The 72,089-nt window shown below is 40.0% G+C and overlaps 2 protein-coding genes across 2 annotated transcripts in view; both read left to right on the forward strand.

Moving 5' to 3' along the window:
- Positions 1-36,556: 36,556 nt before the first annotated feature.
- LOC308608400 (melanoma-associated antigen B18-like) lies at positions 36,557-38,115 on the forward strand (the record flags this gene model as incomplete). The annotated part of the gene is made up of 1 exon (XM_081221413.1): positions 36,557-38,115. The coding sequence occupies one exon, from the start codon at positions 36,557-36,559 to the stop codon at positions 37,610-37,612; it is 1,056 nt and encodes a 351-aa protein (XP_081077539.1). The 3' UTR covers positions 37,613-38,115.
- A 33,402-nt stretch (positions 38,116-71,517) lies between these two features.
- The window catches only part of LOC308609477 (melanoma-associated antigen B4-like), a gene marked incomplete at its 3' end in the record, with an annotated part of 2,660 nt that continues 2,088 nt past the window's right edge, over positions 71,518-72,089 (forward strand). The window contains exon 1 of the mRNA XM_081223125.1: positions 71,518-71,609. The remainder of the gene's footprint in view (positions 71,610-72,089) is intronic.

Consider the following 72,089-nt stretch of genomic DNA (forward strand, 5'->3'; position numbering starts at 1 on the left):
TGGGGTAGGCAGTCAGTTATGGGAGGTTACCAGGAAAGGCACAGTAAACAAGGGTAAGGTTGTTATGCAGATTTAAATTGCTGCCTTCTCCACTGCTAAGTGTTCTGAAAGATTTAATCACCTTCCTTTTCCTGGTACAGAGAGGAAGACACCTTTACAAATGGAGATTTTCCCTGTATATATGTAAATGTCTCTTACAAAAGGGTAACTTTTACTTGATTTTCAGAGCTTCTCCTGTGTCTGCTGTTTCTTAAAAATAATCAGCCTAAAATAATCCTTATGCCAAACAGGCATATTTTGGAGTGATATACTCTGGTCCCTGTAAGATCTTTCACTTATATATGAAATACAGTGATGGGGTCCAACTTAGAAGAAAAGAGTGAAGAAAACAAGCAATATCTACACTAGTGACCAACTGCATGAAGTCTTTGCTGTAGAGGATTATAAAAGCTTTCAGCATTACACAATGCAATTATTCAACTATTTGGCATATGATAAAGCACTGTTTCAAGAAAGCAAACAATAGCTTTGTATATAATACATAGAGACTAATACCTACAAATATGGAAGGGTAGCCTATTTTAAAATATACTTCTGGTTCTAAATCATCAAAAGTTAATATCCATTTAGTGTATAAACAGTTTTTATGCATTTCACTGTCATGACTAGAAGCAAGAATAACATATTTCTTCTGTCCGGTAATGCCCATAGTCAACAAATATTTACTAATGTGTATCTCAGGGGATCTTTTGAAAAGATAATATTAAGGATGACTAATGACCATGATGGGTTTTTGTCTCTCCTTTTATGCGGTGCTCCATCTTACACAGCTCTATAAAAGGTGAATTAGAATCTTGCTTCAGTATAGATATTAAATCAACAAAAAGGGAACCTCTAGGCCCTTGCGATTTCCATCTAAGAGGACCTTTCCATCTAAGACGACCAACTCTAATTCTTAACTCTGATCAATAATTCTCCCTCTGCCTTTAGTGCTCTGTTGAGGCACTACTCATGTTGACCCAGAGTAATTTTTCCTATTACTTTTCTTTTCTATTCAATGCACATAATTAAGCCAAGGGATTCTTACGTTATAACATTTTGGGAGCCATAAAATGAGGCATTATAGAACCTACCCAAAGACTAGTGAACTTAAATACAGCTAGAAATAGATGCAAAATCACATGTACTTAATGGACAGTATATCCACAAGGGCGAATTTATTACTTTAACTGGTTTTATAAATAGCTGTATCTCTATCATCATTAATAGTGAGTATATTATCAATCATCAGTAATATTTATCAGAGCTTGATAATTTAGTTCTGGGCTGTCTTGACTGGGGATGACTGAGACATTTCCACTTCATGACTAGTTATCACTTGCTCACTGGATTTGATTTTGGGACAGAGTACATCTTACCAGTATATCAACCTTCCAACTGACAGAGTTCATGACGCTTATAATGAGAGTTTCAGGTCAGAGACATCAGAACTACTGCATATGGGTGTGCGTTTTTGCCCTGTACATTGTTACCTGGCTATGGGGGTGAGTTGGGGTATAAATTCAGCCCATGCTTCTCTAGCCAAGCCCTATGCCGCCCTTGACTAGAACTGAGGCTGACAGAAGATGAGGCACTTTTTTCTTAACAAAAAAGTGTTGTCTATACTCAAGGCATAGGGAGACTGCCCAGAGGGAGCCCCTAAAAAATTCGAAAATGGTGGGCTTCCCTGGCGGCGCAGTGGTTGAGAGTCCGCCTGCTGATGCAGGGGACATGGGTTCGTGCCCCGGTCCGGGGGGATCCCACATGGCGCGGAGCAGCTGGGCCCGTGAGCCATGGCCGCTGAGCCTGCGCGTCCAGAGCCTGTGCTCCGCAACGGGAAAGGCCACAACAGTGAGAGGCCCGCGTACCGCAAAAAAAAAAAAAAAAAAAAAAAATTCTAAAATGGAGTCAAGTAGAGGAAGCCTTGAGAGTGGCTTCACTTGACAATTACTCACAAGTTTATTTATTTACTTCAAAAATTTGTTTTTGTTTTGCTGAGATTTTTTATTTATTTTTTAATAAATTTATTTATTTTATTTATTTATTTTTAGCTGTGCTGGGTCTTCGTTGCTGCGCACGGGCCTTCTCTAGTTGCAGTGCGCGGGGGCTACTCTTCGTTGTGGTGCACGAGCTTCTCATTGCGGTGGCTTCTCTTGTTGTGGAGCACGGGCTCTAGGCACGCGGGCTTCAGTAGTTGCGGCACTCGGGCTCAGTACTTGTGGCTCGCAGGCTTTTAAAGCGCAGGCTCAGTAGTTGTGGCACACGGGCTTAGTTGCTCCGCGGCACGTGGGATCTTCCTGGACCGGGGCTCGAACCTGTGTCCCCTGCATTGGCAGACGGATTCTTAACCACTGCGTCACCAGGGAAACCCACTGAGATTTTTTTTTTTAACTTATTTATTTATTTTGGCTGCACTGGGTCTTCGTTGCGGTGTGTGGGCTCTTCCTTGCAGCAAGCTTCTCTAGTTGCAGCGCGCGGGCTCTAGAGCATGTGGGCTCAGTAGTTGTGGAGCGCGGGCTTACTTGTGGTATGTGGGATCTTAGTTCCTGGACCAGGGATCAAATGCAGGCCCCCTGCATTGGGAACGCGGAGTCTTACCCACAGGACTACCAGGGAAGTCCCCACAATTACTCACATATGAAGTGTTACCACTTTCACATAAAGTCAAAGTTTCATAAAATCTGTTTTGCTTATTAAATCTTAATGTAGTATAAATAAGGATGTTATGTATCAGAAACCACTTTTCATTTATGCCTTAATCAGAGTTATGTTGAATTTTCACATTACAAATGAATAGGCGATTAATTCTATTCCCAGGGCACACATTTTTACCATTAAAAATGACCCTACACATGCAGATATCAGAGCACTTTATGTTTTTCTGAGAGTGTAAATGTGTGTGTGTATGTGCATGTGTGTGTGTGGCGAGGGGGGAGGCAGGGAGAGAGGGAGAGAGAACAACTACCCACGTATCAATGGAAAACAATTATTATGCCCATGGTCAAAATTTTGCTTGGGCTTTGTAATTATTTTTCTCTCAGTGTGTGCCCTCTCTCTCACTCTCACTCTTACTCTCACCCTCTCTATTTCTCAGTATGTTTATCCTTGGATATTGATAATAACAATAATTTTAAATGTAGCTACCCTAATAATCAGGCTTAATGGAAAGGAATGATATTTTAGATGATCTGATATGACAATAGATTATCCTGAATTTTTAAATATATAATTGTATTGAAATTACGTGGAATGCATGGCATATATGGTAGTTTACTCATATATAATGAAGCCACCTTCCTTTATATCATATACAAAAATAAGTTCCAGATCAATTATTATAGTAACAGTTTTAAAAATATCTATAAAGGTGTTAAAAATAACATAATCTTGAGGTAGGGAATGTTGTCTTAAATAAGACATTACATCCACAACATATAAAGTAAAATATTAACATTAGTAAATTTTATTACATAAATATCACCATGCTCAAAGTTTTTTAAGAAGCGCTATAAAGTCAACATTCAAGTGTCAGACTGAGAGAAAATATTGCAATGCATATGACGTATAAAGAGTTAACCTCAAGAATATAGAAAGAACCACAAATCAGTAAGAAACCTATGCAGACCCTAAAAGAAAAATGTACAAAGGACATGAACTAACAGTTCACAGAAGGAGAAATACAGATGGCCAATAAACTTTTAAAAGAATGAGTGATCTCAGTAGAAATCAGAGATATTTGAGTTTTAAAAACTAGGGGACATCATTTTTCATCTATCATTCGCAAAAGTGAAAACAACTGTTAACAATCCATTATCAGAGAGGGCATGGAAAATGCATATTCTAGTTCATATTGGTATATCATTTTGGAGGGCAATTTGATTGAACCAATCAAAATTTAAAATGTAAGTGTCCTTTCATTCATTAATTCCATTTCTAAGTATCTAATCCAGAGGAAATACTACCTATGCCCACAAATATTTGAGTACAAGAATATTTATGACCTCTCTTTTTCTAACCCTTAGAGCAAATATTATAGGCCATAATCTGTCCAAAGTGCTTAGCTTGTGTTCATTCACTTACCTCTATCACGAACCTATAAGTTGGTATGAATATTATCCCCAATTTATGTTTTAAAAACATCCTTTAAGGATACTAAAGGGACCTGAATTGGATACTGAAATAGAAAAAGGCCATTAGTGGAAAACTGGTGAAATATGAATAAAGTCTAGAGTTAATAATATTGTACCAGGATTAATTTCTTATTCTCAATAAATGTACCATAATTATGTAAGATGTCAATATTAGAGGAAGCTGGATGAAGGGTATACAGGAACTCTGTACTATCTTGTCAACTTTTTTGGTAAATCTACATTCATTTTTCTAAATAAAAAGTTTTTAAAAATATTCTTAATATCCCATAGCTAGCAAGTGGCCGAGCTATTTGGAACAGTGGGAGAGAAAATCCATGGAGAGTCAAGATGCTTTAGATGCCTAAAGACAGGTAAAGGGAGACATAAGTTGAGAATAACCAATGCTGTTATTTGCATTTGACCAACCAGCTGATTACAGTCTCCAAACACTACATGACAATTTTACTCTCTACGTTAAAGAAGCTCTGAAGGCAATAAAAATAAATGAGACAGTACTCATACTCAGGTAAACCATTAGGCTAGATAGATATAAACACTCAGCTACAACATAAATAAAGAAACGATCCTTGAAGTTCATAGACAGTGCTCTGGGAGATGTCACCAAGAGCTTCTTAACGTGGGTTTATGATATTCTCACTTTTAATCACATATCTTGATTGGATAATCAAAATTTAAAAAAGTAATGTTAGAATTTTAAATTTTAAAGTATTCTATGTATAGATGTATTTCTACTAGCATGTCTATCTTTGTCTCTATCTATGAAGAACTCTTCTGATAATTTTGTGGAGCAAATACTTCAATATACTTTTAATAACGTAATAACAGAATCTGTTGTTTTAACAACTGTGTTATTGTTGTGCAATAATTCATAATTAGAAACTCAAATTCTCATCAACAGGAAAATGATTAGGTAGACTTATAGTCCATATGGAGTATGAAATATTCTGTGCCAATTAAATTGGGAATATCTTTAAGATATTTTGTGAGTGGGAAAAATGGAATTTGGAAAATGGTATATATTGTGAGCCAATGAGCCTGCAGTAAGCAGAATTTCTAGTGTGCCCTGAAAAGCTATCTCGCTGTAATTTCCAGATCCTGCGAAGAGATGAGATTTCACTTCTGCAGTTATGTTGTGCTATAAGGCACAATTAACCTTCAGATAGATTATCCAGATGTGCCTGCTAATCACTTGAGAACGTTCTCCAGCTGACAACAGAAGATGTCAGAGACATTTGAATCATGAGAAAGACTCAACACACCAGTCCTCATTTGAAGAGGGAGGGACTACATGAGATAGAATACATGCAGTCTTAAAGAGCTGAGAATAGTCCCCAGTCTATAGCTAGCAAGTACACAGGGAACCCAATCCTACAACCACAAGGAACTAAATTCTGCCGATGACAGAAGTGAGCTTGGAAGAAGACCCTGAGCTCCTGGTGAGAACACAGCCAGCCAACACCTTGACTTTGGACTTGTGAAGCCCTAAGTAGAGATTCTGGCCATGCAGTGCTAGATTGCCGACTTACAGAAATATGAGCTAATAAATGGGTGTTGTGTTAAGCCATTAAGTTTGCATTAATTTATTATGGCGGCAATATAAAACTAATACAGAGCTAATCTATGTATAATGCACATAAAGTTACTTTTTTTTAAAAATTTTATTTATTTATTTATGGCTGTGTTGGGTCTTCGTTTCTGTGCGAGGGCTTTCTCTAGTTGCGGCAAGTGGGGGCCACTCCTCATCGCGGTGCGCGGGCCTCTCACTATCGCGGCCTCTCTTGTTGCGGAGCACAGGCTCCAGACGCACAGGCTCAGTAGTTGCGGCTCACGGGGCTAGCTGCTCCGTGGCATGTGGGATCTTCCCAGACCAGGGCTCGAACCCGTGTCCCCTGCATTGGCAGGCAGATTCTCAACCACTGCACCACCAGGGAAGCCCAAAGTTACTTTTTTAAACTGATAAAAGTGGTTACTCCGAATTGGAGAAGAATTGAGGAAGAGGAGAGGAGGATTTTTTTCTTTATATACTACTGTATTTAACTTTTTTTGTACAATGGGGATGAATTCTTATATTAGCTTAGTATTTAAAAAGCGATTTTAAAGTATAAAGGCATTTACAGAGACCTAATTGTAAAGAAGCCTTGGAATCTTCCCATTCAGATGCTCCGTATATTTTATGAATGATTAAATGGGCAAGGCAGTGTTAGGCATTGGGTATAGAGTAGTCAATTAGATATTATCCCTAGCCTGGTGGAGGTCAGAGTCTGGTGGAGGATGTAAAGTAAAGCCAAGCTTGTTAAGTTCTATTTGTTAAAGAGCTAAGTGCAAGGTGCTAGGCAGATAGCAAAGTCATATCAGAGACAAGGCAAGAGAAATTGACCACAGCAAGGTTTAAGAATTGCATTGTAAGGAATGTTTAAAAGTTTTAATTTTATTCTGAGCAAATGGGATGCTTCTGAATCATTAAAATAGGCAGTGGCATAATCTTACTCATTGTTTTGAAATACTACTCAGGCTATCACACAGAGAATACATTGGAGAGGGGAATGGGAATCAGGTACTTGCTTCATAAGAATGTACTGTATTGCCCATGTGTTGATATTCCCTCATCTGTATATTTATTATATTTCACATTTTAAAAAATACAATGAAATGTTCTAAAATAAGATAGCAGAAGTTGGGATGAGGTGACAAATGTCAAAGATATTTAGGAGGTAGTATCAGCAATTCTTACTGATCTTGACGTAGGAGTGAGAAAGCAGAAGAAAGACAGCAAGAATGACACCAAAGTTTCCGTGCCATTCACTAATGAGAGGATACAAGAGGAAGAGCAGTCTTGCAGAGAGAGAATGATGATATACCCATTCTGGGCTTGCTGGATTTGAAGTATTTCTGAGACATCTATATGCAGATGCTAGGTAGACAGCTCAGTTCTAGAGTTCAGGGGAGCAATCTGGATTTTATATCATTTCCCCCCTAGCTTTATTGAAATGTAATTGGTATACAAAAACTGCACATAGTTGATGCATATACTTTGGTGAGTTTGAACATATGTATTGTATACACTTGTGTTACCATCACCACAATCAAGGTAATAAACACTGGATTTTATATTTTATGAAGGCTGTTAATACCACAAAACAGAAACTATGACTAATAGTGGCTTGTAAAGCACAGGTTTATTTTGCTTACACTAAAAACGATTCGAGGTGGCAGCTTCAGGCACTGGTTTAGTGGCTCAAAAATGCTATCAAAATCTCACCTCTTTTTAGGTTTCTGTTCTCCTATACCTAGAGGGTTTTTTTACTTTTTTAATGTCTCCTCTAAATGGTAAGCTGGCTGCCACAGATCCAGGCATCACATCTGAGTTCAAAGGATGAAAAGGGAAGGGATGGGCCCAACAAGATTTCCTCACCTTTATCAGAAAGCTCCCTAGCAGACTTCCCTTGCAGTTCATTGCCTTTAAAGTGGGAGATGGCAAGGAATAAAGAGGAGACTAATAATAGTAGCTGGGTTAGTGAAGCAATAAAAGCAGTCCCCAAAATGTAGATGGCATTTCAATCTAAGGCACCAGGTCCAGGGAAAGTGTGTAGAATTAAAAATATCTGCAAAAGACACATCTGATAAAGGACTATTATCCAAAAACAAAAAACTCTTAAAACTCAACAAGAAAGCACACAACACGATTATAAATGGGCCATAGATCTGAACACACACCTCACCAAAGAAGATATACAGATGACAAATAAGCGTATGAAAAGATGCTCCACATGATGCGTGATCAGGGAAAGACATATTAAAACAACAATGAGATACTACTACACACCTATTAGAATGGCCAAAACCCTGAACACTGATAACGGCAAATGCTGGTGAGGCTGTGGAGCAAAAGGAACTCTCAGTCATTGCTGGTAGGAATGCAAAATGGCACAGTCACTTTGAAAAACACTGGCTAGAGGTTGAATCAATCACCAATGGCCAATGAGTTCATCAATCATGTCTATGTCATGAAGCCTCCATAAAAACCCAAAACGATGGAGTTCAGAGAGCTTCCAGGTTGGTGAACGTGTGAAGACTGGGGAGAGTGGCATGCTGGAGAGAGCATGGAAACTCTTTCCCTTTCCCCATGCCTTGCCCTATGCAGCTCTTCATCTGGCTGTTGATTTGTAGCCTTTAATATCTTTTTATGATAAATCAGTGATTTAATAAGTAACATGCTACTCTGAGTTTCGTGAGCCATTCTAGAAAATTAATCAACCTGAGGAGGGGGTTGTGGGAACCTCTGATTTATAGCCAGTCAGCCAGAAGCACAGAAAACAACCTGGGCTTGGGACTGGTGTCTGAAGTAGAGGGCAGTCTTGTGGAATTGAGCCCTTTACCTGTGGAATCTGGTTCTGTCTCCAAGCAGACAGTGTTAGAATTGAGTTGAAATCTTGGACATATGCTGGCATCCAAGGACTGTTTGTTGGTGTGGGAAAGCCTCCACACACACACATTGAAACTGGGTCCAGGAATTCAAAAGAGGGACACGTGCATGTGTGGGGGCACAAGGTGTATGAGACATCTCTGTATCTTCCTCTCAATTTTACTATGAACCTGATACTGCTCGAAAAATAGAAAGTCTCTTTTAAAAACAGTCAAATGATAATAAGTTATCTGGGAAGCATGAAATCCCTAAAAGGGTATTCATTTGTTCATTCATCAGGCTAACAATCAGCACATTTGTTCTAGGCACGCTACTAATCACTGGAGATCCAGTCTGCATTATAATGCAAGGTGACAGGAACCCAAACGAATGCCTAAGCTTGTCCTGCAATGCCCGTAACAGAAATCACTAATTAATTCCAGACCTCTTTCCCACTCATGCCAAACATGACTTCAGAAACGTTACCAACACAACCGAACAGGTCACGACTAGCCATTGATTGGAATTCGGCATGCAGGATATAACTTATTTCTCATCCTTATCTAGTACATTGTACATATGCCAGACTTTAACCTTAGTTAAGTGTGACGAATAAAACAGACTTTTATTAAAAATATTCAGTGTTCTTATTTAAATCTAGAAATACACAGTTTAATTAAAGCATAGTAATCACATGTGCATTACTATATTATAGCAGTTCTTTGTCTCCTGATTTATAGGTTATATGTTAAACATGTACATATTTTTCCTTCCTTTTTATCCACCTCATATATTTACAAAAATGCAAAATGCAAAGTCATCAACATGATTAATGCAGAGTTTAAAAGTTTCCCAGAATATATTCTCTCCCTCTTTTATATATTCAAGTAGATAAAATCTAAGAATATATTAGGCTTTGAAATTTACCGGAAAATATTTCTCAAATGTGGCTGTCTTTACTGTAGGTGAAATACACTGATTGCTGGAACAGTTTGTTCTGCACCTAGTAACTGACATGTGAATTAGTTATTTCTTCTGCATTGGTTTGAGGGATTTAACCCTCAACCTTCAACTAAAACTAGCAAACCAAAAACACAAGTTTTATCAATCAACACAGGTTACCTATTTGCCACAGGAACGGTTTTACAAATAAGGAAATCTAGTGAACATTTTAAAACATTACGGTGAAATGTGACCATCTACCAATAACAGCTACCATTTCTGAGCACAGAATCTATGATAAGCAACTTATAATCATTATCACATGTAATTGTCACGATGTATTATCTCATTTAATTATCACAATTGTCACAAAGCAATCCTGCAAGGTACCAGTATAACCATTTAAGGATGAAAAACAACTGAAGCTTAGATTCAAGATCAACATACTTATAAGTTGTAGAGCTAGGAATTGAACTCAAATATAGCCTCATATAAAAATGAGTATGATTAAATATATTACTGACTAAATATACTTCAATGATTTTCAAATGCTATAGAAAAATGCACAGTTGTATGTTATTACATGTCCATCTAGAATGGAATCTATAAAATTTGAGCTGGACATAATGTCTCTCAGGTATAGACTACATTTCCTAGACTCCCTTGCAGCTCAGTAGGCCCAAGACATGGTATAAAACCAACCACGTTATCTCCTTAGAGGTAAAGCTGCTTGTCCTAGACTTTCTCTTTCCTATAGAATTTTATTAGTGCCTTCTATAGACTAAATGTTTGTGTCCCTTCCCAAATTCATATGTTAAAATCCTATCCCTCAAGGTGATGGTATTAGGAGATGGGGCCACTGGGAAGTGATTAGGTCAGGAGGGTAGAGCCCTCATACACGGGAGTAGTATTCATATAAAAGAGGCCCCAGAGATCTCCCTCACCCCTTCTGCCATGTGAAGTTAGAGCAAAAACACAACCTTCTAGAAAGTGGGCTCTCACCAGACACTGATTCTGCTGGCACTTGACCTTAGACTTCCCAGCCTCCACAACTGTGGGAAATAAATATCTGTTCTTTATAAGCCACCCAGGCTATGGTATTATGTTACAGTAGCCTGAAGGGACTAAGACAGTATCTACACTTTCCAGGCATGCCATATCATGGGGGAGAGGAAGATGAGTAGAATCCTCCCTTGTTTTCAATCCAGTAGAATATCAAACATGTAAAGAAAGAAATACCATTACAGTGTATTGAATGACAAAGAACAAAGTCTTATGGGAGAATAAAGAAAAAATCACTTATTTAGGCTAGAGATTTCAGGAGTGTTTCCTAGATTGTATTAGTCTGCTCAAGCTGCCATAACAAAATACCATAGACTGAGTGGCTTAAACTACAGGAATTTATTTCTCACAGCCTGGAGGCTGGGAATTCTAAGATCAAGGTGCTGGCCAACTTGATTCCCTAGCAAGGGCCCTTTTCCTGGCTTGTAGATGACTGCCTTCTTGCTGTATCCTCACATGGCAGGGGGGTGGGGAGCTCTCTGGTCTCTCTTCCTCTTTCTAAAAGGACACTAATCCCATTATGGGAGCCCCACGCTCAAGACTTCATCTAGTCTAATTACCTCCCAAAGACCCTACTTCCAAATACCATCACACTGGGGGTTAGAGTTTCAACACACAAATTTGGGGGGACACTGTGTTATTCAGTCCATAACACAGATGATGTAAAAAGTGAACTGAATATCGAAGGTTCACTGACTTCTAGTCTTGGAGTCGAATTTGTTTTTAAGGCATGCAGGATACTGGGACAAACTAGTGCTTTCTATTGACCCTGCAGGTGCTGGGGTATTTGGTTTATCCTCTGCCTCAGACTATGTAGAAAAACTATCTCTTCTCATTTACAAAGCTGGAAATAACTGCTCAGAATATCATTATTCATTAGAAGGAGGTTTTTCATAGATTTTTTAAAAGTTACTTTGAAATAATTAGAGGGTCACAGGAAGTTGCAAAAATAGTACAGAGAGGTCCCATGTACCCTTCATCCAGCTTCCTCCAGTGTAACATCTTATAGAACTATAGTATAATATCAAAACCAGGAGTACAGAGCTTATTTAGATGTCACCAGTCTTTACAAGCACTTGTATGTGTGTTTGTGGGTATGTGCATGTGACGTTCTATGCAATTTTATCACATGTATAGATTCATGTCACCACAACCACGATCAAGATACCAAACTGTTCCATCATTGAAAAGGAACTCCCTATAATTTGTCCTGAGCAAAATTTCTCTCTAGCTCTCATCTACAAAACCAAACAAGTTATGTGCTTCTAAATGAAACAGGCATAGGATAGATATTTCCATTCCAAAAGGGAGACATAAGAAGGAATAAAGGAGCGATGGGTCCCACACAAGTGTAAAACTTAGCAAGGCAAACACCATGAGATGTTAAGACTTGAGAACAATCATCTTTGACTCAATGCTCTGCCCTCCAGACCTGCTGGGAAAGCAACATCACCCCCGTGACTCAGCAGGGTGCTGCTCATGCCTTGGCTCTCTGTGGCAGCCACAGCCATGCCACGGCTCTGCCAGGAGGGGTCCTACCCCCATAACTTCTGTTGCAGGTCATCTACCCTTTTGAAAAAAAAATGAACTCCCTCAGGTTACTCCTTTATAGTAGCATAGTCCCTAGTACCTAACCTCTAACAACCACTAGTATGTTTTCTATCTCTATGATTCTGTCATTTCATAAATGCTAATAAATGGAATCAAACAGTATATAACCTTTCTTTTTAATAGCAAGGGCACAGTACAATGCAGTACAATGCATGTGACCAATGTCAAGCAAATATTGTCTCTTATCTGGCTCAGTGTTTTGGCTTTCCCTCGATGTCCCCTTGTAATATCTGCTATTACCACCCTTGGGCTCTACTCTGTCTCTGGGAACAGAAGCCAGACCAAAGGTGGCCATATCTACTGATTAAGAGGCATACAGGGCCACAATCTTAACCATAGACACTCTGAAAGGGCTTGACAGAGCTCAGTTTTCTAGTTTATATGTGAAGTGACACTCTTGCCACGGTGCATTCAGAGGGGTGATACGACTTGCTCACTAGGTTTGGGCAGCAGGTGGGGTTATTTTTCCACTAGAGGGCAACAAAAACAGACAGTGATGTTAATGAGCAGTGCTGAGTCTTTAGATGAAATAACAGCAAAGAAGAAGAAAGCCAGCAAGCCAAAAATAAAATCAAACAGGCAAAAAATAACCAGCAACAGTATGGTCCTTCATTGCCGGACTGTCACAAGAAGTCAAAATAGAACAAGGAGACCAGGTTGCTGGTGAGTATTGTTGCACCAGGGCATACAGTGAATTCCAGCAGGTTTTTTCTTACCTTTGGTGAAAACAAGCTAGCCTCATTGCTGCTAATGGTCTGCATGCTCTTCAGGGCCAAGGGGCAGGTGTGCTCATGCTGTGGGAAGTAAAAAGACAAAAGATAAGTTTCTCTTTGACTCAAAACCCTCCACACATCTTAGAAGAGTACCAGATGGATTTCTTTTAATATAAAAAATTAACTTATACAAACTACTAGACTAAAACATAGACACATTTATAAAATTGGGGGTTTGAAAAAACTTTTTAAAGCATTATAATAACATAAAAGACTGATATATTTTCGAAAAGTTTTAAACAATAAATTAAAAATTTTGGCAAGAACCTAATATGTAAGTTAGAAGGGAAGTGCCAAATGAGAAAACACTATGTATTTTATAGTATAGGAGGTACATAGCAGGTACAGAAGGTACATATTTTCGTAGGTTTATACACACATATAATCATACATAGAATAAAGGGTTAATATATTAATTATATGAAAACATGATACACATTATACTTATGTTAATATATTAATATCTCTTGATAATTAACAAAAAACTATAAATTCTCAAATAGAAAAAAAATGACATAAGAATTTTTGAAAACAAATATAAATACTTATTGAGTGCTACTTTCTGCCCGGTATATTGCTATGTATTGGGAATAGAGCAAAATATCTGAAACGAAAAATTTATTGGAAACTTACAGGAGATTTACAGTTTAATAGGAATAATATCAGTGTTCAATAACTATCAAAAAGAAATACAGCCTTACACTTAAAACAATCATAAAATATAATTTTCAGCTGATCAAACTGCCAATGATTAAAAAAAGAATAGCCAATGTGGACTTGAATGTTGGGAAATAGGCATTTTGTAATCACTGACAACTTCTTGGATGTAACTGTCAAACTATATTTAAATTATTTCATAATATATGTATATGTGTGATTACATATATATAGACATAGGCACAAAGGTTCTTATAGCATTGCTTAAAATTGTAAAAAAAATGGAAACAATGTAAATAGTCAATAAAGGGGGAATGGGTAAGGGAATTATGTTACACCCCTATAATGGAGTACTATGCACCATTACAAGTCATGATCTAAAACTATTTTACCTACATACAACTTTTCCGACTAATATGTATAGTATTTTATTTGTTGAAAAACCAAGTACACAAATGCCGTGAAAAATGGTGCTTTTCTCTAGGTGGTGATTTTTAATTAGAAAGAAATTTTTACTACTCCATATTTTCTTCTCTCTTTTTTTTTAAACTTAGAATTAACATTTATTACCTGTAAAAATAAAACAATGAAGAAAAAAGGCAAATTAAAACACAGGAGTTAGAACAGATTGTAAGTTAGTACATTAGCATTTTCTTGAACTCTATTTTGTGTTTTTAAGACTATTAAGTAACAGTATCTAGTTTGACCCTCAAAAGAACTCTGTAAGTTGTGTTGTTTTGGCTAAGCAAAAATTCCCTCTAGAATATACTCAGAGTAGGAGTGTAAAATCAAAGATTTATCACCAGTGAATTCAAAGAAAATTGTACACATTAATCAGTGCTGAAAGCACAGAATGAGCCAGACACTGTGGAGACACCCTCCCACTTTGTCCTCTTTTCCCCGGGAGATGCACTGGAGTCCTCTGTGCTCACTTCTGAAACCCAGTGGGGTAATTGTGAGCAGGTGGGAACTGCCAAAGTCAGGTTCTGCACACAAAGCATACTAAAGAGGCTGCACAGGGAAAGCTATTTATTCCATAATAAAAGTTGGACTAGTATTATGTGGCCACATGATTTGTTCCACCTGCAATTTGATATCCAATGCTTCCAGCAAGGCTCCTTGCAGACTTAAATATCTTCCTCCAAATTTCAGAACAATCCTTGCCTGCTTTACAAGGACAAAGACACAAGCACACTTAAGCGTATGCATAGGTGTACATGTACATACAGACAAAATACATACATAAAGAAGCAATGTTTTTGCTTTTTAAAAAGTGTATTTCCTATAACAGGTATTGATATTGTTATTTTACAGATGATAAAATTGAGATTCTTACTCTGTGAATGCGATTGACTTGACTAACATACTACTGGTGAGTTTCCCAGCCTGGACTTAAACCCAGGTTTCTTGGTTCCAAAGACCATACCCTCCCCATTAATGTCCTGCCACCTCAAGGGTCCCACAAGTACCTTCTGGCTCTGAAATGCTAAAACTTTGATTCCTTGTAAGAGGAGAGCCTCAAATTATACAGTATGTTGCCTTCTCAGAGTGAGGAGTCAAGGCAAGAGAAGAGGAATTAATCAACCACAGTGTGAACACTAAGGATTCGATAGATCTCAAGTAGTTGTGGGATCAAGACCAGTGTCATTACATTATGGGAGCTGTGTCTGTGTGTTCACCTCTGTATCTATCTGCCTTAGTGATCCTGTACGTGAGAAACATAATCTCCAGCTCATTAAAACGTTGTTAGCATGGCCATATACGCTCAAATGTGCTCTAATAAATATCTGTTGTTTCCACTTTTGACAAGTCTTATGGTGCTCCACCAAAAGAAACTGACAAAAGAACATAAACTTAGGTTTGGCAAAAAGCATAACAGATAAACATTCAATTGCAAAGTTCTTTTTCCATGGCAAATTTTCTGAGTCATCCAAGCACTGGAACAGAGAGTGGTGGTGCATTTTACTGAAAATTCCTTTTCAGTAGAGGACTAAAGCAATTCTGTCGCCTCCAAGTTCTTGATAACTTACTTAACGTAGTACAGAGGTTTTTTTGAGGTAAAGCTTGGTTTCTGAATTCTCACTTTCCCTGTGTTTTCTACTGTGAAGCTCTGAGTGGACATATAACACTTTACTGAGGCTACAGTGCTCTGCAGAGGAGCCAGGGACCTTCAGAAGCTCCCAGGTTGCATCATAAAGAGGATTACAATAGATTTATTGTACATAGGAAGTGAGTTATGAAGCGTTTTCTGTTAGGCATCGTTTTAACAGAGAATCTTTCTTGAAAATTCGGTGTTGGCAGAAAAGAACACTCTCGCCTGAATGAACAAATTATTGTTTTGAGCAGAGATTTTCCCATAAACTCAGTCTTCCTTGAAGAGTTATCGATTTGCTTCTTGGCTTATGAATCACTAGTAAGACTAAAAGAATCAAAAGGAAAATTAAAATATACCTCAACGTGAGCAAGGAGCTGGATCTATGTATTTTTTCTCGTCTTTGATATGACTGTGGTTAGAGAAAGCCATTATTTGAATAATTTAGTTCTTGGAGTAATCAGACCCCACCTCAAAAATAATCATTATCGATTAAAAGGTTAAATGTGGGTGACATATTTCATATTGTAGGCATCAGTGTCCATTATATTTCTGGGATCTTGCTATATTAAATTTTATTCATAATCAAATCAGTAAATAGATGTTAGTCGAATGTCCATGCTTGTGTGCAGCCCAGAACAGTTTTCACAAACTGTAAATAATGAACAAAAAGACAAGTTCTCATACCTCTTATCTAGAAAGCTTCAAGAACTGATTTTTTTTCTTTTTAAACACAATGGAAAACACACTGTTTATTCTGTTTCTTGAATACCGCATGCCCCTTCCAGCTTCAGGAAGTTTACATACGCTTTTTCCTGTGCCTGGAAGGTTTTTGCCCAACTCTTTCTTGTCCTCAGGTCTTGACTTAAATGGCAGATACTTACAGAGAGAGGCTTTCTCTGATTCAGTGTTGCCATACACACACGTACCCCCATTATTCTCATAGCATTCACTTTTCCCCGTCTTATAATTTTTCAATATATTCTTTTTGTTTACTTGTTTAATTTGTGTGGCTCTCTTTGGAATATAAGACCTATAAAGTTACTGTATCTCAAGTGTAGGTTGAGTGACCGTGACACCAGTGACACCAGTGAAGTGTAAGCTTCAGAGGTACTTGCTTGACCTATATTCATAAATTTATACTATTTTTATTTTCTTCAAGAGGGCTCCCCAGGGGCTTCCCTGGTGGTGCAGTGGTTGAGAGTCTGCCTGCCGATGCAGGGGACACGGGTTTGTGCCCCGGTCCGGGAAGATCCCACATGCCGCGGAGCGGCTGGGCCCGTGAGCCATGGCCGCTGGGCCTGCGCGTCCGGAGCCTGTGCTCCGCAACGGGAGAGGCCACAACAGTGAGAGGCCCGTGTACCGTGAGAAAAAAAAAAAAAAAGAGGGCTCCCCAATTTAATAAGTATTAAGCCCCCAAAATCTGGATTTGCCTTGCACCCTGTAGCAGACACACTCTAAGTTTGCCCTCAGTGGGTCTTGCCCTTGTATAATGCCTTCTTCTTAAGTGTGAGGGGAACTTATGACTTGAAGCTTAGGCAATAGTATATGGCAAAGGTGAAGGAATAGGCACTCTTGTGATAGAGCTACATTATATAAGATTCTGTCTTTACAGACTGGAATGATGAATTCTCCTGCTGGCCTTTAAGAAGTAAGCTTCCATGTTGTGAAAGGGCTGGTGAGAGGGCCTGTGAGGGCAGCCTCTAGGAGATAACTAGAGGCTACAACTAATAGAAAATGGGGTCCTCAGTCCCACACCACAATAAACTGAATTTTACCCACAACCACAAGGGCTTAAAAGAGGACTCCAGGTTCCAGACGGGCAAACAGCCTTGACTGCAGCTCTGTGAAACCCTGAGCCGAGGATCCAGCTAATCTGTGTCCAAACTCCTGATCCACGGAAACTATGGGATAATAAATAGGGGTTGTTTTAAGCTGCTAACTTTGTGGTCATTTGTTATGCAGCAATAATAACTAAAACAATCACCAATGTCTGGTGTAGTGCCTATCACATGCTAAGAACTCAAAAATATTTAATGAAACACGGATTCTATTCAGGCTCCTCTGAACCCATTACTGGATTTCAGGGTTTATCTAAAAAAGGGATCAACTGAATTGGAACAATTTAACTTAAAACATTTCCTTAATTATACTATCTTGTTTCAGTTTGCCTCATTAAACTAAAAAGATTCTTAGTTTTGCTTTTTTATCCATCTAGAAGACTTTACTCCAATTATATCGATCACAATACATGTAGTTTCATGTCTGTAAATCCTATTTTGTGGGTTTTCTCTCTTTTTTGTTACCTGGTTATTCCTTATTTATTTTCACTTTTGATTACTGAACTACATCCTACTTATATTTAACTCTTACATGGTTTGGAAGATAAACGAGCAAAGAGCAGATTCAAAAAATAAGGCAAAAAGATCAGGATAGGAAGGTTATTTATACCCGGTCACGGGAAAAATATTAAATCCCTGAATTAAAATACAGCCAGATGTAGGCATGCAGGAAATACCATTTTTTTTTTTTTTTTTTTTTTTTTTTTTTTTTTTTTTGCGGTACGCGGGCCTCTCACTGCTGTGGTCTCTCCCGTTGCGGAGCACAGGCTCTGGACGCGCAGGCACAGCGGCCATGGCTCACGGGCCCAGCCTCTCCGCGGCATGTGGGATCTTCCCAGACCGGGGCATGAACCCGCGTCCCCTGCATCGGCAGGCGGACTCGCAACCACTGCGCCACCAGGGAAGCCCAGGAAATACCATTTATGCTCAGGTTGTTCCCTCTTCCCAAAATGACCTCACCTACCTTCTCTGCTTGGCTTATTTTTCAATTCTCACAGTGACAGTCTCCCTAGAGTTACATCTGCCCCTCTTCTCACCTCATGAGTTAGGTATTTCTAAAAGGTACCACTTTAGCTCTCTGTAAATATCTCCATCAAATCACTCCCCAAGCATTCTTCTTTCTATTAACCTATCCCCACAGAGAGAGTATTAGCAACCTGAGAAATGGAAGAGTGTATTCCATTTCTACACCTTCAGCACTAAGCAGAATGCCTGGCAGCTTGGAGGGCTCAATATGTATTTGATGACTTGATGGATAAGTAAATGAGCTATAACTAGACTTCAGTACAAGGCGCAGTGGGTAGGGAAGGCTATAAGGAATGTAAGGTTTGATCTGAAACCAACAAATAAGCTGACATGACTTAGTAGAGAGGCAGTATGCCTCCGAGAAGAAACAATCTGAGAACAGGCACAGAGGTGGGAGTAAGTATACTGCACAGCCAGGATGAGGAGGCAGGCATATCTGGAGCTGTGGGATTATGCTGGCCAGATGGAGATTTCATAGGAGTAGGGATATTTAAGGCCTTAAACAGCAAACAGAGCTGCTGCTTTTTGATGCACTAGGCGAAAGGGGTGCTATTGCTATTATAATCCAGAGGCCAAAGGAGGTTGTAATGTTTTCACTGAAGTTGCTGAGTCTTGTTGCTTGCGTGTTGCTTATTTTTCCGGAGAGCATTATGCTGTAATTTTTTTTCTGGTCTTGTTCTGTGTGACATAATTAATATGGCTCATTTGGACAGAACTGTTAGGAACATTAATTAAAATTATTATGATCCTACTGACTGTGTGACTGTTGTGGAAGCATTTAAAGCCAGAGAAAAACTTTGGTAATTGGAAAACCTTATAAGACATAAGCTTCAAACCACTCATTATGCTTTACCATCGCATAAAGATACAGTCAGCCCTCCGTGTCCGCAGGTTCTGTATCCATGGATTCAACCAACCTCAAGTCAAAAATATTTTTTTTTCATTCCAGAAAGCTCCAAAAAGCAAAACTTAAATTTGCGGCACACCAGCAACTATTTACATAGCATTTACATTGTATTAGACATTATAAGTAGTCTAGAGATGATTGAAAGTTTACAGGAGGATATGCGTAGCTTATATGCAAACACTATGCCATTTTACATAAGGAACTTAAGCATCTGAGAATTTTGGTATCCATGGGGGTCCAAGAACCAGTCCCTTGTGGATACCAGGGGACGACTGTATTAAGTGAGAAAACCAAGGTACTGTTGTTATTAATGTCAAATACTATCTATTTAAGTGAAGGGGCAGCTATTTTTGGATAAAAAACTATGATGTACTGCAGAAAAAAAATACTCTCGCTTTCAAAGAAGTTTTTTTTTCCTTTAAGACACTAGTGAAAATTTTAGTTATCAAATAAAATATATAACAGGAATGGCTCTTTAAAACTCCTCTTATACACTTTCCATGTATGTAGCAAGCTTTTACTTAGCAGTTCGTTTCCTTATAATCATGACTTAGAAAGCTGAGGCTTCTAATTATATCTTCTGAATGAGGTTCTCAACTTTATGCAACAGAAAAAATTGATGCATTCCACTGAAAATGGTTAAATCTTGATCAAATGTGCCTGCCTTCATCACATAATTCCCCACCAAATGAAATTAATATTGAAAACCTTTTCAAGATGATTTTATTGTGCCTTTTATGTCAAAGTTTGAGGCCATATTAAAGTTATCGAGTACTTATCCCCAAGTGTTCTGTTGTACATGCAAAATATGATCAAAGAGGACTGACACCCAAGTAAACTTAGGAATTTGAAAAAGGCATGAACAGGGCTGAATTTCAGCTGTATCCTCCATGGAAAGTTCATTTTTTAATATAAAGGATCCTAAATCATTTTTTTTTTTCTCACGAGAGCAAAAACCATGACAAAGAGAACAGAATACAGAGGTGTAATGACTTTGACATCTTGGAAAGGAAACAGCATTGATGGATTTAACCCTAAGGCAGGCAGGGTAGTCTTCCTTATGTATTTCATTTCTCCAGCAATTAATGGTATTCATGGGCTGCTCTGATGCAAAATAAAGTGACATCAAAACTTCTGCAGATAGACTTTCTCCCAAAGGAGACCTAAGCAATTATAGTAGAACTCCCATGGAGTCTTAGAACACATTTTTGCCCAAGCATACCTCTATTCAAGATAGTCAGCCAGGGCTTTGTAGCTGTTGAAATTGCCGGCTATGCTAAAACATGATAGCCCCCAAGTTTCCCTGTGTTTCAGTGTCTATTGCTATAAAACAAACCAGTTAGTTGCTTAAAAAACAGCAATGTATCATTTCTTAAAATTTTCTAGGTCAGGAATTCAGGCAGGGCTTGGCTGGGCAGTTCTTCTGTTACATACAACAATGCCTGAAGTTACTCTCTCAGCTGCATTTGACCCGTGGTTCAGCTAGTCTGGGAGATACGAGAAGGCTTCACTTACATGGCTGGTCCTCTCTATCCTCATATGCTGTCTCATGTATCCGTTTTCTGATCGAAGCTTCTTTACATCATGGAGGCTGGCTCCCTGTAGAGAGAAAGCAGAAGATGCCTCTTCAGAGTTAGGCCTGGAACTCACACAGTGTCATAACTGCCATAGCCTACTGGTCAAAGTAAATCACAAAGCCAGCTCAGACTCAGGAGGAGAGTAAGTTGACTCCATCTCTTGATGGTATGCGTACAAAAAGGGAAACAAGTGATGGTGGTCAACTGTGGAAACAAACTGAACACTGTATCTCTATGTTGGATATTTAGAGTCCCAGACTGGCCTTCCTCCTGTTCCCAGAGTAGCTTTGCTGACCTTAAGCACATCTTCTGGCAATGTGGTATAAGCAAGTATAGGGCAATGTGGGAATTTATACTGAACAAATCTAGCGTTGCACTGTGGTTCTATCTCTTCTGAATTAAGTCATGCAGTATAATAAAAGCCCATCTGAGCACTGTTTTCCAAATCTAGGAACTCGGGGTAATGCTATTACCTTGGATAGTAATGAGAATTAGAAACAAATATAAAGAGACTGGCATATATCAGGTGCTTAAAAATGTTTGTTGTTGCTGTTGTTATTATTAGATGATTGATGGGGAATGGCTTTCTGGCATACTTCTACCTAGAATCCTTTCTATTCAGAAAGGGAATTGAAAGAGTAGAAGAAAACTGTGATGCTCTTCTGAGACATCTCAAATAACTGAAACACTCTGGCCTTCAAATGTCTGAAGCCTCTTAAATGGGAGGAAATCTCAGAGAATGAAGGATAAGCCACACACTTGGGACTTCCCTGGTAGCACAGTGGTTAAGAATCCGCCTGCCAATGCAGGGGACACGGGTTCGATCCCTGGTCTGGGAAGACCCCACATGCCGTGGAGCAACTAAGCCCATATGCCACAACTACTCAGCCTGTGCTCTACAGCCCGCAAGCCACAACTACTGAGCCCCCCGTGTGCCATTACTATTGAAGCCCGCGCACCTAGAGCCTGTGCTCTGCAGAAAGAGAAGCCGCCGCAATGAGAAGCCCGTGCACCGCAACGAAGAGTAACTCCCACTTGCAGCAACTAGAGAAAGGCCCGCGCGCAGCAACAAAGACCCAACGCAGCCAAATAAATAAATAAATTTTTTAAAAAAACAAAGAAAAAGAAAAAAGGAAAGCGTAAGCCACATACTCAGAATTTAAGTTTGACCCTGAAAGTAGTGGGGAATGCTGATCTTCACCCCTCTTCAACATAGGAATCAGATAAGATCCTGAGAGGAAAAATACAGGACAGGATACTATAGACCTCCTTTCAAATGCTTTGACTACATAACTCAAATAAATAATAGTAACATAATTATATAAAGTAGACTCTCCATGTTGAAATATTATATATAATATATATGTATGTATTCGTATCTATTACATATATATGCAAATACATATACATAGGCTACAAGAGATTCATACTGCTAAGGTTCCCAAAGACAATAATATATTATTTTTGTCATATGAAAGAAAGGGCATTCTATACATAGCACATACTTCAATCAGAACAAGTTCATGGACATGCTACCTTTGAAGTCAAAAAGGGGCCCACGCTTAGAAGTCCCCATGCTGGCTTCAATGCTCTGTTGTCACCATCTAGAAACCCTCAGTAATTTTTGAACAAGGGGCTCTATATTTTCATTTATTTATTTTATTTATTATTTTTGGCTGTGTTGGGTCTTTGTTGCTGCACGCGGGCTTTCTCTAGTTGCGGTGAGCAGAGGCTACTCTTTGTTGCAGTGCCGGCAGGCTGCCCATTGCAGTGGCTTCTCTTGTTGCGAAGCACGGGCTCTAGGCGTGCGGGCTTCAGTAGTTGTGGCACGCGGGCTCAGTGGTTGTGGCTCACGGCCTCTAGAGCTCAGGCTCAGTAGTTGTGGTGCACAGGCTTAGTTGCTCCGTGGCATGTGGGATCTTCCCGGACCAGGGCTCGAACCCATGTCCCTTGCATGGGCAGGCAGATTCTTAACCACTGCACCACCAGGGAAGCCCTACATTTTCATTTTTCACTGGCAAATTACTTAGCTGGTCCTCACTTCAACATACTGTTAACTATGAATTCACATAATTTTGATCAGAAATTTTTCATATGTTTATGTGTGCTTATGAGTAAACAGATACATGTATAAAGTACTCATAGACCAAATGTCATTCAACCACTCAACAAATAACTACTGAGGGCAGATTTATACCTATATTAACGATATATTACTTCATTATTTATTACTATATGATTTTATGTGTTTTTATCAGGAAGAGAGAAAGATCAAGGAATTTTGTGATTCCTGAGACAGATGTTCCAAAGGATGTTACTTGAAAGCTCCTCATTAACTATTCAGAGGAGGAGGACCAGTGACATGTAGACACTTTCTCCCTAAGTGCCAACCCAGAGGTGTCTCTCGTGGCCCGCTCAGTTCTCCATGTACTCACTCAGCCAGGAGTAGTACCTTTACTGTCAGAAAAATCATTTTCATTATGCAGAATAAAGTGATTCAACTGCCAAAGGCAATCTTCATGACAAAAAACAGCAGCTCTTTTTTCTCTTTTCACAAATAAAGTTAAGTATAATAACAGTAGGATGAGCTTCAGGAATGATGGAATTCTCTCCCTCTCTCTCTCTCTCTCTCTCTCTTTTTGTTTTCTGTACGTGGTTTCAGAATTCCTTTGGTTAATGAATAAGAGTAATCCTTTCTGTAGAAACATTTTGATATAAAACATCAGGTGATTTTCAGAAACCTTCATACTTTGAAACTTAAAAAGATAAAATATAGGGCTTCCCTGGTGGTGCAGTGGTTGGGAGTCTGCCTGCCGATGCAGGGGACATGGGTTCGAGCCCTGGTCTGGGAGGATCCCACAGGCCGCGGAGCGGCTAGCCCCGTGAGCCACAATTACTGAGCCTGCGCGTCTGGAGCCTGTGCTCCGCAACAGGAGAGGCTGCGATGGTGAGAGGCCCGCGCACCGCGATGAGGAGTGGCCCCCACTTGCCGCAGCTGGGAAAGGCCCTCGCACAGAGGTGAGGACCCAGCACAGCCATAAATAAATAAATAAAATTTTTTTAAAAAAGCAAAAGAAATCTGAATGAAGTATGGTCTTAAAAAAAAAAAAGAAGAAATAGCCTTTAAAAAAAAAAAGATAAAATATAAGCAAGTGGTCAAGTCAAGCAACCCAATAAAGGCCATGATAGTGAGGGAAGCCTCATGCTTTCCAGTGGCTTTCAAAATATAAAGAAGTAAATCAAATTTCATTGTGTCCTCACAGAAAACATCACGACAACTCAGTCTCCATCATAGAACTGGGATTACCAAATGTTTGCTTCTAAGTAATGATAGCCCTAGTAAGAAAATTGCCAATCTTTAGCGTATTCAAAAATCCCAAGTCTTTATTAAGCACAGTCAACAAATCTGCAGTTTGAATTCTATTTTTGCATCTCCCTGACAAATCTCTAATTAAAAATACAATAATTTTGAATATCACACTGAGGCAGTGGATTACATTTTATGCCTTCTTGTTTCTAAACATTAATATGAAAGTCCAAGCATCTAGAGAGTCCTCCCCATCTTTTACAAATGTTGACAAAGAATTTCAAAAAAAAGATAATAAGCAAAATCTCTGTATATAAGTGAGAGAGCTTTGATTACATAGGCCTGTGGTGTAACATACACTCAAGTTTTTACATTATTTATGAACAAATAAAGTCTTAAAGATCTGCTGACCTTAAAACACTTTTAGCTACTGTACTATTTTCTTTGTGTAACAAGAAGTAGAAAATAGTTTGTGTTCTAGGGATCCACAATAAAAACTCAAAGGCAGATTGCATTTTGATTAAGGTATGGATGGTAGATTAGACTACTGTTGAGTAAATATTCACTCCCCACCTTCTCCGCCCCGACCTGGATGAGAAGAGTATACATCCACGATACGCTGATGTTGGGTTTGGCCATATGACTTGCTTTTGCCAGTAGGATATTAGTGGATGTGACAAATTGAGACTTGAAATGTGCTTGTATGATTGTGGCCTAGAACTTGTTCTCATGCGTGCATATTGCATCATTGCTAAGAAGAAGAGGCTACAAGTAGCCCCTGGAGCAAAGAGGATGACAGACACATGTAGCCGACTTGGATCCTAGCTTCAGCTTGGATCCAAGCCCAAACAAACTCAGACAAGATCACAAACTATCAGCCAACTTGCAGAAGCATGAGGGAGAAATAAATACTTGCTATATGCATTGAATTTGGGCTTTTTAAAAATACAACACAATTGTGACAATAGCTAACTGACTCAACAAACTATTTAAAGAACTACAGAAGTATAGCTCTTCCAGGGCAAAATCTGGTTCCATATCTACTCAGGCAAGGTATTGAATACATTAGATTCATTGCTAGAACTGTCAAACTGAGACTTTAAGCAACATGAAATTACTTGAAAATAACATTCCCTACAAAAATTATTTATGCAAAATTACTAAGCATTCATATTAAAATACATATAAATTTCAATTATCACACTATCAATATGTGGTTATATATGTTGAAATACACATAAGTTTCAATTATTTTATACCATCAACAATGTTCATCATGACATTCAACAAATTTTTTTTTTTTTTTTGTGGTATGTGGGCCTCTCACTGTTGTGGCCTCTCCCGTTGCAGAGCACAGGCTCCGGATGCGCAGGCTCAGCGGCCATGGCTCACGGGCCCAGCCGCTCTGTGGCATGTGGGAGCTTCCCGGACCGGGGCATGAACCCGTGTCCCCTGCATCGGCAGGCGGACTCTCAACCACTCCGCCACCAGGGAAGCCCACATTCACCAAATATTTTTTAATGTCTATTATAAGTTACCAGGCACATGCAAGCATCATTTACACCCCTAACCCACTGTACACAAGGAGTGGTCAACAGTTCAATAAGCACAGGATAGGATATTCATCTAGGAACTTTCTGATACATTCTACTCATCACCGTCATCTCATGGTGTCTTGAGTTGGTTACTATATTCTTTACTGTTGACTTGGCTATTACTAGAAGTTTTACTACTATTACTGTTCACTACATTTCTCTACCTGTTTTTTATTACCTTTTTTTTTTTACAGCATTTTAAACAAAGTGTCACCAAGAAGAAAATTCTCCCAGAAAAGATATCTTTCTAATTTAGAGCAATTGGTTCCTGGGAGTAGGAGGAGAGAATGGTAAAATATTCAAATTTTTACCACTATGCTCTGTGAAATGTATGTGCTACACAATTCAAATAAATCACTTAGATTAACTGTGCCTCAGTTTCCTTTCTCATCCATGAGATGGGAAAAACAATAATATATACCCACACCTTTCAACATTGAGATGATCAAATGCTGTGTCTGAAAACACTAAAGTCATATAAGTCATTTTTTTCTTCTTTATTTAGAGGCAGTTTTTAGCAATATCAAATTTTCTCCTTACAAAAAACCTGCCTTTCACTATTTCAATAATATATCTCTTGTACAGTGTCTTCCACTAAAAAAACAGCATTTCCTCTTTTCAAAAGCCAAGTAAAAATTTTAAATGGAAAATCTTTTTTTCTAAATGTCTATTGTAACACTGCTATTATGGATATGCTCGATTGTGAGTTTATTGCTACACAATGGTGCAAATGGTCCAAAATAGATCTTGTCAAAGAACAGATTGCTATTATGATTGATATGCTTGCACCAGGGTTGTGTTTCATAAAATATGTATGTTGTTTTGTTTTATTTGGTTTTGTTCTATTTTTTCTCCATGATGTTTTTGTTTGAACTTGTTGTGTCTAATTCAGCTATGGCTTGGTCAATGCTACATGACCTTTCTTTCTTGGTGTTTGTCTTTGGGCTATTTATCCAGTCATCGGTCCAAGAACTAGGAAAAGCAAACAAAAACTAGTTTCATTCAAATAGTAAATGGTTTGGCATAGTAGAAGTATAAAAGGGAAGAGTTGGTTAAAACCATTTTTGATTTTTTCATATATTAGCTCTGTATGATATACTTCTCTGTATATATTTTATTATCTATATATCCTACACTTCACTGCCATGAATATATCAGAGATTTCTTATTGTTTAGTGAAATCCTCTACACATTTAAAAATGTCAAGGCATGAAAACTGAGTTTAAAAAAACTATCTAAAACTCCTGTTTAAAGACCTAGATTAAAACTAAAGTTTAATAGGAAATACTTATTTTTATTTAAAAGCCCAATATCCTTTATAAACAACTTCCTTCGAATGACAATAAATGTACACATCTCAACAGTCACCACAACATTAAATGTAGATGCAATGGAACCTGAAATTCTGGAGAGTTTCTTAAGTTTTGGAAAAGCAGGACTCTAAGCCATGAAGAAGTTAATTACTGCAAAGCTTATTGATTCATTCTGAAAAAAATAAATTTTTAAATATCATACTCATCCTAAGGGTCAGCTGGTGTCTTACATTATACATCATGATTGCAACAGACCCCATAAACTATGTACCACTGAAAACAGAAAAGGACCTCTCTAATGTAAATACCAAATATCACATATTAATCACAATATGCTTTGCCATCAGTTTCACATTTACATATAAGCACAATGCACACAATCATTTTTTCTTCTAAATGAACTTTAGTTGCATTAAAAAATGTATTATGCTTGTAGACATTGACATTTTAAAAAGCTGTTTAAATTGAAATCAAATTAGAAAAAAACAGTTAATATTCATTTTAATAGGAACACAAACGACTCAGTCTAGGAAAAGCCGATAATGAGTTTTTCTACTTTGCCATCATAATGTACATTCAATGAGTTGTCCTTCACATAGCAACATAATGCTGCCATCAATAGAACATATGCTTTGTGCTATTTTTCAAATGGTGATAATGAGTTTTTCTGAAGCGAATACAGTATAGAACTGAAGTACACCAAATTCTCTAGATGTCATAACTAGAGTTCCTGAGTATATGGGTTTAACTCTTTATAGAATATCTTTATTCATTACTTTATTATGCTTATAGTTCAACAATATTATGAGTGGATTAGTTCATTCATCAACATTGAATAAGAAATTGCTATCTCTACTGATTAAAAGTAAAAACGTTTATTGGATATTCATAGGAATACCAAGCTCTGGCACCAAAACATTGATAATTTTTATATATATGCAACAGAATTATGGGTGATTAAATTGTTTTCGATAGATTCTAATTCTCCTACAATAAGTATGCTTCGCTGCCCATTCTTAAAATGTTGGGTTGCCTTCATATTTTTTATTTCACTCTGTACGCTCTTCCTTGCCAATCTCATTCATGTTCATTGCTTCCATTTTCAAATACCTGCTCATGACTTCACATGTGCATCCTAAGCCCAGGCCTCTCCTCTAATATTCAGCTTCACATATATTTCTGCTTACCTGCTATCTTCACTTGCATATTTATTAAAAGTGCTTCAAACACAGCCCTCTTTAAATCGAACTCCAACCATACCTCCAAATTACATCCATTCTTATCAATCCTACTCTTGGTAAATGGTACACTTGCAGAATTCCCAATCTCAGTAGGTGATGCAACTGTGAATGCAGTTGCACAGGCCATGGATATAAGCAGGCATTTTTGACACTATGTTCTCCTACACCATCCATGTGCAAACTAGCACATGAGTCTTGCAAATTCTACCTATACACAGCTTTCTAATCTGTCCGAATTTCTCCATCTCTGATGTCACAATCCTGGAATACTGTACAAGTACAAGTATCTGGAATTCTTTTTCCTATGTGTTTTTTGTTTCTTTTGCTTTGCTTCCCTTTTTTTTTTTTTTACACCGCAGCCACAGTGTTCTTTACAAAATGCATATCTGAGCAGGTCATTCACCTGCTTTAAAACTTTTAGTTCTTTTATTTTGCATCTAAGAAGAAACCCAAACTCTTTTACTACACTCTACCCATTGACTTTCACACTAAAACTAAAGTGGTTTTCCTGCCAGTCCACTGAGTGGTATTCCTCCAGTCTACTGAGTGGTGTTCTTCCAGCGCGCCAACTTTATTATTCAATCAGACCTTTGTGCAGGCGGTTCCCCTAAGGAACAGTTTCCAAACCTCACTCCACCCTTGTTAACCTAACTCACATTCATCCTTTTTTCTAGGTTAAGATACTAATTCTTCAGGACAGCCTTCCCAGACTTATTGAATCAGATAGTATCCCACTATTTTATCTCTCTGTCCTTCTCCTTTGTAATGTTTAACAGTTTGTAATAAATGTATACACGTGTCTATTGGATTTACATCTGTCATTCCCACTAGACGATAAGTTCTAGGAAGGCAGGGTCTGCTCACATTTTGCTCACCATTTTCTCCTCAGCTCCCAGCATAGTGCATGGTTGAATTACTGCTGCATTAAGGATGAGAATGTCTTACACTCAGAAAAATATTAAAGTGGGAACAAAATACATGAAGTCAACTTGGTATTCAAAGTGCATAGAATCAGAACATGTTCACCTGCTTGGTTAAGAATCCACCTGCCAATGCAGGGGACACGACACGGGTTCCATCCCTGATCTGGGAGGATCCTACATGCCGCGGAGCAACTAAGCCCGTGTGCCACAACTGCAGAGCCTGCGCTCTAGAGCCCGCGAGACACAACTACTAAGCCCGTGTGCCGCAACTACTGAGCCCACGCACTGCAACTACTGAAGCCTGCATGCTCTAGGGCCTGCATGCCACAACTACTGAAGCCCACGCGCTCTAGGGCCCACATGGCACGACGACTGAAACCCGCAAGCCTCGAGCCCATGCTCCGCAACGAGAGAAGCCACCACAAATGAGAAGCCTGCTCACTGCAACGCAGAGTAGCCCCCGCTCACAGCGACTAGAGAAAGCCCATCTGCAGCGACGAAAACCCAATGCAGCCAAAAAAAAAAAAAAGAAAAAAAGAACATGTTCACTTGCTCTAAGAATACATAAATCTGACTTTGAGATTCTACTTTTTTTTTTTTTTTTTTTTTTTTTTTTTTTTTTGCGGTACGCAGGCCTCTCACTGTTGTGGCCTCTCCCGTTGCGGAGCACAGGCTCCGGACGCACAGGTTCAGCGGCCATGGCTCACGGGCCCAGCCGCTCTGCGGCACGTGGGATCTTCCCAGACCGGGGCACGAACCCGTGTCCCCTGCATCGGCAGGCGGACTCTCAACCACTGCGCCACCAGGGAAGCCCGAGATTCTACTTTTGACTTGAGTAAAAACCGACATCTAATTGTCCACCAGATTAAAAACAACATAGGGCTTCCCTGGTGGCACAGTGGTTAAGAATCCACCTGCCAATGCAGGGGACACGGGTTCGAGCCCTGGTCCAGGAAGATCCCACATGCCGTGGAGCAACTAAGCCCATGTGCCACAACTACTGAGCCGGCACTCTAGAGCCCGCCAGCCACAACTACTGAAGCCCGTGCGCCACAACTACTGAAGCCCACTCGCCTAGAGCTTGTGCTCCACAACAAGAGAAGCCACTGCAATGAGAAGCCTGTGCACCACAAGGAAGAGTAGCCCCCGCTTGCTGCAACTAGAGGAAGCCCACGTGCAGCAACAAAGACCCAACACAGCCAAAAATAAATAAATAAACAAACAAACAAATAAATAAATTTAAAAACAACAGTTTCTCTTAAATAAAAGAGCTAAACTAAGAGCGTATTTCCTTAAAGGTCTTTTCAACTGAATGCTTAAGATGATTCTATAGTGAACAATGTCCTTATAATAAATACCATGTTAATTTTTTTCCTTATAATGACTTTAATACTAGTTTATAGTTGAGACCAATTTTTAACCATCATTTTGCTTATCAAAATTATGAGTAACATTACAAAGAAAAAAACAAAGAAAAGGCTAAGACAGAAAGTAATGAACAGGCTTATCTACTGTCAAGGAATCTTTGCCACTTCTGACCAGGAGAAAAAAAACAAACTTCTTCTGACACCCCTTTTCTCTATCTCTTGTTTAGTCTAAGCCCTTGGTATCTTCATGACTGTGGTCAAGTTCCTGGTTTAGTGAATAAAAACTAAATGGATGAATGAAAGCTTCTTCATCTTAAAAGCCTCAGTTCCTTTGCCTGTATAATCCAATAAATAAAACCTACACCACAGGTGAAGTACTATAATGCACATAGCACACTTCCTTGAACATAATGGGTCCTCAACAAATAAGTAGTTATTATTATTTTTACTTTAAAATATTTGTCCTCCCTCCTTACTATTTCCCCTCATATCTCTGTGGCTCAATAACAGATGTTTTAGAGAAGGGGGTGGGGAAACCCATGGGCCCCATTCCATAATTCAGTCACACTTTAGATTTAAAACAGTCTAGGACACTAGGCTAATTAAAGTTTTCCAGTCACAACCACTTCTTTCTTAGGGTACTTCTCACTTATCTTGTAGTAGTTGATAACTTGTCTTCCCATGCCTTCTTGCCTGCCGAATGACTGCACATACATTGATACATACTGAGAAGGTTAGTTCTCACATTCCACTAAGAGTGAAAATAATAAGAAAACAAATGAACAAAGAACCAAAACCTCTTAACTGATCAGATTTTAAATGTTCCAAATACCCCAGTATTTGGTATTTGCTAACGGCCATCAGGCACAAGTGTTTAAAAAAAAGCAAAAACACAACCCATAGCACTAGAGACTTTAAAACCCTTCATTCTAAATTTAGTACAGCATATGCAACTTGGGAGTTCCAGCTACCATTGTGGTCAGAAATTCTGCAATCATTTATTTTTTTCTAGGTGTGACAGGCAGAATTTTAAGCTTACCCCATATGGCTCACACTCCTGTTTAATCCCCTCCCATTGAGTGCAGGAGGGACCTGTGAATATGATGGAATATTGCGTCCGTGATTAGGTTATGTTACATGGCACAGTTGACTTTAAGAAAGGGAGATTATCCTTGGTGGACCTGACCTAATCAAGTGAGCCCTTAAAAGGGGGCAAGACTCTGTCTTCCTGGTGAAATGGATTCAAAGTTCTGGGGGTTCTACATGAAGGAGATTCTTCACTGCGGGCTTTGAAAATGGAGAGGGCCATGCGGCAAGGAATGCAATCAACTTCTAGGAGCTAAGAATGGCCCCCGTCTGACAGCAAGCAAGGCAATGGAGACCTCAGTTCCACAATCACAAGGAACTTCATTCTGCCAACAACCTGACTCCTTGAAGTGGATCCTTGCCCAGAGCCTCCTGATAAGAACACAGCTCAGCCAATAAGACACCTTGAGAGTGAGGACCTGAGCAGAGAACACAAATGAACTGCACCTAGACTACTGACCAACACAACTGGGAGATAATAAGTGGATGTTATCTTAAGCCACTGAGTCTGTGATAACTTGCTATGCAGCAATGGAAAATTAATCCACCGGGTATCTCAAAGGATGGATCAAGAAGACTGATTTTTAGAACTTTCTCAAAGTTTCAACCCAATAAATATTTCTAAACAACTAATAATTTGTAAAGTTTACAAAGTATTTTCTCATATATACTTTTATTTAATCATCCCAACAACCCAGTAAAAAGAATATCTTTATTATCCACTCTAAACTTTTTTTTTTTTAACAGAGTCTCATATAGGGTAATTTTAGGGCTCAAGATCACAAAAGCAGACAGTGAAATGATGCCTAAAATTTAAAACAAGGCATTAAGTAATGATGCTCTTAAAAGTGTGAGGCCAGGATCAATATTAAACACTAAAGACCTACCAGGACTGGGGCTAGGGTGAGACAAGTCAGGCCTTCACCTTGAGTTCAAAATTTAAGGTAAGGGGGGAACCAAAAAAATCTCAGTAATCAAGATAAATTATGTCTCAATTCCATATTTTAAAAAGTCAAAATAAATGCCAAAATCCATGATGAGAAAATATCACACCTTTAAATAAAAACACCATCCGCTGGCTAAAAATAGGGTTAAACAAGTGAGGCACTCACTCTCAGCATCATACAAGTGCAGGGTCAGATCCTGTCTTTATTTAAAACTTTGTATTTATTTGCATTTATTTATTTCATTATTTAAAATAAAGAAAATTTATTTATTTTATCACTCACCTCACCTAAGTCCTGGCCCTGACTCAGTAACATGTACCCTTGGACACTTCCTTATCTTCCATTTACTAGGCCATATTAACATTTTCTATTTCTTAAATAAACTCTCTACTCAGTTATTTTGGTTGTCTGGCAAGGGGCGAAGTTATGTATTCAAAAGCAGAGTTCTCTTAAGCTGACAACGTGACTCCTGGCTATGTCAGTCTAAGCATGGTGTCACAGGTATTGGGCTCATTGAAGACAGTGCATTCATTCCTCTAAAATGGCCTTGATCACTAACATGTCTTGTTCCTCCTTAATATCATTATCCTGGCTGGAGCTGATGTTTCAGAGAATGAGGCATGGGGATGAGGAAGCCTTCAGCAATTCAGTCCTTCATTGGCAGTGTGGCCACTGAAAGGGCTGAAATGGTACTGGACACAGCAGATTTAAGTGTGGACAATTTGTTCAAGTCGAACTGAAACAGAAAGCAAAGGGGAACAAAGTCTTCAGCCATTGAAAGGCTCAAGTTATTAGTAGGGGCTGAATCACCCTAAATGACTTCTGCTTCAGAAGGCATTATTATACCGTTCAGGGGGAAGCAGGATGGGCTGAAGCACAGGGGGGAGAAGGAGGGTATAATAGATAAAGAACTCTAAAATAGTTGTAACAGTTAGTTTATAACCTAAGACTCCTTACCCACAGTTTGAGTGTCTTTGCTCTAGAACATTCTGTATTTCCAGGCTTATTAACTTAGAAACAACCAACAATGTTACCTACTCAAGAAGTAAACATTCATTCAAAAATCTAAACATTTAATTTACTAACAAGTGAAATGAGAAGTTGGAAAATTATTTTAATAAACTGAGGCAACATATTAGCATATTTATTCAAACAAATCAGATATTTCTGCGTTGACCACATTAATGGAGTCCTTAAATGAAGTCCATTAGGACAGCCCTATATTGAATACATTTGTGAACCCAGAGGACAGAGTGCCACAATTGGTTTTTATGTCTACATATGCATAAACTAAGACAGTAATAACACTTACACTACTTGCCATATCCCCACTGGAATTTATAAAGAAAAAAGTAAAACTCAACTAGCATTAACGACTGGATAGTTTTATAGAAAGAACAGAGAAACTATATCCCTTCAAAGAAAGCTGGCTTTGAATAAATCATAGGAAAATTTTCTATGTCTTCCAAAGTTATAACTATCTGTAGGCACAAATAATATGTCATGTGATAAATTCTAGGGCCTGAACATTGATTATTCCAATGCTGCTCATTAATAGTAATTAATGAAAGATGAATTATTCAACCAGTTATTAACTGGTTTTGTTCTCAAGCAAGACTTTTTTGTTATTTAAAATTATAAAAAATATGAAACAACTTTGGGCTAAAGACTGTTCTGATATTGATTAGACAAAGAGAGATTTAGCTCTCTTTATCTATCTATCTATCTATCTATCTTTCTAGGCAGTAAAATAGGGCCTTGTAAGGCTCACGTCAAGAAAACAAAAGGGAGGATAACAGAAGGTTCTACCTATAGATATATTTCAGCTAATAATCTTGAGAAGATAGAATTGGAGAATTACAACTCAGCAGTTCTAATGGATTAATGGATGACAGTGATGATCCTCGATGACTGACAACATCACCACAAAGGAAACTACAGACACTATGTATCTCCTACTAGAATTGCAGTGTCACCTCTGGAATGGTTTTGCTAACAAAGAGCAGTATTGGAATTCACTATGTTAACAGACAGAGAAGAGAAAGCATTTGATCATGTGTGGGACTAAAGAAATTGATAAAAACTCAACACCTGTTCATGGTAATAACTTTTAGAAAACTTATATTAGCATGGAATTTCCATATTGTTACATCAACAGCAAACATATGTAAGTGTGAAATGTTAGAAACATTCCCAATAAAGTCCAGAAGAGGACACGGAGGTATGGCACCAACTTTGCTGTTCAAACCTGGACTGGATTGCATAGCCAGTATACAGCCATACACAGCAATACCAAAATAAAAGTCATGAATAATGAAAAGAGCTAATACGATCCTCTAACTAAAAACTCCAAAGAAATTGGCTGCCAAATATTCAAATGTATAAGGAACTTCAGAAAGCTGGTGTAGAAGATCACTATACCAAAAGGAGGACTCTTATCACACAAAATCAGTAACTAATTAGAATATGTAATGGAAAATACACCATTCAAAACAGCAGCGCTATCCAAAATATACCTAAAAAGAGAACTAACAAAAATGCACAGGATCTTTATGGAAGCAAATATAAAAAATTACTGATAGATTTAGGTAAAAAAAGTCTCAAATACAGCAACATATTATGTTGATTCATGGTGAGTAGAATAGTGCACAGATGTCAATTCTCCGTAAATTATTTACAGATTTATGCCTTACCTGACGGGTTTGGTGCGGTGTCAGCAGAGAAGCAGCCCAGCACCCACAAGGCATCAAGGTAAGACGCTGAAGGGTGACAGAAGGGAGAGCCCACTCCAAAATAAGAGGCCACAAAGAGCCCCCCTACTGTCAATCTTGGGAGACCCCAGACACGGCTGCTAGGCTCAGGTTCCCCCTTACTTCTAACTGGGGGTTCTGAGGGAAATGAGAACTTGGTCTGAGGCCAGCTGACTCATCTCAGCAGAGGAAGAAGTCCCGGGCCCTGTCAGGAGTCAGGTAAGACCCCGGTGTGAGTTCTGCGTGATTCCTCCGCCTCCCAGGAGAGAGAGGGAGGCCCCCAGAACCCCACCTCTGCTATAACGCTGGGAAGCCCAGGTGGGCGTGGCCAGAAGCACTCTCCCTAACTTCTGTCACACCAGCTATAGAGCCTGAGGCTTCGGTCTGAGAGGTGTGGCCTCGTATCAGCAGACGGAGGAGTCCCAGAACTGGAGAAGTGTCCAGGTGAGTAATCTCCGTTAGAACTGAAGGGACACACTCCTCCCAGAACTGAAGCGGCCCCACAGAGCCCCGCCCTGTAGCGACATGCCCCAACCCCCCTGTCGACCCCGAGTGGCTCAAGCGTGGCTGTTATGCCCAACCCCCCCTCCACTTCCGCCTGCAGAATTTGTGGGATGGGAATCCTTGGTCTCGAGGGGTAGCCTCAAGTGAGCAGAGGGAGGAGTCAAAGGGCTGGTCAGGAGTCAAGTTTAGTATCCTGGGTTAGAACTGAGGTGACAAGCTCCTGCAGAACAGAGGAGGTGCACAGAGTCCTGCCGGCCCCTGTCTCGTGGGTTCCTAAAACAGTACCCTTAAGGGGAAAAGCAGAGGCAGCTTTTCTTGGAGCCAAGGGAGAAAAATCTCCCTACTGAGGCTATACACACCATCTCTTCCTCTGTCTTCTTCGGTGACCTCTCATCAACCTTGACAGATTAAACAACTGCCTGCAGTCCCTGACCAGAGTCATCATGCCTCGAGGTCAGAAGAGTAAGCTCCGTGCCCGTGAGAAACGCCGCCAGGCCCATGCTGAGACCCAGAGTCTGGAGGATGCTCAGGCCACTGGGGTGGTGGCGGCGGCGGCGGCGGCAGCAGCAGCAGCAGGAGAGTCCCCTTCCTTTGTCTATCCTCTCTCCGAGGACAGGCCTCAGAATATGCCTGCTGCTGGGACACCTAGCAGTCCTGAGGGACCTCAGGGAACCACCAGTGCTAGTGCAGCTGTTTCATGCACCAATTCAGATGAAGGTACCAACAGCCCAAAGAAGGAAAGCTCAAAATCCTCCAAGGGCACTGAGGGCTCACACAGAGATCCTTTAAAAATGAAGGTGGCTTGGGTGGTGCACTTCCTGCTGCAGAAGTATAAAACCAAAGAGCCAATTACTAAGGCAGACATGCTGAAGTTTGTTATCAAAAAGCACAAGCGTCATTTCAGTGAGATCCTCAAGAGAGCCTCTGAGCGCATGGAGCTGATCTTTGGTCTTGATTTGAAGGAAGTGGATCCTGTCAGGCACTGCTATGCCCTTGTCAGCAAACTAGACCTCACCTCCAATGGAACGATGAATGAAGAAGAGAACATACCCAAGACCGGGCTCCTGATGATGGTGCTGGGTGTGATCTTCATGAACGGCAACTGTGCCCCTGAAGAGGAGATCTGGGAAGTGCTGAATACGATAGGTATACGTGCTGGAAGGAAGCACTTCATCTATGGGGAGCCCAAGAAGCTCATCACTGAAGATTTGGTGCAGCTAAAGTACCTGGAGTACCGCCAGGTGGCCAACAGCGATCCTCCGCGCTATGAGTTCCTGTGGGGTCCACGAGCCCACGTTGAAACCAGCAAGATGAAAATCCTGGAGTTTTTAGCCAAGGTTCATGATACAGTGCCCAGTGCCTTCCCAGCCTGCTATGAAGAAGCCATGAGAGACGAGGCAGAGAGAGCCCAAGCAAGAATGGCAGCCAGGGCTTGTACTGCTGCTATGGCCAGTGCACGCTCCAGGGCCACGGCCAGCAACTTCTCCCAGGCTACGTGAAGTTCAAGGCTGGTTCCTCCCTTTTTGGTTGAAAAGGTGTGTCAGTGTTCTAATAGTGGAGGGCCAGGGTGGGACTGGAGAAGGGTATATCCCTGAGTTCCTGTTGTGTATTGCTAACTTGGAATTTTACCTTTTTTTCTTTTTTATTTAGGTTATAGTTCAAATGATGAAGTCTGAGAAGATTGTTTTCCTTGTGGAAAAAGAGCAGTAACATTCTAAGTTGTGGATGGCCAGGGTGGGTCTATAGGGAGCACAGAGTAATATCCTCTTTGTGTTCCTATTCTATACGGTAAATTTAGAGTTTAATCTTTTCTCTCCCTTTTCTTTTCTTTTCCTTTTTCTTCTCTTTTCTTTTCTTTCCCCCTCCCCTCCCTTCCTTCCTTTCTCTTTCTTTCCTTTTGTTATATTTTCAATGTTGTTTCTTTAATAGAAGGTATAATAATTTCAGAATCTAAATTTATTAGTGACCTCAGTTACATATTTATTAGATTTAACTTAATAGAGTTAAGATTAAGAGTTTTATTATTTTGTAACACAAATTGGGAAACCTTTCGTATTTATTGAACTAGAACAATAAAACATGGCATGGTAATAGGCATTTCTTTGGAAATGTGAAAATTTTTTTCAGTAAAATTACTGGGATCAAAAAATACAGGAGACTTCCAATAAGGATGTTAAAAAAAAATACAGGAGAAAAAAAGGTTAAAAAATGTGCAGTTCTTGGTTTACCTTATCCATTTCAGTCTGTTATTCTGTAAAAATAAAAGATACATACCTGGATTTGCTTAGCTTATTAAAGAATGTAGGAGAAATAAAACACTTATAAACTACAGCTCATGCTCACTGGCTCATTCATTCTCCAAATACTGAGCATCTGCTCTTTGAAAATTATTGTGTTATAAATGGTGAAACTAGGATACAAAACACCCTGCCTTTAGAACTGTACAGTCAAGGAGCCATAATTATATAGAGAAGGTGGTGAAATACCCTCTAAGACCTAAAGGACAAGTAAGAAGGAGTAAGGAGGTAATGGGACAGGGATGGGGTTGGGAGACGTGGGAGGGGGAGGGTGAAAACAATAAGGTACAAATTCCCTGGGGAACAGAAGTTTGGGGTTTGGGGAAAATACAAATCACTTAGTGGGATATCCTGTTAATTTAAGCTGGGTGGTAGACTAGATGAGGCTGTGGGACTGGTGAGCAGAGGCCAGGTATACAAACGCTGTTTCTCAGAGTTGGAGGACAAAACCCTGGAATGCAAACCTGTTCATAAGAGTTACTTTAGTATCATCAATAAACCACAGGAAAAGCTCCTCGGGCAGAAATGGAAGGGGTCCTGTGCTCTTGTTCAAGTGCAGCTGAACACAGAGCACAATCTAGTTGTTTTATGCACAGCATCTCCAAGGAATTTATGAGAAATAAAGGTGACACGCCCTTGAGGTGGAATGCTGAGAACCATATCTCAGGCATTAAAAAGGCGTTTTAGGGCTTCCCTGGTGGCGCAGTAGTTGAGAGTCCGCCTGCCGATGCAGGGGACACGGGTTCGTGCCCCGGTCCAGGAAGATCCCACATGCCGCGGAGCGGCTGGGCCCGTGAGCCATGGCTGCTGTGCTCCGGGAGAGGCCACAACGGTGAGAGGCCCGCATACCACACACACACACACACACACAAAAGACATTTTAATTAGGTTATCTTGAGTATAATTTTGCAAACTCTAAGGGAGGGCTCCATATTAGGTGGTGAAGAAGTGAATAAAAATACAGGTGAGTTGGATGGAAAGGCACCCAGGGGGGGCATTGTTGGTCCTTGACACAAATTCTACGACCTCTGAGTTGCATCCAACTGGGGTGGACAACCCCACATACAAATTAAGTAACATCCTCAAATGGGGGAATTTATTTTGTTTTACCTGCGAAGCAGCTTTATGCGATCACTTGGTGGAAACTGCATATTCTGTGATACCTCTTGGATTAATATAACATAAATCTTCCCAGAGGGGAGGGTGGTATCATCTGCAGTACAAAAAAAAAAAAATTCATATGATAACTGCGATTCAATAAAGACCTTACTCTGTCAAGTGCTTCATATCCATTACATATATCCCAACAGTCCTACAAGATAGGGCTTATTAGACATACTTTGCAGATGAAGAACTTGTAATTTTCTCGAGTTCACATGGCTGATAAGTGAAAGAGCCGGGACTAGACCCCTGGTCCACATTGAGGCAGACCTTCTGTCTTTTCATTCTCTATTATTCTCACTACTCCAAGATGTATCACATACAATTAAAAAACAAGACACTCAGAATGGCCATCATCAAAATATCTAGAAACAATAAATGCTGGAGAGGGTGTGGAGAAAAGGGAACACTCTTGCACTGCTGGTGGGAATGTGAATTGGTACAGCCACTATGGAGAACAATATGGAGGTTCCTTAAAAAACTACAAATAGAACTACCATAGGACCCAGCAATCCCACTCCTGGGCATATACCCTGAGAAAACCATAATTCAAAAAGAGTCATGTATCAAAATGTTCATTGCAGCTCTATTTACAATATCCCGGAGATGGAAACAACCTAAGTGTCCATCATCGGATGAATGGATAAAGAAGATGTGGCACATACATACAATGGAATATGACTCAGCCATAAAAAGAAATGAAATTGAGCTATTTGTAATGAGGTGGATGGACCTAGGGTCTGTCATCCAGAGTGAAGTAAGTCAGAAAGAGAAAGACAAATACCGTATGCTAACCAAACGTAAAATAGATAGCTAGTGGGAAGCAGCTGCATAGTACAGGGAGATCAGCTCTGTGCTTTGTGACCACCTAGAGGGGTGGGATACGGAGGGTGGGAGGGAGGGAGACGCAAGAGGGAAGAGATATGGGAACATATGTATATGTATAACTGATTCACTTTGTTATAAAGCAGAAACTAACACACCATTGTAAAGCAATTATACTCCAATAAAGAGGTAATAAATAAATAAATAAGAAGCTTTGGTCTAATAAATAAACAAACAAACAAACAAACAAATAAATAAATAAAAAACAAGACACTCTAGTCAAAGTACAAAACGCGATCCTGATGAAGGAAGGTGAATATGAGAATAAAGCACAATTTGGGGATTGCCTGTGGGTTTCATATGCTGAGGATCCCCCTGTCACTAGCCCCAGGGTTCCCTGACAGGTGACTCTGCCCACATACTGGCACAGTCCTGTACCAGCACTTTCCTGAATTACAGCATGTTTCTTCTGGGTCTTCCCCAGTGTGCCCTCCTGCCCAAATCGGAACCTCAAACACTGACCAGCTCTTCACTGTGACCTCTGGAGCTGCACCCTGTTTCCTGTGATACAGGCAGTCCAGAGTCATATGCCCTCCCCTTGATTAAAGCATTCCAACTCTCTGCACGTGTACAGTGAAGGTCCCATCCCTCCCAGTGGAACCACTGACAGTGAAGTCTAGATACCTGGTTACCACAGCCCCATCCCCAGCCCACAAGTTTCAGAGTATATTCCAAGTGAGCTGGTGATCACAGTCATTTCTTACAGAAGATACTGGTTCTTGGGATATAACTGAAGTTAGATGGGGGGTTTTGTAAATGACTCAGATATTGTCAGTAGGATTTTGAAGGAATGTGTTATTTGAGACAGGCCACTGAACACATACACCAATGAGTGAGTTTACGAAAGCCTCCCTCATAGGTTGAAGATGAGAAAAGACCATGGAATTCACTGTCTAACAAACATCTACTGAGGCTGAATCCCTCAGAACCCACAGTCGTTCTAGGAGGGGAAAAATGTCAGGGGTTTCCTGACAGATACCCTGTCTTTGAACAACAAAGATCAAAATAATTCACCATCCTTCATAGGCCTCTTATCTCAGTTCTTGCCCCAGAGGAAAATCCTGGTTTTCCCTTGTGCCTAATGTCACCTGTAAACGTGTCCTACACGTTCAGTCCAATCCGCTTCTACTTAGGAAGGCTCATGTGACTACGCAGACACTGAAATATGAACAATGTTTGTCAACTCCAGGCCAAGGAATTTGAAAGCCAGTATGCCACTTCCATGCTTTCTGTTCCATTCAGCAGCAAACATGGAGATCGCTTGTTGAGAAGTGGAACCGCCAATGGGAGCAGACTGGATACCTGGGTCATCTGACAGTGGAGGCCCCTGCCTACCCACATTGGACTTTATGTGTATAAGAAATAAATTTCTGTTGCTTTAAGCCATTGTGGGTCTGCAGGTTTTATCTGTTGCATCAGTTACTTTATCTGATTAATGCATACCTACTATTTTTTTTAATTTTTTTTTAACTTATTTTTTGGTTGCATTGGGTCTTCGTTGCTGCGTGTGGGCTTTCTCTAGTTGTGGTGAGCGGGGACTGCTCTTCGTTGCGGTGAGCGGGCTTCTCATTGCGGTGGCTTCTCTTGTCGCGGAGCATGGGCTCTAGGCGGGCAGGCTTCAGTAGTTGCGGTGCGTGGGCTCAGTTAGCTGTGGCTCGCGGGCTCCAGAGCGCAGGCTCAGCAGTTGTGGCGCACGAGCTTAGTTGCTCTGCGGCATGTGGGATCTTCCTGGACCAGGGTTCGAACCCGTGTCCCCTGCACTGGCAGGCAGATTCTTAACCACTGTGCCACCAGGGAAGTCCCATATACCTACTATTTTTGTGGTTAGATGTATTTAATATTGTCATTACAAAGGTAATAGTACATACATTCTTGCTGCAAAAAATTCTTACAGATAGATTACAATCTCCCCCTCTCCTCAAAGTCCAGCCCCCGCCTCAGAGGCAACCACAATTAACAAACTGATGTGTGTCATTTTAAAGCTGACCTGAGGCTTCTTCATATGTACATGTGCTATAAAAATATATTGAACTTCACATGTATGATTAACAACATACATATTGTTCTGCCTCTTGACCCTGTCACTTAACAAAATGAATGCAGAATATTTCCATGACAGCACACATAGATCCACCGCACTCATTTAACAACTAAGATCCTTTTTCTTTAAAAAAAAATCATGTTTATTGAGATATATTTGATATAAAAAACTGCACATATTTAATATGTACAATTTGATGAGTTTGGACATATGTATGCACCTGTGAAATCATCACCTCAGTCAACGTAACAGACATATCCATCCCCTCCAAAAGTTTCCTCGGGTCCCTTTGGTTTTCTCTTTCATGGTGAAAACACTTAACATGAGATCTATGCTCTTTCAAAAATTTTCAGTATTGTTAACTATAGGCACCATGCTGTACAGCAGATCTCGAGAACTAATTCATCTTGCATATCTGTGTGTGTGTGTGCGTCACATTGTGTATGAATCACATTTTCTTTCTTCGCTTATCTTTGATGGACGTTTGGGTTGTTTACATATCTTGGCTGTTGTGAGTAGTGCTGCAAGGAACACGAGAATGCAGACATCTCTTACAGATCCTGATTTCCATTCTTTTGAATACATACCCAGAAATGAGATTGCTGGATTATATGGTAGTTCTACTTTTAATTTTTTGAGAAACTTCCATACTATTTTCTATAGTGGCTATACCATTTTACATGCCCACCAACAGTGTACAAGGGTTTGATTTCTTCACATGCCAGCCAACACTTAATTATGCTTTTTTAAAAATTAGAACCTTCCTAACTAGTGTGAAGTGATATCTCACTGTGGTTTTGATTTTCATTTTCTTGATAATTAGTGATGTTGAGCATCTTTTCGTACCTTTTGGCCATTCGAAAGGAAGATCTTCAGGAAGAATAAGACAGGAGCAATCAGGGTGTTGCAAGTCTTGATTATGCACAGATGTTAATCATGTATCATGAGAACTCCAATCATCATGTTCCAAACTGCCCTCCAAGAAAAAGACACGTAAGGATTACCCTACTTCTTATGTTTGTGTGATAATTAATCATTCTCCTCCTAATGGACATACAAATTGTTCCCCATTTGTTGCTATGAGTAATAGGACTGAAATCAACATCTTTGAACATGAAATCTTAGACAAATGTGCATGCTCTCTCACAGGAAAGACATAGAAAAGTGCAAACTTGATTCAAGTGGGCAGAGTGTTCAGACTGAAATTTTTTACAAATATTGCTGAACTTCTGTTCCAAAGACGCCATACCAATTTACAGTCTTTCAGATTCACGTGTGTGAATGCCTTACATTCTCATGGGCATTTTATTTCATCAGTCTTTTAAATTTTGGCCGAACTTTCAGATGAAAGATACTGTCTCGTTTTTTATTTCCTTATTTTCAAATAGGTTGAGTATAAAATTAAACTTTTACCCATATGGAGCTGGATTTCTGCATTAATGTCTTGAGTACCAGGATTCTTCTAGGCATACTTTACATTCTGAAATATCAACAAGACATCCCTCCTTTACTCGGAAAAGCAAGGACTTGATGAGTATGATCAGTTGTTGGGCAAGAGAACCAGGGAGGACACCCTTAGCTAGTGAAGCTCTGAGATCACAGCAATTGCCAGAGTTCATGAGAGAGACCACATGAAAAACCTCATCTAGAGAGCCCATGGTAGGCTGGCAGTCAGCATTCCGCATTTAGAGTTCAGCATAAGGTAGAGAAGGGACTATAAGGAGAGAAGGTGGAGAATCTGGGTAGAGGGTCCAAGATAACTTCTGATAGTAAGCTTGGGAAATCTCTGAATTACCACGAGCAGCTAGAAGTTGAGAGGTCTGGGTGGGCAGATCTACTGGATGAAAGGACTAGAGGCACGCCAAACACCTCACCTACCTTAGAATCCTCTGTGCCTACCATCAGGCAGAGTATAGGTAGCTTTTCTGTGTCACCCAGTGATGCTAAATGCTGGGAGAGCTACGTCTCTTGGCTATTCTGGTGGTTCACTGCATCCCTGCCAGTGTTCCTGGCTGGGAGCTGTGTTGATGGCTGCTGGGGTCTGGTATTTTTACCCTGTGTACAGTGCCCCCTCTACTGAGTTTGGGGCAGTATGAGCGGGCAGGTTTGGGAAGTGATGACAGTTGAGACAGGCCAGGAAAACCAGTGAGTAGTGGAAGGGGACCTAAAACTGCAGAGAGGGAGAAATTGAGGGGAGATGTCCTGAGGCTAATTACCTCAGTGATTCTGCAGATAAAGGGCTGAGTGTGGACATGTCTGGAAAAGATAATCTAGATGACATCCCCAGCTCAGGGTTCCTGAGTTGTTTTTTTTTTTTTTTTAATTCTTTTCAGTTCTATTTCTTCTCAATAACTGTGTAAAATAGCTATACCTATTTCTTGATTTAACAAGGTGACATTGTGATTTATTTATTTTAAATGTTCAGAACAAATTTTAATTTTTTATACATAAAAATTTCATTCAAACCTGACCACACTAAATGTTGGCAAACTTCATGAACAATAAACAGGAAACATAAACACAAATGAATAATAAACATAGAAACATATTAAACATGCAAAACTAGCGTTATTTTTTACCTATCAAAAACTAGAAAAATTAAAAAGCTAATTGTAATTATGTTACAGTATACCCATGTATCCATATGACTGTTCTATTTTTGTGGTATCTTTGTCTAGTTTTGGTATCTGGGTGATGGTGGCCTCATAGAATGAGTTTGGGAGTGTTCCTTCCTCTGCAATTTTTTGGAATAGTTTCAGAAGGATAGGTGTTAGCTCATCTCTAAATGTTTGATAGAATTCACCTGTGAAGCCATCTGGTCCTGGACTATTGTTTGTTGGAAAATTTTTAATCACAGTTTAAATTTCAGTACTTATGATTGGTCTGTTCATATTTTCTATTTCTTCCTGGTTCAGTCTTGGTAGATTGTACCTTTCTAAGAATTTGTCCATTTCTTCTAGGTTGTCCATTTTATTGGCATATAGTGCTTGTAGTAATCTCTCATGATCCTTTGTATTTCTGTGGTGTCCATTTTAACTTCTCCTTTTTCACTTCTAATTTTATTGATTTGAGCCCTCTCCCTTTTTTTTTCTTGGTGAGTCCGGCTAAAGGTTTATCAGTTTTGTTTGTCTTTTCAAAGAACCAGCTTTTGGTTTCATTAGTCTTTTCTATTGTTTTCTTCATCTCTATATCATTTATTTCTGCTCTGATCTTTATGAGTTCTTTCCTTCTACTAATTTTGGGTTTTGTTTGTTTTTCTTTCTCTAGTTGCTTTAGGTGTAAGGTTAGGTTGTTTATTTGAGATTTTTCTTGTTCCCTGAGGTAAGACTGTATTGCTATAAACTTCCCTCTTAGAATAGCCTCTGCTGCATCCCCTAGGTTTTTGATTGTCATGTTTTCATTTTCACTTGTCTCTAGGTATTTTTTTAATTTCCTCTTTGATTTCTTCAGTGATCCATTGACTGTTTAGTAACGTATTGTTTAGCCTCCACATGTTTGTGCTTTTTACAGTTTTTTTTTTTTTTTCCTTGTGGTTGATTTCTAATGTCATAGCATTCTGGTCAGAAAAGATGCTTCATATGATTTCAATTTTCTTAAATTTACTGAGGCTTGCTTCATGGCCCAGCAAGTGATCTATCCTGGAGAATGTTCCATGTGCACTTTAGAAGAATATGTATGTATTCTGCTACTTTTGGATGGAATGTTCTATAAATATCAATTAAGTCCATCTGGTCTAATGTGTCATTTAAGGCCTGTGTTTCCTTATTGATTTTCTGTCTGGATGACCTGTCCATTGACATAAGTGGGGTGTTAAAGTCCCCCACTATTACTGTGTTTCTGTCCATTTCTCCTTTTATGGCTGCACATCTGAAACCTCCTTAGAGGTGAGCATTGGCCTTTATTATTATTTTTAATAGAACACAGTGTATGGGCTAGAAATAGAATAATGAATATCACAGTAAATCACACATAGGCCAGTATTTTTCAAGAAACTTTTGAGATTGGGTATATTTATGCATATATACATGTACACACATATACACTCATATATACTTATACTCACACACACACACAATTGGTAGCTGTTTCTGTGTAAGCACCCACGCAGAGACTTTCTAACCAAGAAGGTGACTTTGTTGGTGTACTTTCTTTTGATCAGTTGTAAAATGAATGCCCATTACAAAGGCAAACATGCTTAAAAAGGTCAACAAAGAATACAGGGACCACTTCCTTGTGATCTTCTGGAAAGCCTCTGAACACATGGAGCTGGTCTCCTGCCTTAACTTGGAGGAAATGGAATCTACCAAGCACTTCTATGGCCTTGTCAGGAAACTGCATGTCACTAATGATGGGAGTCTGAATGGTGGCAGGGGTTGCCCAAGACCAGTCTTCTGATGACTCTCCTTGGCACATCTTCACGAAAGGCAACTGCCCTGTTAAGAAGGAGATCTAGGAATTCTTGACTATAATGGGGGTGTAGACTGGGAGGAAACACTTCATCTAGGAGAGCCCAGGAAGCTTATCACTAAAGATTTGTGCAGGAAAAGTAACTGAAGTGCCAGCAGTAGCCAACAGAGATCCTCCACGCTATGAATTCCTGTGAGGTCCAAGAGCCCATGCTGAAAGCAGCAAGACGAACATCCTGCAGGTTTGGGCAAGGTCACTTAGACTATACACAGTTCCTTCCCACACCAATATGAGGAAGCTTTTAGAAATGAGGAAGAGAGAGCCTGAGCAAGTTGTAGCAAGGGTTAGCACTACTGCCATGGACAGCACATGTCCCAGGGTCATGTCCAGTTTCTTCTCCTACCCACAATGAGTCTGAACTGCTTTCTTTAATTTGTGGTTGAAGAGAGCAGACAATGTTCCAACTAGTGGAGAACTGGTACTGGGCTGGAGGAAACACAACATACCATTTTGTCTTTCTGTTTTATGTGGTATCTTGGAGATTTCCCTTCCTTCTTTCCTTCTTTTTTTAAATAATTTTTTCACTCTTTCTCAATTTCATTCATTCTTTCTCATTAATTTCTAAATGTGCCTTTTAATAGAAGATTTAAATAGCTTCAGAAGATAAGTTTATTAATCAAATCTTTGGTTATATACTTATTGCTATGTAGCAGGTTTAAGAGTAGGAGCTATGTAATTTGGAAAACAAATTGGTCAATCTTCCATCTTATTTTATGATATAGAACAGGATATCATGGCATTGAGTAGGTGTTTCTTTGGAAATATGCAAGAACTCAGTAGTAAAATTGTTGGGTTTAAGAAATAGGTAACGTGAAGATGGTCGACTCATGGCTTTCCTAATACACTCAGTCCAGCATTTTGTAAAATTAAAAGATGCATACATGAATTTACTTAACTAATCCAAGAATGTAGGAGAAATTAAAACTTACATGAGCACGTTCATTGACTCATTTATTCTCTAAACATTAACTGAACATGCGCTCTTTGGAAAACACCCTGATATTCTTGGGGATGTTAGGGATTTTGTGTCTAGAAGCAGTCAGAAGTTATATCATGTTAGCCCAATTAAAAAGGAGTGAAGGGGTGGGAGCCCAGGTGACAGCTGTTAGGTGTAAAAGCCCTGAGGCAAATCCATTTGGACATTTGGGAAACTGCAGTTTTTCAGTGGAAAGGAAGTGTTAAGCTTACCTATATGGTGGGGGAGGTAAGGATATGGGAGACCCTCAGAGAGTATGTCTCAAAGTTGAGAGACTAAAGCCTAAAATGTAAAATGGCTCTTAGCAGTTACTCTGGAATCCTGGATAAATTAGAAAGAAACTTTCCCCTGGGGGAGGCAAGGTAGGTGTTTCAAGTACTCGTCCCAGTGCATTTGATCACAGCCTGCAAAGTAACTGTTTTACATTCTCAACTACAAACACATGCTATCTTCCATAAAAAAGGAAGGATGACTCACAAGATGGAGGTGATAACCAGGGGAATTTTTCCCAGGCTTTGAAATCTAATCAAGGAACTGAAACATGTGTCCATCGGTATTTCAGAACTGCTACTGTCCAGTGACTCTTATACTTCCCATTTTCTTGTTTCTAAACCGGAATGTCTATAGATGTTACCCTACTGCTATCTCTCCATTGTACATTGGATTTGTTAGGACAGATGACTTGTCTCTTTATCTTATATACCCATAAATAGAGATTTATTGTGCCCAGCTGGTTTGCTTAATGAACTTCCCCCCAAGAGCCTCATCATCTGCAGTTGGACCTGATTTAGAGGATGAGACTTGGATTTTAAGTTGATTTTGTAATGAGGCAAGACTTCTGGGGATCTTGGGTGCAGGTGAATGAATTCTGTATAAGGTGGGGACTTGAAATATTGAGGCCTGGAGGGTAAACTGTGGCAGACAGAACCTCATGGGGCCCCCGTGATCCCCACCTCCTGGTGGTCAGGCCTTTGTGTATTCATTGTAGGTAGGGCCTGTGACTTGCTTCTAACCAACATATTATGACAAAGGTGATGAGATGTCGCCCCTGTGATGACATTATATGTGTTCTGGAAATGATTAGAAACAAACCATCCTGCTGACTCAAAAATGCCTCTCTGCAAGCTATGTGTAAAATATAAAACAAATCTAGACTATTAAGGAGAGATCTTTCTTGAAAAAGGATTATTACAAGGGTAGAAAGGGACTTCTGAAACAGGGCGAGGGCACCTATTGCAATAGAGAAAAGCTGTGACCATAAGATCTGCAAGGATCTCAAGCATTAGGCAAAAAGGGATTCTCTTTTGTAGACAGGAGTAAACAATGCTAGAAAGAACTGGGTGTGGGGAAAGGGGATGAAGGGGTAGTGTGATTGGATACTAAATCAGAGAATGTTTTACCCCGAGGACAGCTGATTCTCAGGAGGGGTTGTATGCTGGCTCTGGTGAGAGGAGGCCAAAATTCAGGGGCCTGGAGGAAGAAAAGAAGCTTAACCAAGGTTTGGCTAACAAGCATTTTGTTTCAGCTGATCATTTATGAGACAAAAAGTGGTATTTTTGAGGATCTGTATCTGGCCTTGTCATAGGTAAACAAAGGAAAATCCATGAGCCTTATTTAAATTATATGGACTTCCGGGTAAGATGGCGGAAGAGTAAGACGCGGAGATCACCTTCCTCCCCATGGATACACCAGAAATACAGCTACACGTGGAACAACTCCTACAGAACACCTACTGAACGTTGGCAGAAGACCCCAGACCTCCCAAAAGGCAAGAAACTCCCCACATACCTGGGTAGGGCAAAGCGGAGAGATTCCCGCACAGAGGATTGGTGCCGAGCGGCACTCACCCTCCCGAGAGGCTTATCTGCTCGCCCGCCAGGGCGGGCGGCGCTGGAAGCTGAGGCTCGGGCTTCGGTCAGAGCGCAGGGAAAGGACTGGGGCTGGCGGCGAGAACTCAGCCTGAAGGGGGCTAATGTGCCACAGCTAGCCGGCAGGGAGTCCGGGAAAACTCTGGAGCTGCCGAAGAGGCAAGAGACTTTTTCTTCCCTCTTGGTTTCCTGGTGCGCGAGGAGAGGGGATTAAGAGCGCTGCTTAAAGGGGCTCCACAGACGGGCGCGAGTCACGACTGAAAGCGCGGAGCCCAGTGACGGGCGTGGGACGCTGGGGCTGCTGCTGCCGCCGCCAAGAAGCCTGTGTGCGAGCGCAGGTCACTGTCCACACCGCCCTTCCGGGAGCCTGTGCAGCCCGCCACTGCTGGGGTCCCGGGATCCAGGGGCGGCTTTCCTGGGAGAACGCACGGCGCGCCTCGGGCTGGTGCAACGTCACGCCGAACTCTGCCGCTGCAGGCTCGCCCCGCACTCCGTGCCCCTCCCTCCCGCCCGGCCTGAGTGAGCCAGAGTCCCCGAAGAGGCTGCTCCTTTAACCCTGTCCTGTCTGAGCGAAGAACAGACGCCCTCCGGCGACCTACACGCAGAGGCGGGGCCAAATCCAAAGCTGAGACCCAGGAGCTGTGAGAACAAAGAAGAGAAAGGGAAACCTCTCCCAGCAGCCTCAGAAGCAGCGGATTAAAGCTCCACAATCAACTTGATGTACCCTGCATCTGTGGAATACATGAATAGACAACAAATCATCCCAAATTGAGGAGCCAGGAGTCAGTGCTGTGCCTCTGAGGTGGGAGAGCCAACTTCAGGACACTGGTCCACAAGAGACCTCCCAGCTCCACATAATATCAAACGGCGAAAATCTTCCAGAGATCTCCATCTCAACACCAGCACCCAGCTTCACTCAACGACCAGCAAGCTACAGTGCTGGACACCCTATGCCAAACAACTAGCAAGACAGAAACACAACGCCACCCATTAGCAGAGAGGTGGCCTAAAATCATAAAAAGTCCGCAGACACCCCAAAACACACCACCAGACGTGGACCTGCACACCAGAAAGACAAGATCCAGCCTCATTCACCAGAACACAGGCACTAGTACCTTCCACCAGGAAGCCTACACAACCCACTAAACCAACCTTAGCCACTGGGGACAGACACCAAAAACAACGGGAACTACGAACCTGCAGCCTGCAAAAAGGAGACCCCAAACACAGTAACATAAGCAAAATGAGAAGACAGAAAAACACACAGCAGGAGAAGGAACAAGATAAAAACCCACCAGACCTAACAAATGAAGAGGTAATAGGCAGTCTACCTGAAAAAGAATTCAGAATAATGATGGTAAAGATGATCCAAGATTCTATTTCCCAGATCCAAAATCTTGGAAATAGAATAGACAAAATGCAAGAAACAGTTAACAAGGACCTAGAAGAACTAAAGATGAATCAAGCATCGATTAAAAACACAATAAATGAAATAAAAAATACTCTAGATGGGATCAATAGCAGAATAACTGAGGCAGAAGAACGGATAAGTGAGGTGGAAGATAAAATAGTGGAAATAACTGCTGCAGAGCAAAATAAAGAAAAAAGAATGAAAAGAACAGAGGACAGTCTCAGAGACCTCTGGGACAACATTAAACGCACCAACATTCGAATTATAGGGGTTCCAGAAGAAGAAGAGAAAAAGAAAGGGACTGAGAAAATATTTGAAGAGATTATAGTTGAAAACTTCCCTAATATGGGAAAGGAAATAGTTAATCAAGTCCAGGAGGCACAGAGAGTCCCATACAGAATAAATCCAAGGAGAAATACGCCAAGACACATATTAATCAAACTGTCAAAAATTAAACACAAAGAAATCATATTAAAAGCAGCAAGGCAAAAACAACAAATAACACACAAGGGAATCCCCATCAGGATAACAGCTGATCTCTCAGCAGAAACTCTACAAGCCAGAAGGGAGTGGCAGGACATAATTAAAGTGATGAAGGAGAAAAACCTGCAACCAAGATTACTCTACCCAGCAAGGATCTCATTCAGATTTGATGGAGAAATTAAAACGTTTACAGAGAAGCAAAAGCTGAGAGAGTTCAGCACCACCAAACCAGCTTTACAACAAATGCTAAAGGAACTTCTCTAGGCAAGAAACACAACAGAAGGAAAAGACCTGCAATAACGAACCCAAAACAATTAAGAAAATGGGAATAGGAACATACATATCGATAATTACCTTAAATGTAAATGGACTAAATGCTCCCACCAAAAGACACAGATTGGCTGAATGGATACAAAAACAAGACCCATATATATGCTGTCTACAAGAGACCCACTTCAGACCTAGAGACACATACAGACTGAAAGTAAGGGGATGGAAAAAGATATTCCATGCAAATGGAAACCAAAAGAAAGCTGGAGTAGCAATTCTCATATCAGACAAAATAGACTTTAAAATAAAGACTACTAGAAGAGACAAAGAAGGACACTACATAATGATCAAGGGATCGATCCAAGAAGAAGATATAACAATTGTAAATATTTATGCACCAAACATAGGAGCACCTCAATACATAAGGCAAATACTAACAGCCATAAAAGGAGAAATCGACAGTAACACAATCATAGTAGGGGACTTTAACACCCCACTTTCACCAATGGACAGATCTTCCAAAATGAAAATAAATAAGGAAACACAAGCTTTAAATGATACATTAAACAAGATGGACTTAATTGATATTTATAGGACATTCCATCCAAAAACAACAGAATACACATTTTTCTCAAGTGCTCATGGAACATTCTCCAGGATAGATCATATCTTGGGTCACAAATCAAGCCTTGGTAAATTTAAGAAAATTGAAATTGTATCAAGTGTCTTTTCTGACCACAATGCTATGAGACTAGATATCAATTACAGGAAAAGAGCTGTAAAAAATACAAACACATGGAGGCTAAACAATACACTACTTAATAACGAAGTGATCACTGAAGAAATCAAAGAGGAAATTAAAAAATACCTAGAAACAAATGACAATGGAGACACGACGACCCAAAACCTATGGGATGCAGCAAAAGCAGTTCTAAGAGGGAAGTTTATAGCAATACAATCCCACCTTAAGAAACAGGAAACATCTCGAATAAACAACCTAACCTTGCACCTAAAGCAATTAGAGAAAGAAGAACAAAAACACCCCAAAGTTAGCAGAAGGAAAGAAATCATAAAAATCAGATCAGAAATAAATGAAAAAGAAATGAAGGCAACGATAGCAAAGATCAATAAAACTAAAAGCTGGTTCTTTGAGAAGATAAACAAAATTGATAAACCATTAGCCAGACTCATCAAGAAAAGCAGGGAGAAGACTCAAATCAATAGAATTAGAAATGAAAAAGGAGAAGTAACAACTGACACTGCAGAAATACAAAAGATCATGAGAGATTACTACAAGCAACTCTATGCCCATAAAATGGACAACCTAGAAGAGATGGACAAATTCTTAGAAATGCACAACCTGCCAAGACTGACTCAGGAAGAAATAGAAAATATGAATAGACCAATCACAAGCACTGAAATTGAAACTGTGATTAAAAATCTTCCATCAAACAAAAGCCCAGGACCAGATGGCTTCACAGGCGAATTCTATCAAACATTTAGAGAAGAGCTAACACCCATCCTTCTCAAACTCTTCCAAACAATATCAGAGGAAGGAACACTCCCAAACTCATTCTACGAGGCCACCATCACCTTGATACCAAAACCAGGCAAGGATGTCACAAAGAAAGAAAACTACAGGCCAATATCACTGATGAACATAGATGCAAAAATCCTCAACAAAATACTAGCAAACAGAATCCAACAGCACATTAAAAGGATCATACACCATGATCAAGTGGGGTTTATTCCAGGAATGCAAGGATTCTTCAATATACGCAAATCAATCAATGTGATACACCATATTAACAAGTTGAAGGAGAAAAACCATATGATCATCTCAATAGATGCAGAGAAAGCTTTCGACAAAATTCAACACTCATTTATGATAAAAACCCTGCAGAAAGTAGGCATAGAAGGAACTTTCCTCAACATCATAAAGGCCATATATGACAAACCCACAGCCAACATTGTCCTCAATGGTGAAAAACTGAAACCATTTCCACTAAGATCAGGAACAAGACAAGGCTGCCCACTCTCACCACTCTTATTCAACATAGTTTTGGAAGTTTTAGCCACAGCAATCAGAGAAGAAAAGGAAATAAAAGGAATCCAAATTGGAAAAGAAGAAGTAAAGCTGTCACTGTTTGCAGATGACATGATACTATACATAGAGAATCCTAAAGATGCTACCGAAAAACTACTAGAACTAATCAATGAATTTGGTAAAGTAGCAGGATACAAAATTAATGTACAGAAATCTCTGGCATTCCTGTACACTAATGATGAAAAATCTGAAAATGAAATCAAGAAAACACTCCCATTTACCATTGCAACAAAAAGAATAAAATATCTAGGAATAAACCTACCTAAGGAGACAAAAGACCTGTATGCAGAAAATTATAAGACACTGATGAAAGAAATTAAAGATGATACAAATAGATGGAGAGATATACCATGCTCCTGGATTGGAAGAATCAATATTGTGAAAATGACTCTACTACCCAAAGCAATCTACAGATTCAATGCAATCCCTATCAAACTACCACTGGCATTTTTCACAGAACTAGAACAAAAAATTTCAAAATTTGTTTGGAAAAACAAAAGACCCCGAATAGCCAAAGCAATCTTGACAACGAAAAACGGAGCTGGAGGAATCAGGCTCCCTGACTTCAGACTATACTACAAAGCTACAGTAATCAAGACAGTGTGGTACTGGCATAAAAACAGAAAGATAGATCAGTGGATCAGGATAGAAAGCCCAGAGATAAACCCACGCACATATGGCCAACTTATCTTTGATAAAGGAGGCAGGAATGTACAGTGGAGAAAGGACAGCCTCTTCAATAAGTGGTGCTGGGAAAACTGGACAGGGACATGTAAAAGTTTGAGATTAGATCATTCCCTAACACCATACACAAAAATAAGCTCAAAATGGATTAAAGACTTAAATGTAAGGCCAGAAACTATCCAACTCTTAGAGGAAAACATAGGTAGAACACTCTATGACATAAATCACAGCAAGATCCTTTTGGACCCACCTCCTAGAGAAATGGAAATAAAAACAAAGATAAACAAATGGGACCTAATGAAACTTCAAAGCTTTTGCACAGCAAAGGAAACCATAAACAAGACCAAAAGACAACCCTCAGAATGGGAGAAAATATTTGCAAATGAAGCAACTGACAAAGGATTAATCTCCAAAATTTATAAACAGCTCATGCAGCTCAATAGCAAAAAAACAAACGACCCAATCCAAAAATGGGCAGAAGACTTAAATAGGCATTTCTCCAAAGAAGATATACAGACTGCCAACAAACACATGAAAGAATGCTCAACATCATTAATCATTAGAGAAATGCAAATCAAAACTACAATGAGATATCATCTCACACCAGTCAGAATGGCCATCATCAAGAAATCTAGAAACAATAAATGCTGGAGAGGGTGTGGAAAAAAGGGAACACTCTTGCACTGCTGGTGGGAATGTGAATTGGTACAGCCACTATGGAGAACAGTATGGAGGTTCCTTAAAAAACTACAAATAGAACTACCATATGACCCAGCAATCCCACTACTAGGCATATACCCTGAGAAAACCATAATTCCAAAAGAGACATGTACCAAAATGTTCATTGCAGCTCTATTCACAATAGCCCGGAGCTGGAAACAACCTAAGTGTCCATCATCGGATGAATGGATAAAGAAGATGTGGCACATACATACAATGGAATATTACTCAGCCATAAAAAGAAACGAAACTGAGCTATTTGTAATGAGGTGGATACACCTAGAGTCTGTCATACAGAGTGAAGTAAGTCAGAAAGAGAAAGACAAATACCGTATGCTAACACATATATACGGAATTTAAAAAAAAAAAAAAGTCATGAAGGACCTAGGGTCAAAACAGGAATAAAGACACAGACCTACTTGAGAATGGACTTGAGGATATGGGGAGGGGGAAGGGTAAGCTGTGACAAAGCGAAAGAGAGGCATGGACATATATACACTACCAAACGTAAGGTAGATAGATAGTGGGAAGCAGCCACAGAGCACAGGGAGATCAGCTCGGTGCTTTGTGACCGCCTGGAGGGGTGGGATGGGGAGGGTGGGAGGGAGGGAGATGCATGAGGGAAGGGATGTGGGAACAGATGTATATGTATGACTGATTCACTTTGTTATAAAGCAGAAACTAATTAAAAAAAAAAAAAGAAAGAAAGAGCTGTTACCTGCTCTAGAAAATGAAAAAATAAAAAAATAAAAAAAATAAAAAAAAAAAAAATAAAAAAAAAAAAATAAATTATATGGGGAAGAATGGTTCTTTGAGGTAAGCTATTTCCTGGAACACAAAGTCGGGGGGAATCTCGTAACCTACACTGTTCTCCAGAATCACAGGGCTCAGGGAAAATTCAATGTTATCATACAGGAAAGAAAATAAGTTTATCATTAAATAAGCATTAAACTGTGATATGATGTGCATCACAGGCAAGCAAGAGATAGCAAAGTCAACAAGAAATCTCACCCTTTTATACAGCCAAGCAGATACAATCCATGTTCTCAAGATAAAAGATAGCTAGTCCTCAAGTAAGAGGACTTGGTATCACCATTTGTCAGACACAATTCTTCCTAAATGCACATGGCAATTGGGGTGGCCCTCTGTGTTAGACTTTACCCAGAGGAAAACATTCCTGGGTTATAAAACTGGCAACAATATTTAAAAGAGAAAGGTTTTATATTTACAAGTTTTCTAAAGTAAATGCTCTAAAAAAAAAGGAAGTCGCATTCCTTTTTTTGGACACCAAAAGAATTAAAAGTTTTTAATTTTTTATTTGTATTTATCTTTACAGTACCCTCCCTTTGTTGCTGCAAAATAGTTAACACTACTGTTTTCAAATTTATTTCCACTGCCATTTCTACCTTTCTCTGGGCAAATTACAGCCATCTAAATAATCAACAAGTCTGTGGTAAATTACAAAGCAATGCAAGTACAGAAATAAAGTAGGATGGGTTGAAAAATTCAGTACATTATTTGCCTCGGGGAGAAAACCTTTAAATATATCAGACCAATGGTGAATGGTTAAAGCAAATTCTTGATCAGCAATGTGCGAAAGTTCTTCATCGTACATTCATTTTACAAACTGTTGTGATGCTTTACTGCTCAAACTTCCAAATGAGTAACTATTTGAGTATTATTTAGTAGTTCCTTATAAAATATTATAGTACCCAATCCAAGCCTAAGGGAGAGCGTAACTCTAGAGTCTGACCATCTAAAATTTTAACTAGGAGTTTTTCTTACAAGGGCCAATAAATTTCTCCTGAGTTTCCCTTAATTACATAAGTAACATAACATTTACATGATGACTTAAAGTTCTTTCAATAAGTGCTCCATCTCACCAAATAATTTTTCCCAGATGTGAAACACAAAGACATTTGGCCATTATCTAGTATCAATATCTTATTACAAGGCACCTGTTGAAGGGTAGCGTGTGAACTTGCAGTGTTTACTGTACATGGTTCTAATTGTTTTAAGCCTTGAGGACAAACCGAAGCTCTTTTTTGGCATCGGTCCAAATCAGTAATTCTATTATTAGAGCAGTCAATTAAACCTCCACAAATAATGACCTTGTTTATCTCTATATATTGGGACTGGAGAGGACCTGCATCCCAAGGTGAATGGAGTGACACTAGACCTGTCCTCTGAAGTCTCTATCTGTAAATAACAGATTTGTTTGTCTATTAGTTAGATGCTTTGCTTTTTTATACCATCTTTCTGTCTCTTTTGGGATAGTCATAGTCCCAATACCTAATTGTTGCCTTAAATATGAATAGTCCTGTAATTTTGAGCGAGTGATTATACAATATCTTGGAGTGAGTGTCTCTGAGAGCTTTGTGGGATTGTTGTCGTTCCAGCATGAAACAGTCCAAGCAGTATATTTCCATATTTTAACAAGAAACCTGTTTTTTCTTCCTAGTAAAACATGATTCTTAAAGTATTTGATAGCCACTACTGTGAACAGGACAGCAAGGCGGTCTGTGAGAATAGTAAGTTTGCTAGAACGCCTCCTTTCAGTTGAATTAAGTATCAACTTCAGTTACTCTAGAAAACTTAAGTTTCAAATCCTCTAGGGAATCACAGTCCTAGTCCTTCTGTGGTGCTGGCTTCACATGGGAAGTATGAATCTGAGTTTATCCTTTTTAGATTCCAGATATAAGTGATCTAATACAGTATTTGCCTTCCTCTCACTTATTCTACTTAACATAGTGTCCCCAACGTCCATCCAAGTTGTTGCAAATGATAGAATTTCCTTCATTCTCATGGCTGAATAATATTCCACTGTATACATATACCACATCTTCTTTATCTATTCATCCGTGATGGACACTTAGGTTGTTTCTATATCGTGGCTATTGTGAATAATGCTGCAATAAACACAGGAGTGCAGACATCTTTTCAATACCCTGTTTTCATTTCCTTTAGATATATATCCAGACGTGGGATTGCTGTATGATATGGTAGTTCTATTTTATTAGAAAACAACAAGAGTAGCCAAAGCAATCTTGAGAAAGAAGAACAAAGCCAGAGGCATTACACTTCTGAATTTCTAACTATAGTACAAAGCTCTAGTAATCAAGACAGTATGGTATTGGCATAAGAACAGACACACAGACCAATGGAACAGAATCAAGAGCCCTGAAATAAAGCCCCACATATATGATTAACTAACATCTGACAAGGGTGCCAAGAATACCCAATGGGGGAAAGGAATGTCTCTGCAAAAAAAAGGTGTTGGGAAAACTGGATAACTACATGCAGAGGAATGAGGGTGGACCCCTATTTTATACCACTCACGAAAATGAACTCAAAATGGAGTAAGAACTTAAATTTAAATCCTGAAACCGTAAAACTCCTGGAAGCAAACAGGGTTCCTTGACATTGATCTACGCAGTGATTTCCTGGATATGACAGCAAAGCACAAGCAACAAAAGCAAAAATGAATGAGTCTGCCATGTTTGAAGAGCACAGTTTACAGCTCTATCAGCAAAATTATTACCTTTAGAAACTTCATCCTTCTGCCCTGTGTGAGTTCTACCATGAATTACTGATATCTGAGCGGGCAGTTGTAAAGCCTTTAACAAATCAGCTATAACTTTTCCATGAGAAAATTTAGTTCTTATCGAAGTTACCCTGTGGCATGGCAGAACCAAACACTGATTAGTAGCATATGTATCCATTTTAAGTCTAGGACCAAGAATTGTAGCTCTAGGAACTGTTATTATCTCGTCTGCTTCTGCAGACCTAACTCTGGACAAAACATGGGCTTCCAAGATTTCATTTCACCACCCCACAGGAAGCCTTAAGTCAGCCACTTTTATCTCAAGTGCACGACCCAGCAGTAAACATGATCAAATCTGCATTCTAAACAGAAATGTCAAATAAATCATGCCAGGTTTTTCAAAATGTAGACTCCAAAGTTGTGGGGAGAGAGAGGCCGTAGCCAATTTCAATTATTCAAAAGCCTCTTCAGACTCTAGGGACAAAAACCAGAGGATCTAGAGAACAACGTGCCACTGCTGTGCCAGAAGTTACGACTGCCCTGTAAAAACCTAGAATCCACTGTCTACAATATCCTACTAGTTCCCTAATTATCTAAGATAACTTTTTATTTGCAAAATTGGCTGGCTCCTCGATTGTAACACTTTGCCACTTTCAGCTGACAACAGATGTTGTATTTTCCCTCAGTTTGGTAATACTGCACTTTGCCTAGGGCGGCCTTATGGCCCTGTGAAGAGAGGAATTGTAACAAAGTTTCAGCTTTGCACTGCTCTTTAGTTTCTGAATCTACCAGCAAATCATCTACATATTGCATGATTGTCCCTCTACTAGCGGCACAAATTTCTCTCCATTTTCCTGTAAATGACTAGAGAAAACAGTAGGAGAGTCCCCAGAGCTCTGAGGAATCCTTTGCCATCAATACTGTACTCTTTTGTAAGCAAACACAAACAAGAATATAGATTTGTGTGCTAGAGGAACAGAGAGGGAGAAAAAAAAATCAGAATGCAGACCAACTACAGAGAAAAAAACACTACAGATATTGGTACTGAAGTCACAAGTGAGAACAGTTGGAGGCTTACGGACTATAGGGGTTAATGGAACAACAGATTTACTTACTTCTCTAAGATCTTGTACAAAATGATGTAGTGGTCGAAGATCTTCCTAAAATATACCTTCCTTCTTTACTCTAAGTAGGGGAGTATTACAGGGCAAGTACTGTTTTCATTTTTTATCATCTCCCTTTTTCTCTAATTCTTTTATAACCAATTTTATTCCTTACAAGTGAGCTCTCAACAAAGGATACTGTTTTATGCATAGCCATGACATCCCTTTGGTGAGCTATTTTTATTGGTTCTAGATCTCAAATTAAACCAGTATCGTTATTCCCTAGGGCCCAAAGTGATACATAGATTTGTTTTAGCTTGGGGTGCTTTTCCAGCATGGTATGACACTGCCACTTTCTGCCACACCCCATTTCATTCAGAAGGCACAATGAACCCCATCAGGTGCTTTTCTCCCCCTATGGTACTCCACAGACACTCTGTCCAGTGTATAGAATGTGGTAACCTTTCATTTCCAAGTCATGTCTCTCTCCAGTGGGTTTACAGGAGGACCAAGAGAAAGTAAGAAAGGATTTTCCTTAGTCATAGGCCCTATCTGTATGGGAACCAGGGATGAAAAGGGACAAGAAGAAGGCTGACCCAAAATACCAGAAACCTGTATTGATCTATCACCAAATAAAAAGCAAAAAATCCCTGAGGAAGTTTCAGAATAAGTAGCACCAGTATCACCAATTCTCACCCCCAAGATTCCAATATCTGTCCATTTTTAGCCATTTTGCCAATTATTCCCTAGTCTTCCTGGGCTTTCCTGATTCCCTGCTTCCTGCAACTTCTGCATTCGGAATATCTCTTTACAGTTCCTTTTCCAATGTCCCGGCTTCTTGTAAGAATGACATACAGTCTCCCTTCTTTACTCCCTTCACAAGTTGTCCAGAGTAGGGGTTATTCCTCTACTAAATAGTTTTAACTAAGCAGCTAACACAACAATTTTTCATTTTTTCTCTCCCTCTTTGTCTTTCTTTCGATTGTCAGAAAACAACAGAGCTGCTGCTGAGATTCGAGTAACAATCTGTCCTTGTCATCCTGCCTCCTTCTGCCTAACCTGAATGTGGATAGTCATCAGGAGAGCACAGACAAGTGTGCTTAGGGCCAAGGAGTGATTTGCATCTGCCTTTGGCCCTGAGCCAATAAATTTTGAGACCGCCTTAGCAAACAGCCAACTGAAATCAGTTGGGGGGACTCACTGGTTTTCTGGTTACACCTCTGAAACTTCTCTCAGCTCACCTTTAGCAGAAAGGCTTCAAGCATGGCTATTAGCAACCCTTCTTGCAGGTCTTTACTGCCCTTGGTTCTTCCACACTTGTGGCGGGGGGTGGGGGGCAGTGGCTTCCTTTGGCCACCATATACCTTGATGCGGTAGTTTTCTGGACCCTGACATGCTTGTTCCATCAAACTCGCCAAGCCAGCTAGTTGTAAAATTCCACACAGCAGCCACTGCACATCCCCATGTGTGGGGCTGTGAACTGAAAACACACTGCAAAGTATTTCTAGGGTACAGTGGAAAAAAAGCCTTTAAATGAGTCACATCAGCTCGTTGGAAAGGCAAGCGCATTACCTTGGAGGCCTGGGCAGCTCCTCAACGCTGTCATCGGCATTGCTGGTGATCCGAATAGGAAGAGCTTGTTGTTCTCATACTGAAATAAGAAAAAGGTAAATTATATGGTCTTTTGGCTAATCTGCCCATATTGACCTTTATCAGCTTAACATCTTTTTTTGTTTGCTTTGTTTCAAGTGCCTAGTGGAATTACTCTCCATCCTGTTGCCTTCATATGGGGACAGAATCTTTTATCCACATTCTCAATTATTCCATGATCATGCTGCTTTATCATTTCTGCTTTCCTTCCTACCTACCTGGTGTGGGGATGATATGGGAATCTTGTAGGTGAACCTGGGCATGAAGACATGAAGTGGACTCAGGCTAGGGCATTAGGTACAAAAACCTGTGTCCTCAAACAGGGCAGGTAATTCATTAGCAGTTACCAAACTTATGCCTTAGTCCCTCTGTGCAGGGAAATCACTCATGAAGGGAGCCACACATCCAAAAGATCACTGCCTCCTCCTCTCCAGAAACTGATTTGAGTTAGGGAAAGATAAAGAGAAGCAGGGGAGGGACTTCCCTGGTGGTCTGGTGGTTAAGAATCCACCTGCCAATGCAGGGGACACAGGTTAAACCCCTGATTGGAGAACTAAGATCCCACATGTCACTAAGATCCCATGCGCTGCCACTACTGAGCCCGCGTGCTCTGGAGCCTGTGCGCCACAACTAGAGAAAAGCCCACAGGCTGCAACTAGAGAAGCCCACTCACCACGACGAAGATCCCGTGAACTGCAACGAAAGATCCTGCATGCTGCAACTAAGACCTGTCGCAGCCAAATAATAAAAAGAGAGAGAGAGAGAGAGAGAGAGAGAGAGAGAGAGAGAGAGAGAGAGAAGCAGGGGAGCAGAGAGAGTTCGGACATCAGGGAAAGGAGGAGGGTTCTGTGACAGAGACAGTGCCCATAATTCTCTAATTTCCTCTTCCACTTTTCTCAGGTTTTCCTCCTGGCTACCCAACTTATATTTAATTTTCCTGTAGGAATGAGATTAATCCCATAAATACTAATAATTCATTTGGTTGAGATGAGGCCCTTCTGAGAACCTCTGAAAACATGTTACTTTATCCAAATTAAAGGAAGCATCCTCAGGCCACCGCAAGACTGGATTCTTACAGGTATACCATCTCTAATGTGATAGAGCTAGTACCTAGTAAAGAGAAAGAAGTGGCTTCCCATATTTTTCCATCAGCAAAGCTGATGGTGATCCTGATGGGCTTTTAGAGCCCATATTACCATGCATATATTTTATAGTAAAATCTTGAATTTGATGAGGTTGGTTCTTCTGACAAATGATCCAAAAGGGCACAGAGCTAGAAGGAAGACTTTATCATTTAAATCTCTTACCTGACTGTTGTGTGTCTACAGAACTTCTGCTGATTCACTTGATTCAGGAACTTACAGAAGTCTGGTCCTCATTGCCAGATTTCTTGGGGTAATTTATTAGAAACAGACTCTTCTGCCAACTAACAAATGCCTTTCTGCAAAATATAGGAAAGAAAGGAAACAGTTTTATTATTTAATAAGAATTAAACCAGAATGTGACACTCATCACAGGCAGCCTGCTAAAAAGATTGTGAAGACAGAAAGATAGCTCACCCTTTTATACCACCAAACAAATACAACCCATTACACCCATGTTCTCAAGATAAGGATAACTGTTCCTCAAGTAAGAGGACCTGACAGCTCCATGGATTACACATACTTCATCCTAAATTCATCTGGTAATTGGGGCTGCCCTCTTTGTTAGATAATTGACTTTATCCAAAGGAAAAATAAACTTATACCTTTGTGAAAGGAGGCAGTTTTTTACAACTTGGAGACAGGTCAAAGTTAAACTCTTATGGAGTCTAGGAGATGGGGTGCTAACTTCCTTGATATTTATATTTCAAAGAGGTGGCTCCCAGTTACTTGAGAAAAACATTCCTGGGTTATAAAACTGGCGAGAGGCGTATTTAGCTTTTAAAAGATTTACATAGATCTCAAAGAGGCAGAGAAAGAATTTACAAGCTTTTTCAAGTAAATGCTCTAAAAAATGGGGGAGGGGGGAGTTTCGTTTCTTTTTTGCCCTGGGAGAAATAAAATTTTCTTATTTTATTTTTATTGAGGTATAATTGACAGATGACATTTTATTAGTTTCAGGTGTACAACATAATGATCTAACATTTCTACTTCTTCCTTATTTTAAATTTGTATTTGCCCTCATGTATGTCAAAGGGGAGATGGTACTTCCCTGGTTATGGACATTATATAAGACTCCATTTTGCTAGCAGAAATGCTCTTGCCATGCTGGTGACCTTGAAGAAAAGATCTGTCATGTTGGACAGGTCTTTGGAGACCTATGGAAATGGCCAGTATGGAATGAGCCACGTGTCATGGAATTGCAGGCTGTGTTTAGGAACTGAGGCTGGCCTCTAACCAACAGCCAGCAACAACAACAAACCCAACATTTCTTAGCACCATTGCCAACAAAGTGAGTCAACTGGGATTTTTCTCTAGTTGAGCCTTTAGATAAGAACATAGCTCAACTGACATGTTGATTGCAGCTAGGTGAGACTCTAAAGCAGAGACCACAGTTGAGTTCTACCTGGACTTCTTACACATAGAAACTGTGAGATAATAAATTTGTGTTCATTTATCCTGTTAAATTGGCACTAATTTGCTATGTAGCAGCAGGAGAAAATGGATACAAGAATACTCTACTATACTGACCTAGCTATTAACCCTTTCTTTTGGCCTTTCTTCATTCCTTACGTACCAACTTTCCAAGCCTAAAGTGGTTACCTGGTAACAGTTAGAAAAAGGCTCATGAAACACTTGAGTGAGCAGGAGTTGTTCACTCCTGTCAGAGTTGAGGGTAGCTGGAAGGAAGTATGTGGAGCTGAAGTGAAGGTAGGCCTTATTCTGGGCTGAGATGTACCTATGAGATAACCAGGTTAGTCCCCATCCTCCTCCAGTTCCCCTCAGCTTATGACCCTGTGGATTTATTTCTGGGTGACTTATTCCACATTTCGGGATAGACTGTCAGCCTGAAGTCTTTCCCACTGGAGCTCCAAATACCATTCCGATGATGGAAAGTCCTCTTTTACACATTTCCAGGGCACAACCTGCCCTGAGTGGTGTTACTTCACTTGCTAGAGGAGCAGGCTCTCACAATGAGACTGTGCAAAGCTGCCTGCCCGTTGTGGAATCAGGGTCACTCCCTGCTTCCCAACCTCTCTCCACTCAGAGTAGCCCTGACAACAACAAGGGAAAGAAATGTCTCCCTTGTACCATTAACTACGCTAAACCCCAGGGTAAGCCTCTACAAAAGAGTCTCCCTGATAAAGAGCAGAATCTGCAGGATACCTCTACGTGGGCAAAAGAAAAAAAAAAAAAAAAGGGGGGGGAGCGGGGGAGAGGCCCTGGCTCCCAATTTCCTCACCCCACAGCAGGAGCACTCATTCTGGTGGAGAAGAAGGTGAGACACTGCCCCCATCACAGGTGGACAAGCTGGGACTGCCTCTAAGTCACTAATGTCTTCTTGGTTCTCTTCAGTGTGTCTATAATCAGCACTATATTCCCTGGTCACTATGTCTATAACACTATTATCCAGGTTATGCTTCCTCAAAGTCTAGTGATTGACAGGTCAGTGGAGAGACTGGTGTAGAGGTAGATGGAATGAACAGATCATTGGCCCAGGTAGCTTCCTCCCAAGCCTCTGCTAAATCCCCATGCACTTTTCTTTGAAAGCGAAAGCCCGAGATGGTATCCAGGCCAACTAAGCGGGGGCAAGGGGACTGAAGGAGCTGCCATTTCTCAGAAGGAGCTGACGTTTTTTCTTCTTCTTCAGCTAACATCATTCCCAGTCCTTCTGTTACTCAGTTGACTGATGTCCCCTTTTCCTTTCAGCCCTTTCCTTCCAGATGCCCTAGTTGAACAATGCTGGTATCTCTCTAGTTGATAGAAAATACAGAGTTTTTTTGCTCTCCTCAACTGGATGTAACTTTGAAAATTACCATAATATATATAAAAGAAGGTTTTTAGTAGCCCCCAAAATTGAATTTTGTGGCTAGTGTGAGGGAGTGTTCCAGCTGCATTATTTTTCAATTTGGATATACAGTTGTTCCATTATCACACCTTAGTAAAAAGAGTGTTCTTTCTCCGCTTCTCTGCAATGGCAGTTTTAATAATCAAAGGTCCATGTATAAGTGGGTGTTTTAGGACATTCTATTCAGTTCTACTGGTCTATTTGCTTATATCAGCACTTATAACACCAATTTTTAATTACTGTACTGTTTTTTAAAAAAGTAATTCTTAACACCTAGTAGAGTAAGTCCTCATATTTGTTTTCTTTATCAAGAGCATACTGACTCTTCTTGGCCATTTGCAAAGAAATTTAAAGTTTAGAATAAGCTATCAAGTTTCACACACAAAACCTCTTGAGTTTCTCTTGGGAGGACTGGGTATTACCATACACGACAGATTAAAATTGGGGAGAATTAACATGTTTACAATATTGAATGCTCCTCTCCATGAATATATGATAATTCCCTATTTAAGTTTTTGTTAACTTCTCCATTAATAGCTGTATGTTTAAAATTTTTTATTATATATATTTTTATATGAGGCATGTGTATTTTATCTAGTAATTTACAAGTTACATTTTGTTTAATTTCATGGTCACATGTTTGTTGCTGCAGAAACAAAACGCATGTTTACATATTGACTTTATAACCACCAACTTTTAAAAATAACTGTATTGATTTCATAGGTTGCTTTTATTTATTGTTCATGTTTTCATAGATATCCTTTACTTTCAAAGATATCCTTTGCCTGGTAGCATAATTTCTTTCATCATGAATGAATAAGTTTTATAAAACACTATTCTGTATCAATTTACATATGATTTTTCTCTCATTTAATCTGTCCACAAGGTATGCCAGCCATGGATTTATTCTACCTCAGCTCGATTCCTCACTCTTCTGCTCTGCTCTTTAGTATAAAATGTCTCTCATTTCTCATGCTCTGTGCTCTCCAACACCTGGATGCCAGCTCAGTTAAACCAAGGAGTGACAACTGCAGAGTAGAGCCCAGGAGGATCCAAGTGCCCAGAATCCTTCACCTTCTTCCTCTCTGAAGCAGGTGGTTTCCCTTCGATGGCCACATTATCTCCGTGGCTCCAACTTACCTCAGTAACAATACTTTTTCTCTTTGTTCCTCTAGCCTAGAGGCGGGAATGCCTTTTTAAGTTGCGAAGTATTGTTTTGCTCAATTCTCCCCAGTTGGTTTCTCGAGTAACCAATCTCCTACACTAAATTCTCCAAATTGTATAGAGTGATTTCTGTTTCCTGGATAACAGGGGACCAATTACAGATGACCAATTTTATTGATTTATTTTTTTCATGTGAAAGCCTCCTTTCAGTCCTAAGAAAAACTTAACTCTGTCACACATGTGTGTATACACAAACACACACATATATATTCAAAAACTCTTAACAGTATAATGGAGGGATTTATTCAACTTTTAAAAATTTCGGGCACTACACATAAAGCTCTACAGTATAACCTGTGAGAAATAGTCCAAGTGGTACTCAAATATTATAGCCTTAAATACATTTACCAGAAAAAAAAATTTAAACATTCAAATGATTCAAGAGCTATAGAAACAATAGCACATTACATTCAAATAATGAGAAGGTAGGAAATAATGAAGATAAATGCAGAAACGATGAATTAGAAGGTAGTAAAGCCAACTAATGAAAGCCAGCTCTTTGAAAATATTTCTATAATACTTTCTGTAGTTCTTATCAGTTACAAAAGAAAGAAGCATAAATGAGTGATATTAGTTCAATAAAATTCTATAAGATATACCTACAGAAGAGATTTAAAGGCTATAATGGAACACTATAAATACTTTTACCCTTACAACAGGATAACAAATGGTGGATAAGGAAAAAATTCTACCTAGAGAATTTTTTAGCTAATAATCACAAAGGAATGCTAGCGTTACCATTCTGCAGCCCCTAATGGGTTAATGGCTGAGGGTGATGAACCTCAATGGCTGGCAACATCACCACAAAGGAGATAACAGACATCATGTATCTCCTAATGGAAATGCACAGTGTCATCTTTCGAGTAATGCTACCAACAAATAAACCTTCATCTTCAAGTGTCTTTCTATTATTATCGAGGACTGTTGATGTTGAGTATCAGGTATATTGGGTTCATTATTCTATTCTCTGTGCCGTTGTATGTTTGAGTATTTCAATAACATGATTTTATTATAAATAGCATGCCTCTAAATTTAAAAATCCAACTGACATGGAAGATTTTTTTAGCAAAATATAAATGACTGAATAGGTCCATAAAGAAACAAAAAACTTAATCTAACAATAAAAACTAAAACTGTAGTTAAAACCCATGGAACCCTCAAAATGTTCCTGGAAGCTTCTTATACCAAATGAAGGAGGAATCAATCAAAATTGTATGTAAACTCTTCCAAACCATACAAAAGATAGGAAATGACTCAACCACTCTAATGGGGTAGCGCTCCTTGATACAAAGACGAGGTAAGGATACCCTGAAAAAAGAACATGAATCAAGCTCACTCATATACAGACAAGTCTTAAATAACTTCATAGCACATGCAATGTAGTGGTGAATTAGTAAGAAAAAACAGCCTGTGTCAAAGGAATGCAAAGAAGAAATCACATTAGACAACATGAATCAGAATCCACTATACTAACAGATGAGGGAGAAAAAGCATGTGATCATGTTGTGCAGGGGTAAAGAAAAAGCTTTGATAAAAATTCAACATAAATTAATGGTAATAACTTGTAGCAAACTTATAAGAATGGAATTCCCATATCATAGTCATCAGCAAATATACATAAATGTGAAATATTAGAAGCATTCCCGATAAAGTCTGGAAAAACACACAGATGTATGGTACCACAAACCTGTATGTGAATGTATAGCAGGACACAGCCAAGAACAAGAATAATAAAATAAATATACGAATAATGAAAAGAAACAATAATAGTACCAATATGATTTTATAATTAAAATACCTAAAGTAATAGGCAAACATAATATTCAAATGTATAAGGAACATCAAAAACCTAGTATATTGAAAATCACTACAGCAAAATCAGAAACCTGGTCACACAAAATCGATAGCTAATTAGAACACGTAAAGGACAATCCCATTCACAACAGCAACAATCTCTAAAATGTACCTAAAATGAAACCTTACAAAACCGTACAAGATCTTTATGAAGACAACAATAAAAATTTACTGATAGAGTTAGAAAACAAAATGTCCCAAATAGAGCAGTATAATGTTGATTCAGGGGAACAGAATATTGTAAAGAGGTCAATGCTCCTTAACTTTTACAGTTTTAGTGCGGTACCTGTAGCTTCCAAGATGACAACCAAACTCCAGGTGCGGTCTCCTGTGCCCCAAATCAACCCTGGAAAAACTAAAGAAGGAACAAACAAAAGGATATCAACATTAACAGTAAAACAACAACAAGAAACCCCTGAGGGTACTAAGTCTGTACTCAACAAGTGCTTGTGTGAGGGCAGTTGAGATAGGTCTAGGGAAGACAGGATCATTTGAAGCAAAGGTTTTAAAGTTTAGCCCTCCTTTCTCCCAGTGTGCCCTGGGTGGATGAATTTCCACTGCCTCACTGAACTTGAGGGAACTTGAGGCAGCTCCTCAGAGCCCACATGCCAGGACTATTGGGTTATGCCAGGACTATGGGATAATATCAGAACAGAACCAAAATTTGGTTGGTTGAGGTAATATGAGTCCAGAGATTGTCCTAATAACCACCTGAAACTTCTTCTGTTGGTGAAGACAGGGCTTTTGTTAATGGTCACCTTAATAGACTATAAGGCATGAATGGAAATAAAAGAGTGAGAACACTTGAGATCTCTTCTTTCAGCAAATTTCAAGTGTATAATACATTATAATTAACAGGAGTCACCATGCTGTACAGTAAGTTTCCAGAACTTATTCATCTTATAACTGAAAGTTGTACCCTTTGATCAGTATCTCTGCTTCTCTCTAACCCACCAGGTTCTGGTAATCACGATTCTACTCTCTGTTACTAGGAGTTCAACTTTTGATTTTTTAGATACCACATATAAGTTAGATCATGTGATATTTGTCTTCCTGTGTCTGGCTTATTTTACTTAGCATAATGTCCTCCTAGGTTCATCCATGTTGTTCAAAATGATGGGATTTCTCACCACACACACAAAAATGGTTAACTATGGGAGGAGATACGATAAATACTTTCGTTCTGGCAATCATTTCACAATGTACCCATATATCCAAACATCACATTTGACAAAATATACATAAAAAGCAATTTTATTTGTCAAAATATAAAGAAAATATTGAAATACAATAGCAAGTATCACAGTAATTTCACATAACAAAAAAATTCATTCCAGAAAATTTGATTAATGACACTGATGTCATGCAAGAGAGGCCCCAGGGCTGAAGTTAGGAAAGGGAAGAAACCAGTTAGAATGCGCATCATCAGAAAATCTACAAACAACAAATGCTGCAGAGGGTGTGGAGAAAACGGAACCCTCTTGCCCTGTTGGTGGGAGTGTAAACTGATACAGCCCCTATGGAGAACAGTATGGAGTTTCCTTAAAAAACTAAACATGGAATTACCATATGACCCAGGAATCCCACTCCTGGGCATACACCCAGAGAAAACCATAATTCAAAAAGACACATGCACCCCAATATTCATTGCAGCACTATTTACAACAGCCAGGTCATGGAAGCAACCTAAATGCCCATCGACAGACGAATGGATAAAGAAGATGTGGTACATATATATATAATGGAATATTACTCAGCCATAAAGAGGAATGAAATTGAGTCATTTGTAAACACATGGATGGATCTAGAGTCTGTCATACAGACTGAAGTCAGAAAGAGAAAAACAAATACCGTATATTAACGCATATATATGGAACCTAGAAAAATGGTACAGATGAACCAGTCTGCAGGGCACAAATAAAGACACAGCTGTAGAGAAAAAACGTATGGACACCAAGGGGGGAAATGGTGAGGGGTGGAGTGGTGGTCGAATAAATTGAGAGATTTTGATTGAAATATATACACCAACATGGATAAAATGGATAACTAATAAGAACCTACTGCATAAAAAAAAAAATTAAATAAAATTCCAAAAAAAAAAGGAAGAATTCCAAGACTCATAGAACTCAATGCAACTTCCCTAACCCAAGACATTGAAACGCACAGAATTCTCACCTCCTACAACAATTTCCAAGAAGCAGTCTCAGGGAGTTGATGTCTTTGATGTGAGGCCTTGGCCTCAGGTCAGCAGACGGGAGGTAGCCCAGCACCTACAGGGAGTCAAGAGAAGACACTGAGAGAGGATTGAGAGCACCATCCACCATAGAAGAGGGGGCCCCAAAGAGCCCTCACTGTCGGTCTCGGGGGACCCAGGCATGGCTGTGAGGCTCAGGCCCCCAGATACTTCCGGCTGGGGGTGCCGACAGAAATGAGAGCCAAGGTGTGACGCCTGCTGACTCAGCTCAGCAGAGGGAAAAGTCCCAGGACCTGCCAAGAGTCAACGAAAGGCCCTCGTGCCAGGCCTGCGGGAAGCTCCCCCGGAACCACCCCCACCTCCTGTCCCACCCGGCCCCGCCCCACCCCGCCCAGCCCCGCCCCGTCCCGCCCCAACCCTGCTGTGCTCCTGGAGCCCAGATGTGCATGACCGGATGTGACGTCCTCCTACACACGCGGTGGGGGCGACGCCATTGTTGAGAGCTGCCGTCCGGCGAGGGTGAGCCGCGGGAGGAATCCCACGTCTCTTCAGGTGTCAAAGTGTGAGGTAACCCCAGAGAGAAGTGCGGGGATGCCCCCGACATCCCCAATCCCCTTTCCCTCTGAAAAGAGGCGGCCACACAGGCCCCGCCCACCCCACCCCTGCTCTCGGCCCGAGAGGCTCGGGCCTGGCCGTTAGGCCCAAAGTCCATCCGCTTCCACTGCGGGGTCTCGGGCAAGGAAGGCCTCGCTCTGAGGCTGGTGGACCCTGGCTCACCTCAGTTGAGGGAGCGTCCCAGGCCCTGTGGAGTGAAGGACGGGACCCCTGTGGGGACCGAGGGGCTCCACACCCCAAAATAGCGGCCACGCAGACCCCGCCCCTGACGTCGGCCTGGGAGCCTCCGGGCAGGTCTAAAGACTGAGGGGCTCCCTCAGTGCGAACGCGGACGGACGGACGGACGCGGGAGACCCAGGGAGGACGGGGCCTTGTTCTGAGGGGCTGGCCGCAGGTCAGCAGAGGGAGGATTTCCAGGGCACGGGAGGAGTC

Source organism: Mesoplodon bidens (genome assembly GCF_964165515.1).
Source record: "Mesoplodon bidens genome assembly, chromosome: X".
NCBI lineage: Eukaryota > Metazoa > Chordata > Mammalia > Artiodactyla > Ziphiidae > Mesoplodon > Mesoplodon bidens.